General features: G+C 28.0%; 8 protein-coding genes and 1 long non-coding RNA gene across 20 annotated transcripts; 1 reads left to right on the forward strand and 8 right to left on the reverse strand.

The window, feature by feature from the left end:
- Window positions 1–2,296: 2,296 nt before the first annotated feature.
- LOC126845168 (alpha-tocopherol transfer protein-like) lies at window positions 2,297–6,660 on the reverse strand. Of its 2 annotated transcripts, XM_050583757.1 has the most exons (7): window positions 6,556–6,660; window positions 6,297–6,451; window positions 5,454–5,610; window positions 4,422–4,677; window positions 3,908–4,018; window positions 2,690–2,795; window positions 2,297–2,605 (listed from the first exon to the last, which is right to left on the reverse strand). In XM_050583757.1, the coding sequence occupies exons 2-7, from the start codon at window positions 6,427–6,429 to the stop codon at window positions 2,484–2,486; spliced, it is 885 nt and encodes a 294-aa protein (XP_050439714.1). In that variant the 5' UTR covers window positions 6,430–6,451; window positions 6,556–6,660; the 3' UTR covers window positions 2,297–2,483. The 2 variants fall into 2 exon arrangements, with proteins under 2 accessions (XP_050439714.1, XP_050439712.1); XM_050583755.1 differs by having other exon boundaries at window positions 6,297–6,650.
- Window positions 6,661–8,598: 1,938 nt separating this feature from the next.
- LOC126845172 (alpha-tocopherol transfer protein-like) lies at window positions 8,599–13,382 on the reverse strand. Its single transcript, XM_050583767.1, has 6 exons — window positions 13,147–13,382; window positions 12,480–12,636; window positions 10,909–11,164; window positions 10,556–10,666; window positions 8,996–9,101; window positions 8,599–8,922 (listed from the first exon to the last, which is right to left on the reverse strand). Exons 1-6 carry the CDS (start codon window positions 13,280–13,282, stop codon window positions 8,843–8,845), a joined length of 846 nt encoding a protein of 281 aa, XP_050439724.1. The 5' UTR covers window positions 13,283–13,382; the 3' UTR covers window positions 8,599–8,842.
- Window positions 13,383–15,151: 1,769 nt separating this feature from the next.
- LOC126845173 (alpha-tocopherol transfer protein-like) lies at window positions 15,152–17,981 on the reverse strand. The gene is made up of 6 exons (XM_050583768.1): window positions 17,762–17,981; window positions 16,970–17,126; window positions 16,115–16,370; window positions 15,766–15,876; window positions 15,449–15,554; window positions 15,152–15,380 (listed from the first exon to the last, which is right to left on the reverse strand). The coding sequence occupies exons 1-6, from the start codon at window positions 17,895–17,897 to the stop codon at window positions 15,301–15,303; spliced, it is 846 nt and encodes a 281-aa protein (XP_050439725.1). The 5' UTR covers window positions 17,898–17,981; the 3' UTR covers window positions 15,152–15,300.
- Window positions 17,982–20,516: 2,535 nt separating this feature from the next.
- Window positions 20,517–27,363, reverse strand: LOC126845171 (alpha-tocopherol transfer protein-like). Of its 6 annotated transcripts, none has more exons than XM_050583763.1 (6): window positions 23,422–23,976; window positions 22,314–22,470; window positions 21,463–21,718; window positions 21,094–21,204; window positions 20,734–20,839; window positions 20,517–20,674 (listed from the first exon to the last, which is right to left on the reverse strand). In XM_050583763.1, the coding sequence occupies exons 1-6, from the start codon at window positions 23,555–23,557 to the stop codon at window positions 20,595–20,597; spliced, it is 846 nt and encodes a 281-aa protein (XP_050439720.1). In that variant the 5' UTR covers window positions 23,558–23,976; the 3' UTR covers window positions 20,517–20,594. The 6 variants fall into 6 exon arrangements, with proteins under 6 accessions (XP_050439720.1, XP_050439723.1, XP_050439721.1 ...); XM_050583766.1 differs by lacking the exons at window positions 22,314–22,470; window positions 23,422–23,976 and adding exons at window positions 25,968–26,124; window positions 27,085–27,363 and having other exon boundaries at window positions 20,518–20,674; XM_050583764.1 differs by lacking the exon at window positions 23,422–23,976 and adding an exon at window positions 27,085–27,362 and having other exon boundaries at window positions 20,518–20,674.
- A 1,795-nt stretch (window positions 27,364–29,158) lies between these two features.
- LOC126845174 (uncharacterized) lies at window positions 29,159–33,958 on the forward strand. 2 transcript variants are annotated; one of them, XM_050583769.1, is made up of 5 exons: window positions 29,159–29,353; window positions 29,591–29,634; window positions 31,389–31,533; window positions 32,147–32,391; window positions 33,694–33,958. In XM_050583769.1, exons 2-5 carry the CDS (start codon window positions 29,602–29,604, stop codon window positions 33,874–33,876), a joined length of 606 nt encoding a protein of 201 aa, XP_050439726.1. In that variant the 5' UTR covers window positions 29,159–29,353; window positions 29,591–29,601; the 3' UTR covers window positions 33,877–33,958. The 2 variants fall into 2 exon arrangements, with proteins under 2 accessions (XP_050439726.1, XP_050439727.1); XM_050583770.1 differs by lacking the exon at window positions 29,591–29,634.
- A 768-nt stretch (window positions 33,959–34,726) lies between these two features.
- Window positions 34,727–38,577, reverse strand: LOC126845170 (alpha-tocopherol transfer protein-like). Its single transcript, XM_050583759.1, has 6 exons — window positions 38,337–38,577; window positions 37,028–37,184; window positions 36,403–36,658; window positions 35,653–35,763; window positions 35,063–35,168; window positions 34,727–34,984 (listed from the first exon to the last, which is right to left on the reverse strand). Exons 1-6 carry the CDS (start codon window positions 38,467–38,469, stop codon window positions 34,881–34,883), a joined length of 867 nt encoding a protein of 288 aa, XP_050439716.1. The 5' UTR covers window positions 38,470–38,577; the 3' UTR covers window positions 34,727–34,880.
- A 1,684-nt stretch (window positions 38,578–40,261) lies between these two features.
- Window positions 40,262–47,533, reverse strand: LOC126845169 (uncharacterized). The gene is made up of 6 exons (XM_050583758.1): window positions 46,960–47,533; window positions 43,586–43,742; window positions 41,748–42,003; window positions 41,472–41,582; window positions 40,649–40,754; window positions 40,262–40,563 (listed from the first exon to the last, which is right to left on the reverse strand). Exons 1-6 carry the CDS (start codon window positions 47,111–47,113, stop codon window positions 40,466–40,468), a joined length of 882 nt encoding a protein of 293 aa, XP_050439715.1. The 5' UTR covers window positions 47,114–47,533; the 3' UTR covers window positions 40,262–40,465.
- Window positions 47,534–49,214: 1,681 nt separating this feature from the next.
- Window positions 49,215–58,429, reverse strand: LOC126845187 (uncharacterized). Of its 5 annotated transcripts, XM_050583788.1 has the most exons (10): window positions 54,148–54,371; window positions 53,937–54,067; window positions 53,767–53,820; window positions 53,429–53,679; window positions 52,383–52,532; window positions 52,031–52,193; window positions 50,944–51,208; window positions 49,735–49,845; window positions 49,537–49,648; window positions 49,215–49,456 (listed from the first exon to the last, which is right to left on the reverse strand). In XM_050583788.1, exons 4-10 carry the CDS (start codon window positions 53,484–53,486, stop codon window positions 49,395–49,397), a joined length of 921 nt encoding a protein of 306 aa, XP_050439745.1. In that variant the 5' UTR covers window positions 53,487–53,679; window positions 53,767–53,820; window positions 53,937–54,067; window positions 54,148–54,371; the 3' UTR covers window positions 49,215–49,394. The 5 variants fall into 5 exon arrangements, with proteins under 5 accessions (XP_050439745.1, XP_050439744.1, XP_050439747.1 ...); XM_050583787.1 differs by lacking the exon at window positions 54,148–54,371 and having other exon boundaries at window positions 53,937–54,109; XM_050583790.1 differs by lacking the exon at window positions 54,148–54,371 and having other exon boundaries at window positions 53,767–53,844; window positions 53,937–54,109.
- Window positions 58,430–64,365: 5,936 nt separating this feature from the next.
- LOC126845189 (uncharacterized) lies at window positions 64,366–66,144 on the reverse strand. The gene is made up of 3 exons (XR_007686731.1): window positions 66,027–66,144; window positions 64,642–64,791; window positions 64,366–64,463 (listed from the first exon to the last, which is right to left on the reverse strand). It is a non-coding gene; the product is annotated as an uncharacterized LOC126845189 (long non-coding RNA).
- Between the last annotated feature and the right edge of the window lie 5,105 nt (window positions 66,145–71,249).

Below are 71,249 nucleotides of genomic sequence, written 5' to 3' on the forward strand. Positions count from 1 at the left end.
AACACTATTTGCGACGTCGATTTCGTCGAGTAGAATCGAACAGAAATCCTATAACGTTATCTTATATAAGTCGGGCAAAACAATTTTTACTAGCACTTGTATTTATATATTTTGCAAGGTGTAATAAAACAAAAGCAAAACAAGTATTGTTTTAACAATAAATTTATTTACTCTCCTATTTTTGTGTATGCACACAAATTACGGGTGTCCCAAACTAGATTTTAACGACAGAGCAAAGCTTGACCATTTTCATTACTTATTCCACGTTTGAAAGTGTAGCGCTCATAGTACTACAAAACATAATTATGTTGTGACAGTCTAAGGTTTTTCAATTATAATACTTTGTTTTAAATATAATTATCAATAAGTTAAATTCTTAACAAATGTTGATGAAACCGGCTGAACATCTCGTTTTGTAACTTGATAGCACTGCATTTTACTCAGGCGGCGTCTTAAGCCTTTTAGAGTTTTCTAACAAAATACTCTGCTCCGACAGAAATAATACTTATCACCACGTTTCAAGTTGCGTTATTTGTTGAAATAAAAATAAAAGACATTTTTTTGTGATGTTTTGTATGCTTGTTCAAACAGCCACTTATTATTTATGTACACCAATGCATTTATAGGGCGTGTGTCCAGAAACAAAAGTGGCATCTTCGAAAAATCGACCTAGTTATATTATTTGAAGTCTTCAAAGTGAAAACGATTTTGGGGCTATTCATTTTTTACTCAAGCATTTACAATTGTTTAGAAAACACATTTTTATTTGAAGACTTGTTATGTATTATTATATAGATACCGTACCAGTATCTACAATCACCTGGATGATATATTTTAACGTTGTTATTGATACCATTAATTATTTGACACCAAGTGCACTTATTGAAATTAAAGAACCGGATACAAGATCTAGACTACATATTTCATATATTATTGTTGTTTTATTAAGAAGAAACAACATTTTCTTTTACAAAAGCAAATGTAAAACCGACATCCGGATTCAAAAATATTCAGAAATGAAGTCTTTGACGTTCTCCGTTTTCTTTACGCAAATCTGCCTGACCATATTCGTAAATAGTTCTAAGCTTATGCCGTCTAAAAAAAAAAAAAACAAAAATTAATATTATACATTGTTAGAACCTCATCACAAGAATATCACCCCAGAGTGGTCGAGTGGGCAGAACCAAGCTGATACTGTGCCTATCCTTAAAGGTATATGAGTTAGTGTGGCTGGTTTGTAGTGGTCTAAGTGGCAACCATTTTGTTACAATATCTTTTTATTGTTTCTTTTATTGATTTACAAGAATAATTATTTAATTTGGACCACTATTTCTTGAACGCAACACAAAATGGCAAAATGATGCTGTTCGTTTCTTTGTACATAAGGCGCTGAAGGTAGTCTATTTGAAGAGAACAAAGTTGTCTATCTTGTAGCCGTTAAGACATCTCCAACACATATTGGTCGAGAGCCGAAGGCGGCAACAGCATTCAAATATATATTATGATATATTTTATTCTTACTCATAGTAATGCAACAAAATTGTATGAATGTTATTTTACATAAAAAAAATATACCACCGTGGTTTCAATTAAAATTTGTACAATAAACACACTTGCTAAGCAAAACATGTGGTCTGCAGTTGTGAATTCAGCTATAAGAAATCCGGTGGAATTAATTCTAAAATATTCATATTTTGGAAAACAATATTTCTTTCGGTCGATAACCGGTATTAAATAATTAATAATTTGAAAGTTATTTCAGTATGACACAAGTCCAACTCCAGCAAACAGAGCTTGGACTAAAATTCATTCATCTTAAAATAGAAAACTTATTTATTTTAGGTTAGTGTTGCCAACCTAACCTAACCAGAGCAAGACCTTCGCATGATACACATATAGAAGGCTCTACTTTGTCTCAATACAATAGGTTCTTGCTTGGAACACCTTTTCTTAATAATTACCAACTCATTATAATAGTTTTATTTTTGTACTTGATGTTAAAATTTCTAGACCTTAATCGTTTTTTGGATGTCTAAAGTACATCAACGGTACTTTTCCATAGTTTATAATTTTTGAAAATCGCCCCATTCGTTTTTGGTTGCACTACAAGAAAAAATTCAAATCCAAAAACATCAAAATGTAACAAGTTTTGTTGCCTACAGTGTGCGCCTTATATATATATATATATATTTATCATCTTTTTACTGGCTATGTTCTTACTTTCTACTTATATGTAATGATGTACAACAAAAGAATAGAGAGGTAAGACCACTGACCAACATAAAAAACCAAAAACTTAAGATTCATCGTTAACGATCGCAATATGTATAATATTTTTAGAATATCAATTACAATATAACATTGAGATCTTTACAATTTCACAATTAAACTGATACATTGGCGTTTTTAAAATAATATACCGACTTTATTCAATTATTTAAATATTTTTATTAACGTATATTCTTAGAATCACAGAACGTGTATTAAACTATTTTTGAGCTTTTTTTCTTTGACTTTTGCTTGTTGATTTCCATTTGTTTCTGTAACGTTTCACTGTGGTCGATAAAATAATCACGGCACAAGACTATGTTTTTGTATATTTCATCTAAATTAATTCAATATAAAAAAATATGAGTTTCCGTTGATTTTTGTGTCTAAAACTAAAACATTATATTCATAATATACTTACCACTGTAGAATGTATGACATTTTCCTGATCCGCCGATTTCCTCAGGTAATAACTCTTTTGGTACGTAGTTGAATATGTTTTGCGAACCGACCGAATGGAATTTCAGCTGGAAACAAATATTTATTCAGCCGATTTCACTATCATTTGTTAAGTATTTAACTTAGTGTTAATTATATTTAATAATTAGTTAGTGAAAATTGGGTTTCGTCGAGATTTGATAGCCTTAACACGTTGTCTAAACGATTGTTAAGTTAACTACCCGAAATCAGCTTGTTCAAAAGTTAATCAACATGTTAAAATGTTTATATTATTATAGTTTTAGAAATTGTTTCATAATTTTTGTTGACTGAGTATACTAATTATATATAACAATGAATTAAAAATTAGTTAAGAAATTTCTTTAAATTGAGTGTCTAGAGAACAATAGAAATGACAACTTTAATAACCCTTTATTAGGTAAGCGGAAGTTATTTTATGTAGATTAGGTAAAAAGGAATGGTACAGACTTGCATTATAGGTTCAAATATCATAGTTTATTGTATTTTATAATTTAGATATTATTATCATGTCTTGCCTGTCCTGGGTATAACAACGGAAATAATTCTTATCACTACCTACTTTTTTTTAGGCCTCCAAAATAGAAAAAAATTATTTTAATGACCTTGATGACAAAATATTTTTTAAAAAGATACAGAATATCTAAACAATGTGTTAAACAATTGTATATAAATTATTTATATAAGCCGAAACGTTAAAAGAAAGTAAAATAAAATGTCAAATAATAACAAACTGACAAATTAAATAATACAATCACTTATCAGTTATCACATATCTTATTAACCAATGAGAACGTTGGAATCGAGGTTGCCACTTTGGTAACCCAACTAACGTTTTGTTAACTCAACAAATATAATTTAACAATAATAATTTTATGGTGAAACTTATTTCATTTAACCAGATGTTAAATTTAAATGAACTGTTAACTAACATTGTGTTAAGAGTGTATTTAATAAATAGACCCCATTAGTTTTTATCTTATCGTTTGTCAAGTTTATTGGAAAAACTGTAGTTACCAACATAAGATAAAATGTATGATAAAACGAATTATCCTACTTTTGAACACTACTAAAATGGAAAATATTGGCTTTATTGGCTAATAACTACAATTTTTGTCCCCTCCAGTATATTGTTCTAATAATACTATAAGTGAAAGCATACCTTGTTCATTAGAGGTTTATCGATGAACGGCGATACCATTTTTATCAACTTTTTCATAGCGCTTCCGGTGTTTACAAAGTGAACAGCTTTTAAACGAAGCGGCAATCCTCCCTAAAAAAAAGATAAAAATGTTATTAGCAAGAAAATATACTGAAATTGGTCACGTTATAAGAAGTGACACTTAAAAGTACAAGACAGATTTTCAAAAAAATAAAAACTGTTTGCAACAAATGCCACATAAATTATTGAATTAGACTCTTTTTTTTTTTTGTTATTTATTAATCCAAATAATTTATAATTGTAATTATTATAAATTTATCATCTTTCAAACGTCGACATTTATATTACTATGGTAAATTGACCGAGGAATGCACAATACATTATTACCCCTTCGCTGCATGTAAGTGCATATAATATGCATTAGGTTGTTTGTATTGTTATCATTTATTGGTTATGGTTAATATTTATTAACAGTTGCGTTGACTATTAAATACTGTTTTCGTTATAGACTTACTTGAATGAATTTTATCAATTTAGTGAGTATGCCCAAAGGAATTTTAACAACGTGACGCCATTGCAACCCGTCGCAGTTGATCACCACAATTAGATCATCGAAAGTCCCATAGCACAACAGTACATATTCCATCCACATAACAACTATTTTGACGGACGGAAAGAACTCATAATTCTCTGGATCGTTGTCTTTGAACTGCATGTACAAATACCGTACATCACTGCCGGTTTTGTCGTATGTCAAATCTCCTAAACTCCTAAAATTAAAAAAAAAAAAACGACAAATCATAACACAATAGTACATACGAATTACATTGAGTTAAACCGTATAAATTATCATTTATAAATTATTGTTCTTGAAGTTAAATAATTGTTGGGAAATAATTTGATAAAACAGTTGTGACATTCCATCGGTCAAAAGTCGTTCTCTCCCAATAGTTGCACTATAAGTGCTAGTTAATATGCATCTTGCTTTGTTTAGGCTTTAATTAGGCGTACAACGCCGTCTTAACGCAAATCTTGAGTGTTATTAGACTATTTCATAACATAAAAAAAAAAATTGCATTGAACCGTTTAATAGTGATTTTTATCACATTTCCATTCGGTATCTGCCTTGACCTCACTTTGCCGAATGCCGACTGTAACGGCTGTGCTAATTTTAATGTTTTACATTTGGTAATATGTTTCAAATGGCCATAACCAGTATGTTCGACGGGTGTACACTTTTACTTTGACAAATTAACGGACAACATAAACGTCACACTGGTTAATGAGATTAAATACACTCTATTCGTGTCTACATTAAAAACACAAGTTGTGCATTCATTTTTATTTTATTAGATAAATCTAGAGAGCAAAAAAAAAAAAAAAAACGTTAGCTGTTGTATCATAGTATTAAATATTATCACATGCTTAACCACATATTACAAAAGTGGTTCTAGTCAACCATACGAGGGTGTGCATTTAAAAAAATTCATTGATGTATACAAATTGCCTTAAATTATGTTATTAATTAAAATTCTATTATAATTACACGCAGTCATTGTTCTTGATCATATCAGGTGTGGTCGGATCCAAATGGCAAAATATTTCTGGCACATCGTAGTAATTTTTGTAAGTTTTCACAATGGTCGTTTTGGCCAATTCCAAATCGAAGTAACTACTGTGAAGGAACGCGACAATCTTTTTATCTAAAACCAACACAACACGGGTCAAGCAATAATAATTATAAATATTTATACTATTATAATAATAATTAGTCCCTTGAGTATGGAAAAGGCTTTGAAAATTAAAAACAAATTACAAAATACCTAATCGTTCTATGTATGTGTATTGCCCTATTCTCTTATTCCAGTTTAAATAATAAGAATATATTTATATTAAACAATAATTAATACTAAAATAGTAACAAAATTTATAAAAATAAAATAATTCTTTCCATATTCAACAGATCGTCTACATTATCAATTAGTTTTTGTAATTTGTTTTAAGTTTAGTTTTTATTGTATTTTTTCGAAAAATTACAAACAACTATTAAATTTAGTTATCGAAAACCAAAAAAACGTCCAAAGCATTAAAACTGAATAAACTATGGAATTGAATAGTAAATTGAAAAAATACCATAGACATCAATACTATTTGGTTAGTTGTTTTTATGATTAAAATGATTTATAAGTTTTGTCTGTCAATAGCAAAATGCGATTTTATGTAAGTATTAACTTCCATATTGGCAAGAATAGCCAATGAAAGTACCTCAAATATATAATGCCTATATTTTAAACATAGTATGCTTTCAATAAACATGACCAAAGATAATATATATATATATGAAATTTTAGACATGGGATTGTACAGGGAATTGTAAAAAAAAAATTACCCGAAATAAGTGGCAGTTTTTTTTCTTTGGCCAAACATTCTCTTAACTTTTGAACATCTTCCAACTCGAGTTGCGGGTATTTTTCTTGTTCCTTAATGAAATATTCTTCAAAGTCAGTCGAAACGGCGTACATGGTGTAGTTCTGTCAATGTGCACTAGACGATAATATTTTCATTAATTACGGCGATCGGCATTGAAGACGTTTTTTATCTTCTCAATGCAATCCTAACACGAAGATTATTAATTTTTTTTCTCGTACCACAAACGGTCAATTTCCAGTTCAAACACAACTGTGCGCGTGTTCGAACGGCCGTCCGTCAATGGATACTAGTCCGTCTTGGTTGACACTAACCGTGCATGTATTTTAATGGGCCAGTGTCAACATCACAACATGTAACGAAACGAGATTTGGAACAATGTCGAAACGTGCACATGCATCTTCCAATAGACATTATTAAGAGCGTGGTGTAGAAATTTACAAGTATAATTACCGCCCACTAATGTATAATAATATAATAATTATTTGTGGTTCGAAGGAAAAACAAATTATCTCTGTATATTGTATTTGATTGTTAGAACGACCATATTACACAGGGTGATCGCTTTAACGTGCACCACTCAATATTTCACTGGGTTTAATAAAAAATAACCATTTGATTTTTCATTGTGTTTTTATGTAATGCAATTTTCAGGTTTCCACAGATTTATTTTGTTTTTACCACTGTCCAAAAAAATTATATGTCTTATTAAACCTTATGAGAACAGTAGTCGGTTTCACCAACTATTGTTAAATACACTCTTAACACAATGTCAGTTAACGGCTCATTTAAATTTAACATTTGGTTAAATGAAACAAGTTTCACCACAACATTATTGTTGTTAAATTCTATTCGTTTAGTTAACAAAACGTTAGTTGGGTTACCAAAGCGGTTACCTCAATTCCAACGTTCTCATTGGTTAATAAAACACGTGATAACTGATAAGTGATTGTATTATTTAATTTGTCAGTTTGTTATTATTTGACATTTTATTTTACTTTCTTTTAACGTTTCGGCTTATATAAATAATTTATATACAATTGTTTAACACATTGTTTAGACATTCTGTATCTTTCTAAAAAATATTTTGTCATCAAGGTCATTAAAATAATTTTTTTCTATTTTGGAGGCCTAAAAAAAAGTAGGTAGTGATAAGAATTATTTCCGTTGTTATACCCAGGACAGGCAAGACATGACAATAATATCTAAATTATAAAATACAATAAACTATGAATCTGTAATGCAAGTCTGTGTTAAGGCTAACAAATCTCGATGAAACCCAATTTTCACTAACTAATTGTTAAATATAATTAACAATAAGTTAAATTCTTAACAAATATTGGTGAAATCGGCTGATTGAGTGGTTCACGGTAAAACCATCACCCTGTATTAGGGTATTTAATCCAAAAAAATATTGTTTTTTTTTTTTATAAAAATGTTGGTTATTTTAAATGTGTTTAATGGTATAGGTACTCGGTAAACATCGGTAAATTTATAATTATTATGACTGATTTCAAAAGTAAGATACAGGTGAGAAGATAGTAACTATTGTAGTATTAATAAAATAGAATCCTTTAGAACCCAGCGACGAAAGCAAACATTTTGGTTTAATACATCAGTAATAAAAAATGAATATTATTAATTAAACCCAATGAGCTATTGAGCGGTTAACGACAAAATGATCACTCTGTATTTATATGATGTATACAGTGTATATTGTATTGTAACTGGTTTTGCAATCAATTTTTTTTATTAGTTATACAAATTTTAATATGTAGACGAGGACAGCTGTTGGGCAGTCGTTATAGAATATAATAAATGGAGTTCACCGTTTTTTAATAAACGATAGAAAATAGGTACTTACTTTAAACGAATTGCACAAAACTTGATACCTAGCAATTATTATTATTATTGTTATTAGCAAAATATCGTTTTCGTTTTAACAAATTTAGCAAGACAAAAACATCTTTATTTTACATCAGTTCATAAATATTAGAAGGCTAATGTAATACTTATATTTCTGTTTATTTATTTATTTATTTTAAGTATATACGCCAATCGGCTGTTTTAAGTTACATAGTTGACAAAATAATTAAACAAATATAAATAGACATAACATAAAGATAATAATAATACAAATTTCTAGTTAATTATTCTACAACAAACATTGAGCATGATTAATTTTGTTATTACATTTAATGGGCTATACAACATATAGCATAATGAATATTAGATAAACTAAAATATTCAAACTGACCCAATTCGAATCTTTTTACTATTTTATTATTAACTGTAATCTGTAATCTTTAATATTCACTGTAAACCGCAATAATAATGTGACATGTTGCAGACCGAAAAATCAAAATTACCATGGAAAATTAAATATTGATATAAACACAATTTCTGTATGTATTGTGTGAAATTTAATTATAAAAATAACAGTGTTAACATTCCCTTCTTACAACAATTAAGTAGATAAACAATTATTTGTACAGTTAAAGCATTTTATTATTTTAATTGCTTTTTCAACGAGTCATTTTGCTGAATAAACCATTCACGGCAATAGTGTAAGTTTTTATACATCAGTTCTAGAAAAGAAAAAAAAAAGTAAAGTACATGACAAATTCAGTTTTTCTTTTTTTTTCTCATTAAACAACTTACCGTTTAAGTCAACGTGTGATTTCGCTTGTCCTCCGGCTTCTTTCGGGAAAATAGATTTTGGTACAAATGTGAAAATGTCATCAGAACCGACCGCATGTAATTTTATCTAAAAAAAAAAAATTAGTGTGCATTACTTTTCATATCATACATCATCGAATAACATTAATTGACTACACTTTTTTTTGTCTGGACTATCTCTTTACAATAATAACTGCATCAATTACAATCATTTAAATAATAATTTATTTTATTTGTGCAGTATGGTTCACTAGACACTAGACAGTTCAAAGGTGTATTCCCCCATCTGGTATAGTATATTATAATTATTTAATTTACTGTCCGGAATAATCCGGCAACGATTTATATTAATACAAAATGACCGACCGAATGTTGAATTTAATTAAAGTATTTTAAAAATAACATAGTTATGTAATAGCCCCCCAAAAAAAAAAAAAACAAACAAAGAAATTTGATTTATGTATAAGACTATAATATATAACGCAGTCACAGAGGTATACATATTATATTAATGGGTCGTTAGTAAATTATTATTTTTATTGTAATTATTTTAATAGTGTTGTTTTCTAGAGTAACTAAAAATGACCTTAAATTTCATACAAATCAAGAAAAAAAAAAATGAATAAATAGGCCAATTGAAAACTAGTTTACTTGGAATAATTATGTTGATACTTCATAATAATAATTTTATTTATAAAAAATTGAAATAATAAAAAGCCAGCACGGTGGGGACGACAAGGTCACAGTTGTACAGGAATATATTATTTTATTGTAACTAAAAGTGATAAAATCAGAGTTAAATAATCGACGCGCACCTGTGGATAGTTTACTCAAACCAGTATACAGTCCAAACCAAGCACAGCAAGAAAGTATTGTACCTAAGTGAGTGTTCACAGATGAGAAAATGACTAACGATCAATATTATGCGCTTGAAAAATTAATATTTTATACGTTATAGTGGATTCGATTAGGCCTGATCTTCTATCCACAAACATATATTACCATAGTTACCCATTATATTTTGTAACGACCAATATAATGAAAATGTTTTCATCACCTGTTTACTGTTGATTCGCTCACACAAAGCAACCTGGAAATTGAATACTGTCAATGTGTAATTTCCCTCTTTTTTGGGTGTTTTCCAAATACCTAACTTAAACGTTAATGTCCAGTAGATAAATATAAAAATACATTTTTTTCTTAAGTACATAAGTAATCTTTTTAAAAAAAAAGCATTGATTTCTAGTCCCAATGGTTTCTTAAGGAAAACGAATCACCTATGACCTACCCTGCCACTCTCATATGCTCCGTCCACTCTGTGATGGCTTTTTATAGTATATATATTTTTTTATTAAACGATTATATTTTGTAGTTGTAAATTTCTTGTCTATACTATTGTTATGAATAACTTGGTTACTTACCTAATGAGGTACTTAACTACTTTAATGATTGAATTCATTAAAATCCCCATTACATTTTATTCTAATGTTGTCTATATTATAAACTAAGAAAGTCACAACTCAATAATTTCAATAACCTTACTTTCTCTTTTAAATCCTCGCTAATAAATGGCGAGAGAAGTTTATACAGCATCTGAAATGCACTTCCAGCGTTCATGAAATGAATTTCTTGTAATCTTAACGGAATCCCTTCCTAAAAAAAAAAAAAAAAACAAACAATCTCCTTTATTATTCGTTGTACGAGTAATAGCTTTGGTGATCTACAAAAATAAAATAAAATATTATATTTAAAAATAATAATATATTTGATTAGTAAATTGAAAATTCATAATAAATTTCAAAAAAAAATTTCTTTTATTAGTTTAATTATTTAATTGTTACCAGATTATCAGGAAATAGTTGAAAATACTTTATATTTAAGTAGCTGGTACGAACTTGTAAAAATTCTATGAATCTTTTGGCTGTAGATAAAGAGACTTTTAATACGTGACGCCAATGCAAGCCAACGCAATTAAATATAACAACAAGTCCATCAAATGTACCATTGCACAATAGTATATATTCTAGTTGCATGACCAATGCCTTTAATAAGGATGTAAACTCAAACTTCCGTGGATCAACATCTTGAAGTTGAAGATAGATGTAACGTACTCCGCTACCAGTTTTGTCATGAGTCAAATCACAAACGCTTCTAAAAAATAAGTATTGTTACTTTCTATGAAGTCAGCGTAATAGGTTGTATTTATTGGCATTGCATAAATATTTTAAATAAAAAAAGGGGTTTCAAGAGAAACCGAGACATAGCCAAAGTTACTGCTGGCGGGACACTCCTGATAGATTTCAATATTATCTGCGACATACAGTTTTGTAAAGGGATAAAAGGAAGATACATAATAGACGTACAGCCGGTTTCACCAAACATTTGTTAAGAATTTAACTTGTTGTTAATTATATTTAACAAATAGTTAGTGAAAATTGGGTTTCATATTAAATTACATTGTTACAGTTCAAAAATTGTTTTATAATTTTTGTTGACTGAGTATACTAGTAATAAATAATAATAATCTACTCATTTGATGAGGAACTCCTTTATATTGAGTATTGAGAGAACAATAGAAAAGACAACTTCGATAACCCATTATTAGGTAAGCAGAAGTTATTTTATGTAGGTAGATTAGGAAAAAAGGAACGGCACAAACTTGAATTATAGGTTCAAATATCATCATTTATTGTATTTTGTAATTAAGATAATATTATTATATCTTGCCTGTCTTGAATATAACAATAGAAATAATTCGTTTAATAACCTTGATGACAAACTATTTTTTAGTAAGATACAGAATATTCAAACAATGTGTTAAACAATTGTATATAAATTATTTATATAAACCGAAACGTTAAAAGAAAGTAAAATAAAATGTCGAATAATAACAAACTGACAAATTAAATAATACAATCACTTATCAGTTATCACATATTTTAATAACCAATGAGAACGTTGGAATCGAGGTAACCGCTTTGGTAACCCAACTAACGTTTTGTTAACCTAACAAATATAATTTAACAATAATAATGTTATGGTGAAACTTATTGCATTTAACCAGATGTTAAATTTAAATGAGCCGTTAACTGACATTGTGTTAAGAGTGTATTTAACAAAAGTTGGTAAAACCGACCGATTGATAATTAAATCCGGACAATCTTGGATTTATTTTCTTGTACCTGGCCATCTTAGCCTTCTCTGACCTACCCGCCATTTTATTATTAAAACATTGGTGTATACAAACAAATGAATAAAATATGCGCAATGATTACATTTATTTGTAAAATTTGAGTTTATTTTTCATTGTGATTAATTTTAAGATACTATTTCTGCATAATTCAAAATACATGTACAATTAATTATCAATTACCATGCATTTTAGCAAAAGTCCATAAATGCTATTAAGAATTCTACATATATTATTGTAATGATAAGAATAAAATTATTTAAACATATAACATACGCTAATTTATGAAATGTTTGCATTGATTTAGACATTGGGTCCTGCTCAGCGAATACGTGTGAGAGTTCTAAGTAACTCTTTCGACAGTAAATGGCTGTTTTTCGAGCAAAATCCAAATCGAAAAAACAGCTATGAAGAATAGCAACAAGTTTCTTATCTGAAATAATAAGACATTCAACAGTAAACTCAAAATTATTCATTATATATACATTTAATTAACGTTTCTTAACTATAAATAATACAAGTGTCTATCGGGGTATAGTAATATGATTTATAAAGGGTGTTTCACAATGGTATTACTAATTGAAATATATTCAAAGTAAATTGAGTGTAATATATTACACAATTATAAAAAAAAACAATTTTACTTTATTTTAAAAGTATATACAATATATATATTTATAAAAAATATTGGTTTTTAATATTTTGAAAATTGCAAATTTAATTTATTAAACGAAAATTTGGCTTCCTACTTTTCGAAAAAAGTATATTAATTGATACCAATATCACGAGCTTTTACAAATTAACCGGAAAATCAATAAACATGGTCGAAATTTATTAAAACCACGTTTATCATAAATATTGCCTATACAAAACTCCTTTAAAACAGTCCCTTAATGCACAAATAATTAATTTTCAAATGTATTTAAATAAATATGATATATACCTGTTAAAGGTGATGTTAATTGTTTTTCTGCTGCCAAGCTGTCTTTTAACTTTTCGACGTCATCGAGTTTAAGTTGTTTATATTTTTTTTGTTCACCCTGAAAAAATTCCTCAAACGTAGCAAAAGGTTCGTACATTGTGAAGAAATTCAACGAAAAAAGAACAGTTTAAATAACTTAAGACACAAATTGAAGTATGTTATATTTCGTTAGTGTATGATATATCATTTCAATAAAGGAAACCTAACCCGGTTGTAGATGATTACATAATAAAATTCAGTTCTATGGTTAAATAATTGTTGTGGGAATATAATTTTGAAGGTCAAAATGCTATTTTTAATTATTTTACAATTAGTATATAAATGAATAGATAGAATAGATTAGGTACACTAATAATTAAATTGAAATATAAATTATTATTATACAAAAATTGTAAAAAATATACATTTTTTAATTTATATTAAAGTACTACGATATGACTATCTACCCAATTTGCGGTAAAATTATTAAAAAAAGGTTCTATAAAATATAAAATAAAAAAGCTACCTACTGGATTTTACAATTTTGTCTGATTTCAATCTAAGTCTTCTGAATACATGATACATTATGTTTTTCAATTACAAAATAAAATTATTTTGGATATACATATTATAAATAATATCTAGAGAACACAGTTAAATTATTAAAATAATCTTTTGTTGTTGAACTTATTATATTTCTTAAACATTTTGTTTTTCATACCTAGTGGTTGAATAGAAATCTTAATGCATTATAGTTTGATTTAAACTATACGTGTCATAAGACTAAAAACAAATTATAAATATAAATTATCAGTAAAAATTGATAAAAATGTAATTAATTAAACTTACCTATATTTTTCGATGACATGTCATGATTAAACACTAGTGATAAGAGAATAGAGATAAGAGACAACGGATTATGTATCCTGATAAGAGCGAGTTGGTGAGAGATTAGTTCAGTAAAGTTAAATTTGGACTGAATAGAATATGTTATGAATAGGTAAGGATAAATGAGAAGCATATTAAATAGATTAGAAAGGAGAGGAAAGAAGGGAATGGGAGGACCATTGGATATTTCAGGGAGGGTAGAGGAAAACATATCCATGATTCTAGGATTTGGAACAATGTTGAGACTTGCACACTGCACATGGGTCTTAGATAACATTATAAAGAGAATAGTATAAAAATTTACAAGAATAATTCTGGCCTACTAATGAATACAAACATTATGGATTGAAGGAAGCACAAATATGTTTTGCATATTTTATTTTATTGTTACAACATGCATATATGCAGGGTGATCCTTTTATCATACTCCACTCGAGGGTAAAAACAAAACAATTTTATGGAAAACTGAGAGCACATTATATAAAAACACTATGACAAAAAAAAAATTGTCAATTAATAATGAAACTCAATGAAATATTGAGCGGATGACGATAAAATGATCCTTCTGGATTTTTATGATTTATACAATGTATATATTGTAACTGCTATTGCAATAGCATTTTTTTTATAGTTTTTGGCTTACAATTAGCTAAATTTAATATGTAGACGAGGATAGCTGTTGGGCGGTCGATATAGAATATAATATATGGAGCTCACTTTTTTTTTAATGTACTAAAAAATACTTACATTAAATGAATTGCACAAAACCTAATAGCTATCAGTAATAATTGTCATTAGCAAATCATGATCGTTTATCAAATGTCGCAAGACAAAAGCATCTTTATTTTACATCAGTTCATAAATAAACAGGCTTATTTAATGATAATAATTCTAATTAATTGTTCTAAACACAGTAATGTTCACGGTTACCTTTATTATTACATTTAACATGTTATACAATATAAACCATAATGAATATTAGATAAACATAAATATTCAAACTGACTCAATTCGAATCTTTTTAATATCTTATTATTTTTAATCACTAATCTTTAATCTTCATTGTAGATTGCAATAGTAATATTACATGGAGCAGATTACAAAATCAAAATTAACATGGAAAATTAAATATTTACATAAACACAATTTCTGTATAAATTGTGTGAAATTTAATTGTTTAAATAATAACACCATTACCTTCTTACAACAAATAAGTAGATAAACAATTCGTATAGTTAAAATATTTAATTATTTTAATTGCTTTTTCAACGAGTCATTCTGCTGAATAAACCATTCACGGCAAGAAAATAAGTTTTTATACATCAATTCTAAAAAAAAAAAGTAAAGCTCATTAAAATAACAATTTTTATTTTTTATTTTTTTTTAAACACCTTACCGTTTAATTCAACGTGTGATTTTGCTTGTCCACCGGCTTCTTTCGGCAAAATAGATTTTGGTACAATTGTAAAAATGTCATCAGAACCGACTGCATGTAGTTTTATCTATAAAAAATGGTGTACACAAATTTGTCAAACATAATAAATAGGAAATTACTTGTTAATATTATTGTTATGAATAACTTAGTTACGTTTCTACTGAGACACTTTACAATTTTAATGATTGAATCCATTAATATCCCCATTATATTTTATTCTAATGATGTCTATATTATAAACTATAAAATTCACGACTAAATAATTTCGATAACCTTACTTTCTCTTTTAAATCATCATTAATAAATGGCGAAAGAAGTTTATGCAGCATCATGAATACACTTCCAACGTTCATAAAATGAATTTCTTTTAATCTTAAAGGAAGCCCTTCCTAAAAAAAAAAAAAAAAAACAATGTCCTTTATTATTCGTCATACGAGTAATAGCATTGGTGATTTACAACAATTAAATAAAACATTATATTTTAAAAATAAATAAATATTTGACTAGAAAACTGCAACGAATAATAAATAGAAAAAAATTGTTTCTTTTAAACTGTTTTTAATTATTTGTTACCAGATTACTATGATATGTTAAAAAATACTTAACAGTTAAATAACTCATACATACTTGAAAAAAAGATATAAATCTTTTGGCTGTAGATAAGGGAACTTTTAATACGTGACGCCAATGTATGCCAACACAATTAACTATGACAAGAAATCCATCAAATGTACCATTACATAATAATATATATTCTAGATACATCATCAATGCCTTATATATAGATATTAAATCAAACTTTTCTGGATCAACATCTTGAAATTGAGCATAGAAGAAACGTACTTCTTTACCCGTTTTGTCATGAGTCAAATCACAAACGCTTCTAAAAAATAAGTCACGTTACTTTCTCTTATGTCAGTATAAGGGTTGTAATATTTGCACTGCTTAAATATTTTAAATAAAAACGGTTTTCAAGAGAAACCAAGACTTGGCCTAAGTTACAATTTTTCAAAGGGATAAGAGAAAAATGATACATAATAGATATAGATAATATAATCCGGACAATCTTCGATTTATTTACTTGTACCTGGCCTTCTTAACCTTCTCTGACCTAACTGCCATTTTATGAACCATAATAATTAAATCTAGCTTTACTACCATTTTATTGTAAAACAATTGTTGAATATTATCAAATTAATAAAATATTTGCAGTGTTTACATTTAATTGTATACTTTTAATTTCTTATTATTGTGATTAATTAAAAGATACTATGTCTGCACTTAGTTTCTACACAATACAATTACATGTAAAATTAATTACATGTTAATCAACATGCATATTGTATCAAATGAAGAACAATATGATATTATTTGTACTATTACGGGTTACAATTGAATTTTTAAAAGTCCATAAATGTTTTTAGGAATTTTACATATATTATTGCCATGCCAAGAATAAATGTTATTAATAATATAATTTACATTGTTTTTTGACATGTTTGCATTGATTCCGACATTGGGTCCAGCTCAGCGAAAATGGATGAGAGATCTAGGTAACTCTTACGACAGCATATGGCTGTTTTTCGAGCCAAATCCAAATCGAAAAAACAGCTATGAAGTAACGCAACAAGTTTTTTGTCTGAAACAATAAGACATTTACCAGTAAACATAACATCATTCATCGTTTATTTATTTAATTAACGTTTTATGAACTATAAATAATACAAGCGCCTATCAGGGTATAGTAATATGATTTATAAGGATGTTTTACAATGTTATTACTCATTGTAATATATTCAAATTAAATTGTGTGTAACATATTATATATAAATAAATATACATTTAAAAAAAAAAACAATTTTAATTTATTTTGAAATTATTGTAAAAATTGCAAATTTAATTTATTTAACTACAAGAAACTGAAATTATTAAATGAAAATTTGGATTCCTACATAACATAGTAAAGTAGTCGAAGAATTTGAATCAATTGTCTAAGTTAAAATTGGACCGTCCTAATTAGTTGAAATTTTGTCTAGCTCTTTGGTCTAAAATAAGCCAAATGTCTTTTACTCATAGAAAAACTGATACCAATATTAAGAAGCTTACACAAATTAACCGGGAAATAATCAAAAAACATGGTCGAAATTGATTAAAACCAAATTTTTCTTAAATATTGCCTATACAAAACTCCTTAAAAAAAGTCAACATGCAATCCCCTTAATGCTCATAAGAAGAATACATTTTCAAATGTATTTAAATAAATATGATTTATACCTGTTAAAGGTGATAATAATTGTTTTTCTGCTGCCAAGCTGTCTTTTAACTTTTCGACGTCATCGAGTTTAAGTTGCTCATATTTGTTTTGTTCACCCTGAAAAAATTCCTCAAACGTAGCAAAAGGTTCGTACATTGTGATGAAATTCAATGAAAAAAGAACAATTCAATCAGTTTAAGAAACAAATTCAAGTATATTATATTTCGTTAGTGTATGATGTATCATTCCAATACAGAAAACCTAACCCGGTTGCGGATGTTTACAATCCGATTGTAATTGTAATTCAGTATTATAATTAAATATTAGTCGTGGGAATATAATTTGGAGGTCAAAATAATATTATTAATTATTTTACAATTAGCATATAAAATAGATGATTGAGTACAATAATAATTAAGTTCAAATATAAATTATTGTTGTGCAAATAACGTAATCAATATATGATTTTTTAAATAATATTTTAAAGTATTACGATTATGATATCTGATTTCAATCTGAGTCTTCTGAATACATGAGACATTATGTTTTTCAATTACAAAATAAGAATTTTTTTGGATACACAAATTATAAACAAAATCTTGGTATAGTTAAATTACTAAAACAGTCTTTTGTTGTTGAACTTATTATATTTCTTAAAAATATTTTTTCATACCTATACTAAACTTACCTATATTTTTCGATAACATTTCATGATAAAATAATAGTAATAAGAGATTAGAGATAAGAGGCAACTGATTATTTCTCCTGATAAGAGCGAGTTGGTGAGAGATAAGTTTAGTAAAGTTAAATTTGGACTTAATGCATAATTTTAGGTTTAGGTAAGGAAGAAGGAGACGCGCATTAAATAGATTAGAAAGGAGAGAAAATAATGGAATGGGAGAACCGTTAGGTAGGTCAAAGAGATCAGGAGAACACAAATAAAAAAAATTGTTTTTATACCTAGTGATTGAATAGAAATCTTAATATATTATAGTTTGATTTAGGTTAAATTCAGGTTAAGTAGAAGGAGAAGACCATTGGATAGGTCAGATAGGATAGGGAAATGATTGACTGATTTGAAACAATGTCAAAACGTGCACATGCGTCTTCGATAGCATTGTTAAGACCATAATATAAAAATTTACAAGTATAATTACGGCAAAAAAATTGAATATATTAAAAAACATTATTTAAATATTTTGGTTTGACGGAAAAACATTTTATATCTGCATATTTTGTTTTATTGTAAGAACAAGCATATACAGGGTTTATAATACACATGTAATTTTATCTACAAACAAATATTGTGCATTACTTTTTACATAACATTATAGAATAACATTAGTTGACTACAATTATTGAAATGGATATGTCTTTTGGCTCAATAAGAATATCTGTGCGTGCATCTCGCCGAACGTTACCGTAGAGGATATTATGTAAGTGTGGAGTGATCTGGCGGTCGATTTGTGAATGTAAGAGCTGATAAATAATTATCAGATAAGGTATGAAAGATAAGAGATAAGATATTAAAGATAAGTGATAAAATATTAGGGATAAAGATTAGGTGCTCCTAATTAAGATATATATATATATATATATATATATATATGTATTATATGTCCTTAAAATAAAATAATAAAATTACCAAAAACAAAATAATAATTAAACATATAAATATGTTTTTAAATTTTATGTTGTATAACGTGGTTGGTTTTGAACAATTTTTCAATTCAAAACTAAGGTTAAATTTGTGGTGTTACTTCAGAAACTCAAGCAACCAATGATTTAATTTATACAGGGTGTTCCAGCATGAAAGGTAAGTAATAGATGTTTGGACATCTGGGACACCCCCAAATAAGCCCCCCGTTTTTATTTTTTCGATAAGTCAAAAATTGAAGGTTTCGACAATTAAGTAAAAAAATAATGACCTAAAAAAACAAAAAATTATTCCATGTTATTCAGTGCATAAAGCTAACCTTAAAAGAGGGGTCACATCATTTTCAGTCCCTTTCGGACCCTAACTCAAAAAATGATAAGAGAAAATTATTAGAGACAGGAAATAAATGATAAGTGATAGAAGATAAATGCTAAGACATAATTGATAAGAGATAGGTGCTAAATGATAAGAGGTTGGAGATAAATAATTAGAAACATGAGATAAGAAATAAATAATAAGGTATAAGTGATAAGAGATAAATGATTAGAGACTAGAGGTAAGAAAAAAATGATAAGAGAAGAGTTAGGGGCTGAAAAGACAAAATGACTTGGCTCATAGTGGAGACAGTTTAGGCCTGAATAATACCGGAACAGTGTCATCCAGATTAAACCAAAAGAAAAACTACACAGTAATAAACTTCAAAATGTAAAATGTATGGTAAGATAGGCTATTAATAATTTGTATAGAAAAACAGGGAAGCGATCAATATACAAGATGATAATCATTATTTTATCAGTTCATAATTCAAAAGGCTTATTTATTTGATACTAATATTTCTAAATAATTGTTTTATAATAAACATTGATCATAATTAACTTTATTATTATATTTAATATATTATATAACATATATCATAATGAATATTAAATAAACTAAAATATTCAAACTGACTCAATTCGAATCTCTATTAAATCGTATTATTTTTAATCTTTAATCTTTAATCTTCATTGTAGATTGCAATAATAATTATACATGAAGCTGATTACAAAATCAAAATTAACATAGAAAATCAAATATTGATATAAACACAATTTCTGTATAAAGTATGTGAAATTTAATTATATAAATAATAACAACATTCCCTTCTTACAACAATTAAGTAGATAAACAATTATTTGTATAGTTAAAAATTTAAATTAGTTGAATTGCTTTTTCAACGAGTCATTCTGCTGAATAAACCACTCGCGGCAATTGAATAAGTTTGTATACATCAATTCTAGAAAAAGAAAGTAAAGCTCATGAAAATTACAATTTTTATTTTTTTTACCAACATACCGTTTAAGTCAATGTGCGATTTTGCTTGTCCTCCAGCTTCTATCGGCAGAATAGATTTTGGTACAGATGTGAAAATGTCATCAGAACCGACTGCATGTAATTTTATCTATAAAAAAATAGTGTGCATTACTTTTTATATTTTATTTGTACAATACGATTCAAATGATAAAATCTGTCAAACATAATAAATAGGAAATTACTTGACAATAGTATTATTGTGAATAACATAGTTACTTTCCTACTGAGATACTTTACTATTTAAATGATTGAATTCATTAAAATTCCCAATTATATTTTATTCTAATGTTAACTATATTGTAATCTATAAGAATCACAACTTAGTAATTTCAATAACCTTACTTGCTCTTTTAAGTGCTCACTAATAAATGGTGTAAGAAGTTTATGCAGCATCAGAAATGCACTTCCAACGTTAATGAAATGAACTTCTTTTAATCTTAACGGAAGGCCTTCCTAAAAAAAACAAACAAGCTACTTGAATTATTCAATATACAAGTAATGGCTTTGCCGATTCACAACAATTAAATGAAACGTTAAATTTTAAAAATAAATAAATATTCATAATAAATAAAGAATAATTGTTTCTTAGGTATTACAATAATTATAATATTATTATTTTAAAACAAAAAGTAACGAGTTTTACTATTTAATTGTTAACATACTATTATGATATGCTAAAAAGTACTTAACAGTTAAATAACTTGTACATACTTGAAAAAATGATATAAATCTTTTGGCTGTAGGTAAGGGAACTTTTAATACGTGACGCCAATGTATGCCAACACAATTAATTATATAAACAACTCCATCAAATGTACCATTACACAATAATATGTATTCTATATACATGACCATTGTTTTTAAAAAGGATGTAAACTCAAACTTCCGTGGATCCAAATCTTGAACCTGAATATAGATGTAACGTACTCCGCTGCCTGTTTTGTCATGAGTCAAATCACAAACGCTCCTAAAAACCAATTCATGTTACTTTCTCATAAGTCAGTTTTTTAGGTTGTATTTATTTGCAATGCTTAAATATTTTAAATAGAAACGGTTTTTTAAGAGAAACCAAGACTTGGCCTAAGTTACAATTTTTCAAAGGGATAAGAGAATGATACATAATAGATATAGATAATATAATCCGGACAATCTTCGATTTATTTACTTGTACCTGGCCTTCTTAACCTTCTCTGACCTAACTGCCATTTTATGAACCATAATAATTAAATCTAGCTTTACTACCATTTTATTGTAAAACAATTGTTGAATATTATCAAATTAATAAAATATTTGCAATGTTTACGTTTAATTGTATACTTTTAATTTCTTATTATTGTGATTAATTAAAATATACTTTGTCTGCACTTAGTTTCTACACAATACAATTACATGTAAAATTAATTATCAATCAACATGCATATTGTATTAAATGAAGAACAATATGATATTTCATGTAGTGTTACGAGTTACAATTAAATTTTTAAAATTCCATAAATGATTTTAGGAATTTTACATATATTATTGTCACGCCAAGAATAAATGTTATTAATAATATAATTTACATTGTTTTTTGACATGTTTGCATTGATTCCGAAATTGGGTCCAGCTCAGCGAATATGTATGAGAGATCTAGGTAACTCTTACGACAGTATATGGCTGTTTTTCGAGCCAAATCCAAATCGAAAAAACAGCTATGAAGTAACGCAACAAGTTTTTTATCTGAAAGAATATTACATCTGACAGTAAACATAACATTAATCATTATTTATTAATTTAATTATTGTGTACATACATTAAATAATAACACAAGCGCTTATCAGGATATACTAATATTATTTATAAAGCGTTTTGTACAATATTATTACTCATTATAATATATTCAAAGTGAATTGTGTGTTATAAGGACGATTTTTAGGTTAGGGTAAAAATTGTAACATTTTATTATACTTATTAAAAATAATAATTAAGATTTTAAGAGTATATTGAGAGTCATTTTAAATGGTTTATTTAAAAAAAAAAAATTAATTAAAAAAATCAAAAAAATGGCGCAAAGTATGTTATTTTATATACCTACTACAAGTGTTGCATAAATTGATAGCTTGTTATTTTTACTTATTGAAATAGTCATCACATTTACCATTATATAAGTTTATACTTTATAGTATATTTATATAGTTATATATACATGTATCAAAAAACATTTTAAATTTATTTTGAAATTCTATATATATATATATAATTATAAATATTTTATGTAACAGAATTAGGGTGTTTATTATGAAAAAATTGCAAATTTTAATTATTTCACTAAAAGAAATTGAAATCATTAGGTGACAATTTGGATTCCTACATAATATAGTAAAGTAGTCGGAAAATTCAAATATATTGTCAAAATTGAAATTAGATCCTCCTAAGTAGCAGAAATTCGGTCTATCTTTTTGGTCTGAAATAAGCCAAAATATCTCTAACTCGTAGAAAAATGTGTTCAAATTAAAATCAATACCTTGTAGCTTTTACAAATTAATCGGAAAATTTATTCACATGAACGAAATTTATTAAAAACCACATTTTACCTAAAATTTGCCTATATAAAACTCCTTAAAAACAGTCCCCTTAATGCACATACGAATAAATAATTTTTATATGTGTTTAAATAAATATGATAAATACCTGTTAAAGGTGATGATAATTTTTTTTCTGCTGCCAAGCTGTCTTTTAACTTTTCAACGTCATCTAGTTTAAGTTGTTTATATTTGTTTTGTTCACCCTGAAAATATTCTTCAAACGTAGCAAAAGGTTCGTACATTGTATTGAAATTCAAATAACTTAAGACACAAATTCGAGTAGGTAAGTTTTTTTTTTTTTTTGTTATATCATTCCAATATGGAAACCTAACCCGGTTGTAGATTCTTTTAAAAAGTTTTATTTAGTTCTATGGTTAAATAATATTTGTGGGAATATAATTTGAAGGTCGAAATGCTAATATGACACACATTTGCAATATATATTAAAAAATAAGCATACATGTAAAAAAAAAATATGAATTAAGACAATAATAATTAAATTTAAGTGTAATAAATTATTATAATATAAGCAATGTAAATAATATATATTTTTTAAATTAATATTAAGGTATTACGTTATGACCATCTAATTGTGTGAAATTTAATTATACAAATAATAAGAACAACATTCCCTTCTTAAAACAAATAAGTAGATAAACAATTTCTATAGTTAACAATTTTAATTATTTGAATTGCTTTTTCAACGAGTCATTCTGCTGAATAAACCACTCGCGGCAATTGAATAAGTTTGTGTACATCAATTCTAGAAAAAGAAAGTAAAGCTCATGAAAATTACAATTTTTATTTTTTTTACCAACATACCGTTTAAGTCAATGTGCGATTTTGCTTGTCCTCCAGCTTCTATCGGCAGAATAGATTTTGGTACAGATGTGAAAATGTCATCAGAACCGACTGCATGTAATTTTATCTATAAAAAAATAGTGTGCATTACTTTTTATATTTTATTTGTACAATACGATTCAAATGATAAAATTTGTCAAACATACTAAATAGGAAATTACTTGTTAATATTATTGTTATGAATAACTTAGTTATGTTTCTACTGAGACACTTTACTATTTGAATGATTGAATTCATTAAAATCCCCATTACATTTTATTCTAATGTTAACTATATTATAAACTATAAAAATCATGACTCATTAATTTCGAAAACCTTACTTGCTCTTTTAAATCCTCACTAATAAATGGTGTAAGAAGTTTATACAGCATCATAAATGAACTTCCAGCGTTAATGAAATGAACTTCTTTCAATCTTAACGGAAGGCCTTCCTAAAAAAACAAATAAGCTACTTGAATTATTCATTATACAAGTAATAGCTTTGCCGATCCACAACAATTAAATAAAACGTTATATTTTAAAATAAAATAAATACTTATAATAAATAAACAAAAATTGTTTCTTAGGTATTACAATAATTACAACGTTATTCTTTTAAAACAAAAAGCAACACATTTTTCTATTTAATAATTGTTAACATATTATTATGATCTACTAAAAATACTTAACAGTTAAATAAATTGTACATACTTGAAAAAAAGATATAAATCTTTTGGCTGTAGATAAGGGAATTTTTAATACGTGACGCCAATGCATGCCAATACAATTAACTATATACACAACTCCATCAAATGTACCATTGCACAATAATATGTATTCTATATACATGACCAATGCCTTTAATAAGGATGTAAACTCAAACTTTCGTGGATCAAAATCTTGAAATTGAATAAAGACGTAACGAACCCCTTTACCTGTTTTGTCATGAGTCAAATCACAAACGCTCCTAAAAAACAATTCATGTTACTTTCTCTTGAGTCAGTTTTTTAGGTTTCGTTTATGTGCAATGATTAAATATTTAAAAAAAACTGTTTTAAGCATGTAATGGGCATGTTAATTGATAATCAATTTTACATGTAATTGTATTGTGTAGTAACTCAGCGCAGACTTAGTATCTTTTAATTGATTACAATAATAAGAAATTGAAATTTACAATTAATTGTAAACGTTTCAAATATTATTGATAATATTTAACAATTTTTTTTAAAAAAAATGATAGTTAAGCTAGATTTAATTATTATGATTTACTCAAGTAGTTAGATTCAATGTTTTCCGTCATCCTGGAGAAGGCTAAGTACATGCAAATAAATCAAGGATTTTTCAAAGGTTTTCCCGATTTTATTATCTATATCTATATTATATATCTTTCATTTATCCCTTTGCAGTAGAAGCAGTAACTTTGCCCATGTTTTGGTTCCTCGTGAAAACATGGCCAAAGTAGTGAATCATAATAACTACATCTAGCCTAACTACCAATTTGTTGTAAAAAAAATGTTCAAATTATCAAATTAATCAAATATTTGCGACGTTTTCATTTAATTGTATACTTTTAATTTTTTATTATTGTGATTAATTAAAATTACTATGTCTGCACTTAGTTTCTACACAATACAATTACATGTAAAATTAATTATCAATCAACATGCATATTGTATCAAATGAAGAACAATATGATATTTCATGTAGTGTTACGAGTTACAATTAAATTTTTAAAATTCCATAAATGATTTTAGGAATTTTACATATATTATTGCCATGCCAAGAATAAATGTTATTAATAATATAATTTACATTGTTTTTTGACATGTTTGCATTGATTCCGAAATCGGGTCCAGCTCAGCGAATATGTATGAGAGATCTAGGTAACTCTTACGACAGTATATGGCTGTTTTTCGAGCCAAATCCAAATCGAAAAAACAGCTATGAAGTAACGCAACAAGTTTTTTATCTGAAAGAATATTACATCTGACAGTAAACATAACATTAATCATTATTTATTCATTTAATTAATGTGTACATACATTAAATAATAACACAAGCGCCTATCAGGATATACTAATATTATTTATAAAGCGTTTTGTACAATATTATTACTCATTATAATATATTCAAAGTGAATTGTGTGTTATAAGGACGATTTTTAGGTTAGGGTAAAAATTGTAACATTTTATTATACTTATTAAAAATAATAATTAAGATTTTAAGAGTATATTGAGAGTCATTTTAAATGGTTTATTTTTTAAAAAAAAATTAATTAAAAAAATCAAAAAAATGGCGCAAAGTATGTAATTTTATATACCTACTACAAGTGTTGTATAATTTGATAGCTTGTTATTTTTACTTATTGTAATAGTCAACACATTTACTATTACATAAACTTATACTTTATAGTATATTATATATAGTTATATACCCATGTATCAAAAAACATTTTAAATTTATTTTGAAATTTTATGTATAAATATATAATTTTAAATATTTTATGTAACAAAATAAGGGTATTTGTTACGAAAAAATTGCAAATTTCAATTATTTCACTAAAAGATATTGAAATCATTAGGTGACAATTTGGATTCCTACATAATATTGTAAAGTAGTCGGAAAATTCAAATATATTGTCAAAATTGAAATTAGATCCTCCTAAGTAGCAGAAATTCGGTCTAGCTTTTTGGTCTGAAATAAGCCAAAATATCTCTAACTCGTAGAAAAATGTGTTCAAATTAAAATCAATACCTTGTAGCTTTTACAAATTAATCGGAAAATTTATTTACATGAACGAAATTTATTAAAAACCACATTTTATCTAAAATTTGCCTATATAAAACTCCTTAAAAACCGCATGCAATCCCCTTAATGCACACAAGAAGAATTAATTTTTAAATGTATTTAAATAAATATCGATAAATACCTGTTAAAGGTGATGACAATTTTTTTTCTGCTGCCAAGCTTTCTTTTAACTTTTCAACGTCACCGAGTTTAAGTTGTTCATATTTTTTTTGTTCACCCTGAAAATATTCTTCAAACGTAGCAAATGGTTCGTACATCGTGTTGAAACTCAAAGAATAATTCAAATAACTTGAAACACAAATTAAAGTAAGTCATATTTCGCCTGTGTATGGTACATCATTCCAGTAAGGAACCCAAATCAGGTGTTGATGATTAAACAAATTTTATTCAGTTCTATTATTATATAGTTATAATTGTTGTGAAAATAAGATGTTGAGGTCAAAATGCTATTTTGATAATTTTTTCTTATCAACGAAATAAAAATTAATAAAGCCTAATAGATTTTACATTATTGTCTGACGTCAATCTGATTCTTTTGAATACATGATAAATTATGTTTTTCAGTTAATTAACAATATATATTGTAGCTATTAAAAAAAAAGGTCTAAAAAATAGCTTTTCATAGAGGTTGAATAGGAATCTTAATATATGAATAGGTTTAATTTAACCTATACAAATATAACGAGGAAAACATCTGGTCGATAATCAGTTTATAATAAATAATTTTTGACTTATTCACATTTTAATTAAACAAGTAAGGGGTGCGGAAAGAAAATCTACCTCTCTATAGTTTTAATTTCTTAAAATCATATGTTTACAAGCTTCTGAAACGTTCAATTAATTTAGCTTAAATTCGATATTCCATCATTATACCTTTTGTTTGTCAATATTAAATAATTATTTAACATCACGTGCAGATGAAAATTTGGCTATGAATTAAATTAACATCATGTTAAACATTTTTTATCGGTTTTAACAGTCTGGTACTGCTATAAACTTTACTTTTTGTATCAAAGATACATTTTATTAGCATATTTATAAAATGTACATCACGGCGAAGCCAGCTGGACAAAGAAAACAAATAAACATTAAATATGTATACAAGTTATTTGTGGATATGTTTTTTTTTATGACATTTTCCTCTAGAGATAAGAAATGCCTGATTACATGTGCTGATACGAGACAGCTGATAATAGCTCCTAATTATAGACTAAAATAGAAACGGATGATTAGTGAAAATAGGCATCAGATAACATGTCATGATAGGAGAATAGTGATAAGAGACAGCTGATAATGGTTCCTGAGATAAGAGAGAGTTGGTGAGAGATCAGTTAAGGTAACGTTAAATTTGTAATTGAATGGATAATGTTTGGTTTAGATAAGGAAGAATCTCCTTCTTCCAGTCTCCTCCAGACTATTGGATAGATTAGAACGATTGTTCTAAGCGAGGACTATGGTTAAATACTATACTCAAAGAACAGACTATGAGTGTGTCAATACATTTAAAACCTAAAACCAATATTTTAATATACCCAGTTAATTGGCCAGACATTGTTAGCATATATGTTTGTAGTTATAAAAATGTACATATCATTCAAATATGTGTAACGACAGTTTTTTTTTTTTAAATTGTATTTCTAGCAAAAGAGCTACAATGTATGAATCAACCAGATGGTTTTGTCAAGCGATTGAAAAAGTCTACAACAAGACCAAAAGAAAAACAAGTATGACGCAGGTAAACCGAGTTGAACTATTTGAAGTTTAACAGACTGTTTTAGAAACAATGAAACGCATTATTTACTATGTAATTTTTGCTCTTCCTGGATATTACCGTTAATACTTTCTTATAATATAAGTTAAAAGTGAAAGTAGTACAAGTTTGAGACTGTGTTTTAAATTATCTATTAGCACACTTTACCTATTATTTATTATTGTAAAACAGACCCGTCCAGCACATCTCTTCAATGTTTAAAGATTGTGGTTGTTTTTATTAGCCAAAAAAAAAAAACTACAGACTTACCTACCGTCGAATCTAAATATTTCAATTTAAAAGATGCACAGATGTAATGCACAGATATTGTGTCTTGTGGAAAATAGTAAACATTATTGCGCAAAGGCGCAATACGGTTATAGACATCAACGTCATTCGGCTTACATGCACACGTTTTAGTGTTTTTATTTGTTCACAACAAACAGGTAGTGTCTTCACTATAGGTAGATAGGTACACCATTTAAACAAGACAAATGTATCAACTGCAATAGTTTAGAACATTTTTCACTAATATTATTATTCCATCATTGTAACACATGCAACTACTGGTCTAGTATCCGCCGCAGTGTTAACCTAGAGAGATATTCCAAGAGTCTACAGTTATTATCATACGCCATAGGTTAGTAAACAGTGTATATTTAATACTGATAATATATAGATTTTATACGGTAAACCCATAATTTAAGTTTCATTTTCTTTAATGACAATTATACAGTGTGTCTCGCCAAGAGCTGTTGTACTCCTAGTGAATAAGTTTAAAAGTACTTCAGTGTTAAAAAAAAATTAATGACTTGCATTTACATATTTTACAATTCATAATAATTAAAATAATATCTTATTTCTAAATTAATTTTAGGATTTATCAATATGAAGCTCGTTTTATACCTATGTTTAATTTCCGTAAGTAAAACTATTGTTGAAGTTTATTCAACCGAAATGCTTGCTTTCGTTTGCTTTATTATATTTATAATAATTATAAATTTACAGTGAAAATTAAAGATCGGGGAGTAAACAGATTCGAATTGAGTCAGTTTGAGTATTTTAGTTTATCTCATATTCAGTATGATATACGAGTATGATGTATAACATATTAAATGTAATAAAAAAGTTAATCATGCTCAATGTTTGTTGTAGAACAATTATTTAAAAATATTAGTATTAAATTAGCCTGCTGACTTATGATGTAAAATGAAGAGGTTTTTGGTCTTGCTAAATTTGTGAAAATAAAAGCGGTTTGCTAATTATGCTAATAATAATAACTGATAGCTATCAAGAACATTAAAAAAACATTTAACTCTATACCTTATTATATTCTATAAGGACTGCCCAACAGCTGTCCTCATCCACTAATTCAAATTCGTTTTGGTTAATAATTTTAGAAAATCCTATTACCAGTTGCAATATAATATACACTGTATACATCATAAGAATACTGAGTGATCATTTTTTCGCGATCCACTCAATATCTCATTGGATTTAATTATTGATTGATCTTTCTTTTTTTTTTTTTGTCTTAGTGTTTTTATATAATGTGATCTGTTTTCCACAAATTTTTATGTTTCTACTACCCCCCCAAACTAATAATTTTGACGTTTTTATGCCTTTGCTTTGGCACATACATGGAAAAATCGACACTATTTACAATCGACACCGGTTATCATAACGAAAAAATCAGCTGATTAATCTGATAAGATAAGGGTGGTAAGAGATAAGAAAATAGTTTACATCAACTTTTAATACATAAACGGTAACGTACACATTTGATTAAGTTTTTAGTTGAAAATAATATATTCAAAATGTTGACTGGTCGATAACCAGTTTTGGATATGTATTTTTAAAGTTATTCAAGTTTCAAGTTTATGGCAAGAGTCATAACTCCTAAATTAAAAATAATTGTTCAAAACTGGTTATCAATCGGTCAACATTTTTAGCAAAATATGCCTAATTTAAAAAGTTAATAAAATATGTACGTTACCATTTAAGTGGCAAAGGTTGATAAGAAAATAATTAGTTTTGGAGGTAAAGTATAACAAAAACAAATTGTGAAAAACTGAAAATCACATTGTATAAAAACATTATGAGATATTGAGTGGTTCACGATAAAATAATCACCCTGTATAGTGTACATATTCACCTAATTTAAAAATAGTTCATTAATAATTTATATGTTTTGTAAATATTTTTGAAAATTAAATAATATAAATAATAATATTATTAGTGTATGCTGCACTACTATTTTAGTAATTCAAGTTTCTTCACCACTAATTCACACTTAATTGACACTTAACGGCTATTCAATTATGTTATACAATTATTACCAAGATTATTTGTTAATTCATAAATTATTTTACCATTTTTTTCGAAAAAAAAAAATAATAATAATCAAAAATGTATCTATGTTTATTAGCTACAAGTTAATAGAACAACGATTGACCCTTTTAGATTAAGGTTACTTTTTTATTATAATTTATATTAATATAGATACACTTATATTGTTGTGCACTTTACAATTGTATTTTATTTAAAAAACATATGAAAGTCTAACAATTAATTAAGTGATAAGAACGTATACAGATAATTAGTATTAGAGTCGCTGTAATTAAATATTCTTTGTGAAAAATATCTATTTTTATAATATTTCACTTTTGATGTAGGTCTTAAAAACAATATCAGTATGTGGCGATGACGAAGATCCTACGTTAGCATTGATGATGAAGAACTTTAAGGGCATGGGAAAAGTTGATTTGTATTGTTGTATATCCAACTTTGGCTTGATAAAGCCAGTTGACGCCAAATTGGGTATTGTGATTTAAAATTGTATCAATTAAATATAATACATTATAATTATTTTCTATAGTCTTAACACAGGGATCAGGGTCAGGGTGAAAGAAGATGGACCATATTTGGTCGGTAAGGTTACAGTTCTAGAAAATGTATTCCAACTTAAAGTGATCTTATCACTTTTACATTGTACCTCTTCAGATTCACTTATATCCAGCTTCTTGTTCTTATCTATTTGTCTTAATCAGACCAATGAAATAGGCTTTGCAGCTCTATATAATCTTCTTTTCAATTAAGCATCACCACATAGACCATCTATTTTTCTGAGAGTCTTCCTCTGAAACAAATGTCTCAGTACCTCATTCATGTCTCAGAAACATACATGACAATTGGTCACATTTGATCATGCACATGATTGTGGAATTGATTCCTAAGCTCAGAATTTGCCCAGAAATCTTAATTACAATAATTCCTGAAGATTTTTGACCTACGTCTTAGCTCAAATATGCTCCCCCCCCCCCGACTATATGCTGCCTTTCTAAATGGTGGAATATAAATGAAAAAATTAAAATTAAATAATAACGTTTTAAATTGAATCATATACTTAAAATTGTGGTTATCAAAATTTTAGGATTTAGGTCATTTTCAAAGTCATTTCGTGATAGATTGATTAACTACATTGGTGACCTTAATAAAAAAGAGAAAACTCCGGAAGAATTAGATAACGATATAATAGTCCCAATCTGTGAAAAATATGGACGTTGGAAAGACAGATGTTTAGAGACGCTACAATTGTGTTTTACACAATTTCGGAAGCATCTGGTCAGAGAACGAAAAGTTACAGCGCCTAATACGGCTTATCAACACCTTGTAAAAGTAATCAACTATTATTTCCATAACATAGTGCCCAGTGCACGGGGTGTATGTTATTTTTAAAAATATTATACAGTTATTAATATGGGACGCCAGTGATTAAAATAATTATTCACTCCTGGAGACCATGTCAATTGCTAAAACATGGAATAAGAATGGAAATACAGGGAGAGATAACTTGGCATGTAAAGAAGATATACAGAGGGAGGTGCCATGGTGTACGATGTTTGCGGATGACGTAGTGTTAGTGGGGGAAAGTCATGAAGAATTTGGCGAGAGACTTGAAGAGTGGAGAGAAGCGCTTGAAGGCAAAGGACTGAGGATTAGTAGGAGTAAAACGGAGATAATCCTGTTTGATTTTGGAGAAAGTTACAGGGCTAGTAAGGTAATGCAGATATGGAATGATGAAAGGTGAGAGGTTGATAGGTTTATGTACTTAGGTTCGGTAGTACAAACAAATTGTGGACGGATAAAGTGGAGGGGAACGTCAGGTGGTTTGTGTGACAGTAGGGATGCATATACAATTGAAAGGTAAATTCTATAGGACGTTAGTGACGCCACCAATGTTATATGGGTCAGAATATTAGGCAGAAGCAAAGAAAACTGAACAGAGAATGAGTGTAGCAGAGATGGTAATGCTAAGATGGATGAGTGGAGTGACTAGAAAGGATGTAATAAGAAATGAATACATAAGGGGAAGTCTAGGAGTTACGTATGGATGAGAGAGAATAGGTTGAGATGGTTCGATCACGTTAAGAGAAGAGATAAGGCAGAGGCAGTGAGAGGTGTTATGAAGATGAATGTAGAAGGGAAAAGAGGAAGAGAAGACCGAAGAAAAGATGGATAGATGGAATAGAGAGTGATATGTGGATAGCTGGGGTAATTGAACGGGATGTAGAATTTCAAGATAGAAGATCAAGTGAGTGTAAGGCGAAGATAAAGAAGAAGAAGACTATTAGAGGAAGAAGTGTTTAACGTTGAGTTACTATTATTAAATTTAAATATAGCAATGAGGATGTGGAATTTTGGAAAGGAAGTATGAATTAAGGTACTTGGTGACGAAAAGAGAATGTAATAATAGAGAATTTTGTTGGGCCACCTTGTATTTGTAGTGGATAAAATTGCAATAAAATTAGAAGATGGAATGGATGTATCGAACCTAAAATACATTTAACAATGAACACAAATAAGTTGTGTTATAAAATACTTTTGTTTGGCTACTTAAAATCTAGTAAAAGCTGTATTGGGTAGATACCCGAATAAATGTTTAATCTACAGTACATAATATTCATATTCATATTTCAGTTTTATAATACTGTAACTAAGAAAAATAAAAAGCTAAAGCTGAAATCGGATAAATCTGTGGTAGAAAATGTAGTTGTAGAACCTGCAGCTGTAGTACCTAAAGCTGAAGAACCTGCAGTTGTAGTACCTAAAGCTGAAGAACCTGCAGCTGAATGTTCTGCAGGAGAAATTGAAGAAGATTGAACCATTTTATTTCTATTTAAATATTTATTTTCAAATACATGTTTAAAAAAAAACTGTTCTTTTATCATTAGTCATTAAAATATCTTACCATTAAAATACATTTTGTATTTTTAACTTTTTAAAAAATAGTTATAATTCGGTTGCTTTCGTTTATTTTTATGTTTTTTTTTAATTTTAATTGAAAGAAAATTTTCTGTAGATTGTCTCATGTTATTATGAAATCTCTGGGTGTATTCAAAATGCACGAAGACTAAAAAATAAATTATGGAAATAATAACACTATTAAAAAAACTTAATAGGAGAGCAATTATTCACATTAAGTATACAGTATTAAGTTCAAGCTATAAACAAATCATTTTGCATTCTTTAATGTCGAGATTGTAGACGATTCTGAGAGCATTAACTTCGAATTTCTAATTATTAACTGCAATTACAACAGACACATTAAGGAAAAAATATTGAAAAAAATATCAGTTTAGAGTTACAGTTGAGTAAGTTATAAATAAGTATATATACATAGAGGGTGATTTTTTAAAGTTTCTTAATCAATATTTCATAGTGTTTATCTAGTAGGTAATTAACAATTATTTTTTTCCTAGTTTTCTTATACAATGTGATCTCAATTTTTCACAAATTTTTATTTTTCTTACCTTTTCTATTTAGTTTTTTTTATATCAATTTTATTTAGTGTATTTTAAGCAACATACGCTATACAAACTACACTCGATTTCTTAATCAAACCTATAATGGCCTCGGAACCGAAACCGGTTATTTAAGTCTGTAACAATGTTCAACCAGACACTAATTATTATATTACAGGTTAGTAGGTTAACAATAAGAAATGAATAGTAACAGCAATTATTTACAGTATAATATTAAAATTAATGTCAAACCAACAAGCGTCCCTGCACATTTATATTACTTTAATACACATCAATTATTTATAAAGAATATATTTTAATACAATATTTCCATGCAAACAATACCTACGAAAAATTTAACATTTAGTCCATGTATTTTTCTTTGTTGATAAATAATTGCTTCTGGAGTTGTTGGTTTCTTTCCTTGTACCATTCACGACATGACTTAACGTTTTCAAACATCTTGTCTGAAATAAAAATATTCAACGTTTTACTTTTAATTCGAAATTATAGGAACGAAAACGGTGAAAAATAGTGTTAATTACCATTTAAGAAATTGTGAGACAATCCTAATCCACCAGCTTCCACGGGAAAAAGGTTTATCGGTACAACATTGAAAAAATCATCCGTAACGGTTGGATAGAACTTGATCTAGTACACAAAATGTATAATAGTTATTTTATGAAAGAAAATTGCTTATAACAATGACTTTTTAGTAATTATGTATAGCAGCTAAGTGGGTCAGCGGTTGATGAGAATACCGAAATAATAAAGAATTGTAAAGTTGAAACAGGTTAGTTTACAATACGGTTAATAATATTTTATTCTTGGTATATAAGTGTTCATGACAGCTAATAAAATCAGAGAAGAGGTACAAGTTTTCCAAACTAAAACTTTGAAACTATTAATGTATATTTTACATTACCTAGAAACGTTTGGGCAATTATTGAGTGTTTACAATAATGTTAACATATTTTAACACTTATTTTTTGCAAAAAACATTATATGTATAAACTAAATTATAGTTTTTTTTATTAAATACTGTCATTATTTTCAGCTTAGCGTAACACCTTTAAGTTTAGAGCAAAACATATAAACGATATCACTTAAGTACATAAGCTATTTGGTTTTTTACCTTATTAAATATTTCCTTATCAATGAACGGCGTGAGCATTCCAAAAAACCTATCGACAATACTTCCTGAATTAATGAAATGAATTGTTTTAATTCTCACCGGTATTCCTTTCTAAATAATAATTTAAAAAAATTCATAATGTCTTTTATTCGCAATTTTAAATTATTATCAGCCGGTTTCACCAACTATTGTTAAATACACTCTTAACACAATGTTAGTTAACAATTCATTTAAAATTAACATTTGGTTTAATTAACTAAGTTTCACCATGTCATTATTATTGTTAAATTCTGTTTGTTAAGTTAACAAAACTTTAGTTTGGTTACCAAAGCGGTTACCTCGATTCCAACGTTCTCGTTGGTTATCTAGTTATGTGATAACTGATAAGTGATTGTGTTATTTTATTTGTCAGTTTATCATTATTTGACATTTTATTTTACTTTTTTTTAACGATTCGGTTTATAAAAATGATTTACATGTCATTTTTAACACCTTGTTTAGGTAGTCTATAACTTTCTAAAAATAGTTTGTCATTAAGGTCATTAAAAGATTTTTTTCTATTTTGGAGGTCTAAAAAAATTAAATGAATTTAAACAATAATTTTAACAATGTGTTAAGGCTAATTTTCACTAACTAGTTGTTAAATATACAATAAGTTAAATCCTTAACAAATGTTTGTGAAATCGGCTGAAAGAAAACTTAATTATAAAAAAATAGACTGTATTACCAAGTCTGGTGTTTTCTGCCTACCTGCATGTATTTGAAAAGTTCGGCCATTATGTTCATAGGAGTATTGAGAACGTGCCGCCATTTTGAACCCTGACAGTTGATGATCACATTCATACCATCAAATAATCCATAATGAAGTATTTTATAATCCATGAACATTAAAAAGTACTTTAACACTGCTTCGCAGTTATATGCCTGAGGATCGGTGTTTTTAAACTGCCAATAAAGAAAACATTCTTTATTGTCTGTTTGTTCGAAAGTTAAATCACACAAGCTTCTAAAAGTAAAACATTTCAGTTCAGACCAAATATAAAACGATAACAAGTACGGAAAAATACATTACATGTACATTGTTGATGGTAGTTCTTATTTAGATACAGCATCAAAGGTAAATTCGAGGATTGATTGAATGATAGAAACGGAATGGGAGTTGAGAATATTGTAGGGTTATTCATGTCCATAGAGGATAGGAAGTTAAATTGGATAATTATTCTGTGGGGAGATGGTGCTCCGAAATAACTTAGTCAAGTAGTCAAAGAGCTCATATCACAGTGTACAAAATTGAAATCCAAGTAAGCGAAATTATGTCAGGCATTTTGGTCTAAAATTATAAGTGGGTTGTCTTAAATAACAAATTCAAACTCACGTGCACTCATAAGCTCCTCTTATGGGTTCGGATGTAGGATCGATATCACAAAATATTTCAGGTAGTGTGAAGCAAGTTTTATAATACCTTTTGATTGTGGATTTAGCTGCTTCCACATCATAATAACAGCTATGAAGAAACGCAATGAGATATTTATCTAAACAAAATAAATCATAATTGTATACACTTGTATAACAACGTCTTGATAGTATTGCATAGCGAATGGCATTTTCCCCGAAAGCTTGAAACTAGCAGTTATTAAACTACTTTTTAAGATGGGACATAAATTATAATATGTAAATTACTTAACACCTATCTCTATGCTAAGCGACTTTTCCCAGGTACTAGACAAAATTGCTAGAACTAGGTTATAACTACTTACTTGGAAATAAATAAAATTCCTATACCAAGCGATTTTTTTTTTTTGGATGTAGCTAAGACTTATGGTAAAGTGGTTTAATAGTTATCTGACTAACCGAAGGCAAATAGTCAAAATCAATGGTATCGTTAGTAATGCATTGGCATTAAACTGCGGTGTACCAGAAGGTCCACTATTATTTATTCTAAAAATTGTATAATAAAGTATATGTAACCTTAAAAATTGATGGGCAATTAATAACTTATGCGGATAAGTGTCCTGTTTAATCTTCTCACATAATTCCTATGTGATAAAGCAACTATTGGTACATACGTGGTTATTGAATACCTAAATTATTCTAGGAAGGTAAAGGTTAAGTTTAGCAATTTAGAATGCTCTTGAAATAATAATTCAAAGACCAAAAAAATTGCTATAATGTGGTTAATGCAAATTTAAATCTTTGGGTTAACGTTAATGAGAACAAAATTCTGCATTTAGCGTATACCGCTAAAATTATTTATCATGTACCTAATTACAATAATTCCATGACCTTGTACTTAAAAAGTAAATATTTATTTACATAATACAATTAACATATTCTTGAATGTTTTTTTTTTGTCCATTTTTTAACCTTGTACGTAACAACACAAATCTTATTTTTTTTTTCTCTTTTCTAATTTTAACTGCATATGTTAGTTAGTAATAATTAAAAATATAATAATATATTTCGTAATTGTTCAACAGTAAACAATTTTGAAGTTATTTTTAAAATAAGTAAATAAAAAAAAAATTCTTATTAAATCACATAATTGATAATCGTAAAAATAAACTAAATAGTAAATTAAAATTGTGAAGAAATATGAAATGTTCCAATCTAGGTATTTATTGTTCTATTATATCTTCATTGATTATAAAAATTCTACTTAATTAATAAATTCTTTGAGAGCATACCTGAAACGGGAGGCAATTCCTTTTCATCGGTCAAGCTTACTTTTAACCTAATAACATCTTTGAGCTTGAGTTGTGGATATTTTTTTTGTTCGCCTTGAAAATAATCGTTAAACGACGTTGAAATGGTGTACATATTGAATACAAATTAATTGGGTATTGTCCAGAATTAAATTTCATCTATCTTTAACGTTAAGATCTGAGCGTCTTAGGTCGCGGTTTGCTAAGAAGTGAATATTAAACTAATATGTTTATCCACGTTGGTAGCCTTCATTTATTTTCATATCAAGTAAATTTTCTCACGAATAAGCAAAGTATACAATGAAGTTTTTTTTTTTCATTTTAACATATTTTATTTCCCACAGTAAGTTACACACACAGCGACAGTCCATTTTAATTTTACATTTATATTCTACTTTGCCAATAAAGTGTACGAGTTCTCGTGAGAAGGCTTTTTCAGAACTTTCTATTGTTAATATTATTAATTTCTATTCAGACCGTTTCGTTGAGGTTGAATCACGATAGTGTCTATTTTTTTTATTTGCAACACAACTAATTTGAACAAATGTTTTCAAAAATATCTGTCACTCTAAAAATATTTGTCAACAATATGTAATAAAAAAATGACCATCGTTTAGAGTGAAAACGTTTAAAAAATAAAATAAAATTAGGTAACTTTTCAAAAATGTATTAACTTTAGACACAATTTAAACTTAAACGTTTAATATGATAAATATGATATAAATATAGGTAATAATATTATATTATGTCATTGTGTATATAACGTTAAACATTAAACTCTTCCAAAATTCTAGAACTGATATTTAGTGAAATTATAAGTAAGTTGAACTATTTTATCCTAAGTAATTAGCTTTAAACTAAGTTTTTTTTTTAATGATTACAAACTTAAGATAATATGTGTAGTAACAATATAATCCCACACATCACGCAGTTTACAATTTATTAGGTATTAAACAATATGGGACTGATAATTTTTTTTTTTTTTTTTTAAAAAAGGTGCTCTTAAATGACTTACGGCATGAGTTCTTTTCACCACAAATCATGCCACATTTAAAGTGATGAATACAAATAATAGTATACAATACAATTTTTACAACACTTTGCATTATACATACATATTATATAATTTATATAATACCCAAATAAGATTTAATTGACGGATACAAATAAAAATTGATTTATTTTTTAGTCATACATTGAAAATAACAATCTATTGCTAATATAATATTATATTTTTATAATTGCTGTTTTTAAAAAACGACAATGTATTATCATGCACAATTATGGAATCAAATTAGTTTAACTGTCATTAGAAAAGTGACTATCACAGTGACAATATGACCTTATTGTTTTATTCGTTTGAAAGAAGAGTATAATTTTTTTCTCACTTTCCAAATTTAATTTAAGTGGTGTTTATGTTTTGCATAAAGAAAAAATCATTTTTTTTAGAAAATTAAAATTTTCTACAATTATTTTCGAAACACAAAAATCCGGAATCGGTTTTTTTCTTACAATTCAAGTACTCTTTCAAGACAATTATTCGCCTGTAAGTGTGAATACTTATTTACAAGACTTGTAAGCATAACAAGTGAGGCGCTCAGATGCCAAACTGGAGATTAACTCCTCTTTTTTTTTAAATTTCAAATAATAGCATGTGATTGGATTGAAAAAGTGTATAATTTTCAGTGGCCAAAAGAAATAACTCCATAGTTGAAGTTTTCACAACTAGAGTGCGGTAAGACAACTGGCAATTGTACTTAAATACATTGTTTCAAATAACTTTAACTGTCTGTTCTGAAAAATTTCATTTTTTGGTTTTAATCGGTTTGGCATCTGAGCGCCTCAAATATCAATTTATAATGTCATTAATTGCACTCGAAACGCTGTAATAAATTACGAATCAAAAATTTTCTTTTGAAAAAAAATATTGTATTAAATAAATCGTAGTGTTGCGCTTACATAACAAAAATGAAATCGTTCCATTTACCAATAAGACGTTAAGTAAAAAAAACTAAATAACTATCACAGTTTATGGTGCAATCATTTGTGCGACCGACCAATATCTTATTAATAAGATTATAATATCATTACAATATATAGCTGACAATGTCTTAAACATTTTCACCGTTGATAATCATTTGTTTTTTCAAATCACGGTTTTGTTCCAGAAACCAGTCTCGGCAGGATGTGATATTTTTGTACAACTCTTCTACAAATGAAAACACATTGTTGTTGGATTAAAATCAATGATATGAATTAAATGACAATAATTAATATAATAATATATGCTATACGGTTGTAGAAGTTGTGTGATTTTCCTAAGCCTGCCTCCTCTGAAGGTAGTATTTCTTTAGGTATATAATTGTAGACCTCAGCGGATCCGGGGGCGTGGAATATTATCTAAAAGCACACCAAAAGTCTTCAGTAGTAGTTAAAGACATTTTTAAAACGGAGTGTGTTAGTCAAAAGTAAACATATATTAAGGTAAATGAAACGTTGCATTTTTCAAAATAAATCTACCTTTACCAGTGAAGTAATGTTATTTAAAAAATATATATTATATACACTATTATTCGTTTAAGTGTCTTTTTTATCAGTTATTCCACCTTTGCAATTGAACAATATGTAATAAATATATAACCTACCTAAGTTCAGAACGTCAAGATAAAGTCAAAACTTTACATTATACACAAGTCGGTTAAAGAAAATTATTACTGTTGGTACATTATTTTCAGCTGACTATACTTTGATACAGAAGGTATGAAAAAAAAAATGTTACTGTCAAAAATATTTTTTTCAATATTAAATTGAAAATCATTTAATTGTTTAGATCTATATTTACATAGGTGAAATAGAAATGAGCATATTAAACGATTGGGGATACTCTGTACAGTAGTATTGCCAGTTTGCGACGATAATATAGTATTGAAACTATACTTAAAATATCGAATACAGTTTCGGTGTTAACCTACAAACATTAAACCAGAGATTGGTATTATTTAGCTTATTTTTTATCAAACCTTTTTTTAATTAAAAAAATTCCCAACTCTAGAATCAGAGTTGAGTTACTATAGTCAGAATCGACTACAGTCGTCACAGTGTACCTAAACGACTTACTTTTTGCATTAAATCTTTTCCAACGAACGGCGTGACCAGCTTCAACAGCATTCTTGCTGCATGTCCTGCGTTTAAAACCTGCACTGATTTCAGTCGAATCGGTAGACCTTGCTAAAATGTAAAAGTTAAAAGTTTTACTATTGTTATGTAATTAAAATTAAAATGCTATTTCCTTGCTCCTGTCCCTCGACGAGATGTTTTAGTTATAATACAACCTGGACAATTAAATTATCCAAAGATTAAATCCAAAACAAAAACTGTACCGTCGTAACGCACCTGTAGAAACGTTAATAGTTTACTGGCTATGCCCACAGGAAGTTTAATGATGTGTCGCCAGTTTAGTCCGCTGGTATTTATCACTATGGTTAGACCGTCGAAAGTCCCTTTGGTCAACAGTGTATACTCCATCCAAAAGATGACTATCTTAAAAATAGCCATGTAGTTAAATTTTTCGGGATCAGTGTCTTTGAACTGCCAGTACACATAACGGTCGTCTTTGCTGCACACGTCGTATGTCAATTCACCGAAACTTCTAATTATAAAAATAAATAATTAAAAAATAGAAATACTGCTAAAAAAAAATCGTTCGTAAAATTACTAAAAATACAAAATAGCTGGAGAAAAGTATAGCTAGGTGAAATAAATGTCAGTACATATGCAGTACGTACAATAGAATGATGAGACAAGACAAAGAAATGAACTATGTAAATTTAGTAATGGGTTTCCAGGAACGATATCTTAAATGGTGAAAAAAATACCTCAACCAAAGCTTTTAAAGAGCAACGTTGAATTAAAAAAAAATACACGAATAGATTTTATTAAAAAGTTAAGTTTAAGCAATATTTCAATCACATGCAAACGATTAGGTCGTGCAACAAGTAACAATAGTCAATAGTGTTAGTAACAATGAGTGTTTAATAGTAATGTTACTTCATGAGAAATAAGAAACTAGAAAAGTTTAGAATAGCTATAAGTTAATAAGCAATATTATTAATCGAATGAAGATGAGTCCATGTAGTATATCAATACAGACTACACTAGTCATCTCCATTTCATCTCTGTTTTCTGTTTGGAAATACAGCAAAAATATATTTTAAAGTATTACTTTTTAAAATTACTGTTATAATACTTGTTGATAAAAAATACCATATTAAAGTCATCGTAATTTTAAATACCAGCCAAAATCAAATTAACACAAATGTTTCAGTAGCAATTCCTAAATAAATTATTATTTTGTAATGGTTACTGTTAAGGCGATCGCACGAGGCGGTCTATTTTTAAGGAGCTTTGTATAGGCAATATTAAAGCAACAAATTGTTTTAATACATTTTGACAATGTCAATTAATTTACCGGTTAATTTGTATAAGCTTCGAGGGATTATTTTTAATTTACATAATTTTTTCTATGAGCAACAGCCATTTTTGTTAATTTTTTAACAAAATGTCGATTACATAGGTTAGTTTAATTTCAATTTTGTTAAGAGATTTGAGTTCTTTGGCTACTTTACTATGTTATGCAGGAAGCCAATTTTCTTTTAAAATGTTCAGTTTCTTGTAATTAAATAAATTAAATTTTGCAATTTTTTCAATATTAAAACCAAATTGTTTTACATAAAAAAAGCAAAATATCAAAAAACCGGTTTCCTACATAACATATTAAAATATGGTTGATCTTAACATATGCAAATTTATAGTTTTTATGGTTTGAATCTAATTTATCCAATTTAGACATACTATTAGTTACTGAATACTATTTTTCATTATTATGTATTATTTCATTTATTTATATTTATATTTTACAATCAACTTATTTTCATTTCAACTCTAATTTCACACAATAAGAGGTTATCCTCAGCAAGGTGTTGGCCCGTTAAACACATATTTTTTTGTTCTTATTGTTCAAATCTATATATAGAAGATGGCCAAAAACAAGATCTCTTCGACAAAACACAGTTTAAGTTTTTCAAAAAGTTAGAGGCTGTTTTTTATTGTTAAATGTGTATAAAAATTGGCTTTTAATGTTGTACATTTTATTTTATTAACTACAAGGAACTAAAATTAAAAAGCCAACACAGTGAGGCCGGATGGATCAATGTATCGATTAGCTTACTCACGTGCAATCGTAGTTCTTTAACATGTCTTCTGCAGATGGATCTAGTTCGCAGAATACTTTGGAAACTTCAAAGTAGCTTTTATAACATTGTATTGCAGTAAGCCTCGCCAATTCTACGTCAAAATAACAGCTGTGGAGGAATGCCACAAGTTTTTTATCTGGAAAAAAAAATTACCCTTAATAAAAGTACATAATCAGCCGGTTTTACCAATTATTGTTAAATACACTCTTAACACAATGTTAGTTAACAATTCATTTAAATTTAACATCTGGTTTAATTAAATAAGTTTCACCATACCATACGTATTGTTAAATTCTATTTGTTAAGTTAACAAAACGTTAGTTGGTTTACCAAAGCGGTTACCTCGATTCCAACGTTCTCATTGGTTATTGATATGTGATAATTGATAAGTGATTGTGTTATTTTGTTTGTCAGTTTGTTATTTTTTGACATTTTATTTAAACTTTTTACTTTCTTTTAACGTTTTGGTTTATATAAATTATTTATATAAACACATTGTTTAAATAGTCAATAACTTTCTAATAATAGGATGTCATCAAGGTCATTAAAATATTTTTTTCTATTTTAAAAGCCTAAAAAAAGTAGATAGTGATAAGAACTATTTCCATTGTCATACTCAGGACAGGCCAAACATAATAATATTATCTAAATTACAAAATACATTAAATTATGTTGTTTGACCCTATAATACAAGTCTGTGCCATTCCTTTTTATCTAATCTCCATAAAATAACTTCTGCTTACCTAATAAAAGATAATCGAAGTTGTCTTTTCTATTGTTCTCTAAATACTCAATAAAAAGAAGTTCCATATTACATGTGTAATTCATTGTTATATCTTACTATTATATTCAGTCAAATTATAAAACAATTTCTGAACTATAATAACATAAGTATTATACATAATTACTAGAATACATTTTAACATGCCGATTAACTTTTTAACAAGCCGATTTCGAGTGATTAGTTTAACAATCGTTTCAACAATGTGTTAAAGCTGACAAATCTCGATGAAACCCAATTTTCATTAACTAGTTGTTAAATATAATTAACAACAAGTCAAATTCTTAACAAATTTTGGTGAAACCGGCTGAATATATTTTATTCTATAATTAATCCGGTGGTCTATAAATAAACTTCATTAGTTGCGTTTAACCGTGACTAGCAAAAATACAATAATAAGTATAATCACTTCAAGGATGACATGAAAAATAAAAATGTTTCCTTTGGCTAACGAGCAAACCATATTCGTTGTTTCTTTTTATTGTTGTTGTAATACTATTAATGTAACAGCTAACGAGCAATTATCTTTGTTTGATTATTAATTCCTATTAACAGAGCGATAAAAAGTGCAATAACCGCGCACACTATTAAACTATTATAGGCAATTGTGGTATAATATACTGCAATAAATTTATGACTGACTAATTATTATAATACAGAAAAAAAAAATGTAAGATATGGGTTTTAAAACCAACGTTAATATATTATATTTTAATTTTACAACAATAAGATTATTAATGATCTTATAGACCAGTGACGTGATTTTACGTTTCAGCGAACAGAAAATGCGCAATCTGTTGTTGTAAAAAATTTCATAATTTATTAAATGTAATATACTTTTAAAAACCACTTACGTGTGCCGTAAAAACCTATTGTAGTGGTTTTAGTGTTGTACATTAGTTAGTTTAAGTTTGCAAGTAATGATAAACGACACAAAAAAATAAGAACATACCATAGGGGCAAAAAGTCATATAGACTTTTCTATTCCAAATCTTATATATGTAATATTCTTAGGTTATAGTATATAAATATATAAAAATACTATTATAAATATAATATAGATTCTATTAAAAGAAATTGTTTAGTTTTTAAACGCACATCGCATATAAAATTAATTATCACTGTTATCACTTATCAAATAAAGAACAGCATCCCCAATTATGAAAAAATAAATTCCCCTTGACATAAAGTCTTATTGTTAGTTAAAAAAGCTGTACACATAACTTCGGTTAATACACGAATATTTTATTGTTAATAAAAGAATTCACGATTTCAGAAATCGATAATATACTCAAAAGTAAGTAGTATGTTATTAACTAGCTCTGGCAGGGAACGACACATAGAATTTTTAGAAATATGCTAAGTCTGTTTATTTCTGTCTGCGTTAAAAGAACTGCGACGTAAGGAAAAAAACTCAAAACGGATATCGTTCAAAATATATCACACACACACACGTATAATATAATATTAATCAATCAAATATTACAATTTGAAAAAAATAAATAATGTTAAGCATACTTGTATAAATAGTACAAGACAATATTGGCTACTTTTGTATTTATTTGTAATTTAATAATTTGTTATTTTAATTAGTAACATTGTTTTAGTAATTTGACTTAATTAGGTACCTAACTTGGTCGACTTTTTTTAATATTATTTATTTTAAAATAACATATTATTACAGAAACATAAAATATTTTTACATATATTAACTACCTTTTATAAGCTGAGCTTGTGGTGAAGGCAGAGAGTTAAACAATAGTTATGAAATATATTATTACATTTTTAATTACAAACTAGCATATACAGTTAATAATAGAAAAGATATAAACCAAAAATAGATTTCTCTTGTTAGGTAAATACAAGATTATAAAAAAAGCATGAAAATAACCATTCAAGACTATATTTTTCAACGATAAAGATATAATGTAAATAAATACTTGTTTTTAAGTATAAAAGCATGGAATTATAGTAATTAGGCACAAGATAAATATTCTGCAAATTTTTACAAATAGATTTTCTAAAATAAAAAACTTAAGAATTATACTGTAAAATGTAGAATCTTGTTCTCATAAATATTAACACAAAGATTTCAATTTTCTACTAACCACATTGTAGCTATTTTTTTTAAATAGTAATTTAATTTTTAGATTATTCGTTCGGAAATGGTTTGATCTTAAATTCAATAAATATTTAAAAGCAATTTACCTACTTTTATTAAAACAAAAAATAAAATATTGTAATCACTTTTCAAGCGGTGGGAATAAAATTGAGATGGGATAGAACAAAATTTGTTTTTCAAATTAATAAGAACTGGTATTTATATACATACTAATTTTTTAAAACATTTTATTAGTAATGACATCATAGTTAACTTATATAATTGACAATATTATACTACAACTTTGAGTAGATGTAAATGATTAATTTATCCAAATTTATGTATATTTAAATAATATGTTATTTTGTTTAAAAATTTGTCGAATCCTATTTTTTTTTTTTTTTGCTTCAATAAACTATCATTTCTAATTGTTGGTCTAAGTAAAAAAAACACAATATAATTAATGAATACCTGAAATGGCCGGTAGTTGTTTTTCCTTGTCCAAGGCGTCTCTTAACTTCTGTACATCTTGTCGTTTCAATTGTGGATATTTACTCTGTTCCCCTCGAAAGTAGTCGTCAAACGTAACCGAAGGAGTGTACATAATATTATTATTATTTTTCATAAAACGAGGAGAACTAAAATAACAAAATCCGAGCAATACACACTATTTCTATGGTTAGTGGTCGATTTCGTTTTCAGCGACTAGTGGCGACCACATCAACAATAGCGGACGGCTAAAATATAACAGACCTGCACGTGATAACACCAAAAGTAAATTGACACAGCACATACACCACCCATAAACGTTTATTAAGCATTTTCTTCACCGGCTACCTAAACGTGTACGTCACGACGATGGACTGTGGGGAAGGGCAAGGTCGTACCTCAGTCCAAAATCATGTGCAACGCGTTCACATAAAACACCAATGTTTTAATCCATACGAGTAACATCTACAGATTACCACGATAACAACCGGTAATTGTATTGCCGACAATAAGAAACGGTTTCCGACGAGTTGCCGGCTAAAATGTTCAATAAAACTACAATTAACCGTTGCGCTCGATAAATTTCACTATATTATTGCGTTACCGGCCGGTTCGGATATTGCAAGTAAATAGTTTTACATATTTTATTAACAATAAAAAGTTATTATCGTGACCGTTATCGGCAGTTATGGTGTATTGGACATTTCCCGTTAAGGCAATTGCGTGCAGTCTGCTTTTAAGGAGTTTTGTATAGGCAATATTCAAGAAAAAAAAAGTTTTAACAAATTTCGACCGTGTCAATTAAATTTACCGGTCAACTTGTATATGCTTCAAGGTGTTATTTTTAATTTTAATGATTTTTTTCATAAGCAACAAACATTTTGGTTTATTTTAGACCAAAAAGCCAGCCGAAATGTCTACTACTTAAGACGGCCCAATTTAGATTAGAATTATTTGGCTTCTTTTCTATGCTATGTAGGAAGCCGATTTTCATTCAAAAATTTCAGTTTCTCGTAGTTAACAGAATTAAATTTGCAATTTTTTCAATATTAAAAGCCAATTTTTATACATATTTAACATTAAAAAACAGCCTCTAACTTTTTGAAAAACTTAAACTGTGCTTTGTCGAAGAGATCTTGTTTTTGACCATCTTCTATAAATAGATTTGAAGAACAAAAACAAAAAAATATGAGTATAACAGCCCAACTCATCGCTGTGATAACTTGTTCTTATTGTTAGTGAAATTAGAGTAAAATGGAAAATAAGTTGATTGTAAAATATAAATATAAATAAATGAAATAATACATAATAATGAAAAATAGTATTCGGTAACTAATAGTATGTATAAATTGGATAAATTCGATTCACACCATAACCACCATAAAAACTATAAATTTGCTTATGTTAAGATCAACCATATTTTAATATGTTATGTAGGAAACCGGTTTTTTGATATTTTGCTTTTTTTATGTAAAACAATTTGGTTTTAATATTGAAAAAATTGCAAAATTTAATTTATTTAATTACAAGAAACTGAACATTTTAAAAGAAAATTGGCTTCCTGCATAACATAGTAAAGTAGCCAAAGAACTCAAATCTCTTAACAAAATTGAAATTGAACTAACCTATGTAATCGACATTTTGTTAAAAAATTAACAAAAATGGCTGTTGCTCATAGAAAAAATGATTTAAATTAAAAATAATACCTTGAAGCTTATACAAATTAACCGGTAAATTAATTGACATGGTAGAAATTTATTAAAACCGCGTTTTTTTTTAATATTGCCTATACATAACTCCTTAAAAATAGACCACATGCAATCCCCTTAATAGGTTTAGACCTACTTGTGAAAAGCATTGGCTTGACTTTAACGTTCGGATAGCAGGAATTTCTAAACTATATGGGTGTTTTATATTTTATAATTCTTCAAATAGATTTTATAGAAGGATATGTTTTTTTTATAAACTACTTAACAATTTGTGATTTTGAATTTATTTTAAATATTTTATTATTATTTGTCTGATAAATATACAAATAAACATTACAGATTATTTCATAGGTTTTAATAATTAGATATTAAAAAAAGTGAGAACAAATTGGGTACAAGAAGTTTGAAAAGTTTCAATTTCATTACTAAGCATCTCAACATAAAATTTGATGATGAATATTTTATGTTAAAAAACTAATTATCGTTGTAAGAATACAATAAATAAAATATTTTTAATTTTGCTTTACTTTAAATTTGTATTATGAATATGACTAATAATTGTAGTCTTTAGCAATTTCTACTTATTATTATTGTTAAAAACATTGTACAATTTAAGTTGGTTAACTGGTGGAGAGATGGCACTATTAACAAAAAAGAATAACTACCAATTTTTATTCTAAATACAAATAAGAACAAATAAAAATATATTTAATTCTCAGTAACCGGGTTATCTTCTTGGTGAATTTTTTTCATAAGGGCATATGTTTTCTCTGCAAAACCAAATGTTTTTATTATACGCATTAAATATCTACACAAATTTTAAATAATTATACGACATCTTTATAGTTACCGGCTTGGTCTATATAACTCGGCCCTTCTCCGTTTAAATATCCATCTTCAGGCATAATAGTCTTGGAAACTTCCTCGAACACTTTTTTGTTTTTTGGACTGTAAAGTGTAACCTACCGTAAAAGCAATATTACATTATGTTATGATATACAATTATCATTTATACAAAATGTCATTTATTTGCTGGTTCGAAGCTTACCGAGCTCTCTTCTTTTTTATTACGAAACAAACTGAAAAATGAATGAGCCATCTTTGCCGTTTTAGAAGCATTCAACACGTAAATTTTTGTTAGCCGCAACGGTAAGGCCCCCTTTGAAAATCAAAAAAGTGTTATTTATACTTATACATATAATATATTTTGGATTTCGTTTTTTATTTTTTGAAAGTTTACCAATTATCCTATTTACTATATAATAATATATTCAGCCGGTTTCACCAACCATTGTTAAATACACTCTTAACACAATGTTAGTTAACAATTCATTAAAATTTAACTGAAATAAGTTTCACCATAACATTATTATTGTTAAATTCTATTTGTTAAGTTAACAAAACGTTAGTTGGGTTACCAAAACGGTTACCTCGATTCCAACGTTCTCATTGGTTATCTAGTTGAGTGTGATAATTGATAAGTGATTGTACTATTTTATTTGACAGTTTGTTATTATTTGGCATTTTATTTTACTTTCTTTTAACGATTCGGTTTATATAAATTATTTATAAATAACTTTTTAACACATTGTTTAGATTGTCTATACCTTTTTAAAAATAGATTATCATCAAGATCATTTAAATAATTTTTTTTCAATTTAGAAGGTCTAAAAAACAGTAGGTATTGATAAGAATTATTTCCATTGTTATACTCAGGACAGGTAAGACATAGTAATATTATCTAAATTACAAAATACAATAAATTATGATATTTGAACCTATAATTCAATTTTGTGCCATTCCTTTTTTCCTAATCATCCTACCTTAACTAACTTTTGCTCACCTAATAAAGGGTTATCGAATTCGTCTTTTCTATTGTTCTCTAAATACTCAATATAAAAGAAGTTCCTCAACAAATGTGAAGATCATTATTATATACTAATAATGTACTCAGTCAACAATAATTATAAATCCATTTCTAAACTCTAGTAATATAAATATTATATATAAGTACTAGAATACATTTTAACATGCCGATTAGCTTTTAAACAAGCCGATTTCGGGTGATTAATTTAACAATGTGTTAAGGCTAACAAATCACGATGAAATCCAATTTTCACCAACTAGTTGTTAAATATAATTAACAATAAGCTAAATTCTTAACAAATGTTGGTGAAACCGGCTGGTTATGGTAAAAGTTACTTAAATTTTCTTTGAGTCCCTGTTAGAGACAATATTATGTTGACGTTGTACGCACGTGTATGAGACTTGAAAATGGTGAGAATAGATGTTGATGAGATTTCAATTTTAACAAGTGATGAAATGTGAAGCCTTCTGCGTTCATGACCACTATGACACCGTCAAATGTTCCGTACTTTCTGAGCAAACATTTTATCATGTAGAAAAAGTATCTAACATTCTTGATGAAGTCAAAATTGTCTGGATTTTTATCTATGAAATGCGTATATATGTAATGCATTCCAGGGGGCTCGTACTTTTCGTTATGCAATATAGAATAACTCCTAAAATATAACAATATCATCATACCAATAGTGTTTGAAGAAATAAATAATAATTGCTATTGTTGTACCTATACTTATACGAGGTAAACATATTATATTGTTATTTTCTTAAAATGTAGAAAAAATTGTGTCTAAATCTTAAAGACCATTTTGCCGTTCAATGTTTTTGGTAAATAATAAGGGTTTGGATAGTGTATATAATAGTTATTGAGACGTTGTGTAGACTATAAAATCAAAGTACACTAAACAAGTATTTTACTTTGAATTGCATTAAATAGGATTGACTAACATTCGTTTATACATTTTTATTTTTAACAGATCTTAAGAACGTCAAAACAAATATTTTGGGAAGAGCAAAGGGTCATAATATTGTACTTAAAAATAGAGGAGAATATTTTGTACTAAAGTGTGATTAAGATGTTTGGAAAAAGTTTATGATTTGGCAGCGAAATCGAGGAACTGTATGTGAGCGAAAATTAAGAGAAAATTGTATGTAAATTATGTAGAAATAAAGTATCCACACTTCATGTAGATACATCAACACATGGATATGTCCGGCAATCTAGTATCTCTAATATTTTATCTCTAATCTATTATCCCTTATCCACTATCTCTATTAATTCACGTCCGCAATCCTCCTCCATAATCAGCACTGTGACACAAAATGTGACAGACCATATTTCAAACTGACCATAAGACATAACCATCTCAAAAAGGTCAAACAGCTGAATTATTTTTACAACATTAAAACCCGACCACTCTAAGTATTCTATGTCAAAACCGTATTTAGACAGTGCAAATCTTTAATTGATTGTTGCTTACATGACGTTTTTAGCTTCTTCTAACTCGGTTATTTCCGGATCTTCTTCATCTTTAGTAAATATTTCTGGTAACAGTTTCCGAATTTCATAATGTTTGACTATTATGTCACAAGCCTTTTTCACATTAAATTTTGCAGCATGAAAAAAAAAGACAATTTCTTTACCTGTTAAAACGGAAACAATAATTAATATTTTTGAACTGACGAAAATTACATTATACCTAATTGTTTATTGTTCTTCAGTGGTAATCATAGAGCGAACTACACAATAAATATACATATATACAATTTTACAACTAACAAAAACATCAATACAAACAACAATTTTATGAAATTAAATAGCTACGGACGTACGGTCTATTGTCGGAAAGTTTCCATTTTTCTTTCCATGATCTATAACTGCATTAATGTTTTCTTCAGTTATTTCAGGATATTTTTGTCGTTCCCTTTCAACAAATGCTTCGAAGCTAATAGTTGGATCAATCTCACGAAACCCTGCGATACCTATATTGAAATTGTATTACCAATTAGTTACCGAAATCACTAACAGAGCATAACAAAATAATTTCTTATCTTTTTTTTTATCAGTAATATTATAATATGTTTGCTTTTAATTAATGTTGTTTTATGTTTTACCAAAAATCACGTAAATAGTCTATAGCTAGATAAGTTTATTTTGTTGTTAAAAATCGGTTTTAATACATTTAAAATTGATTTTATAAAAATCAACAACTTTTGTTTGATTTATTTAAGTTGATAAACGTTTTTTTTCTCTGTACTGACTTAAAAGTGGGCAGGCCTGTTATTCGGAGAAAGAATATCATCTTAATATACTGGCAAATTGTCGTCAAAATGTTGGAAAAGTAGTCTTTTATCAAATAAACGATTGGACAAACTTCTTTAATATTGATCACAATTGCTATCTTTGAGTACATGACACTTTTAATGATGAATTTTTACAACCCTCCTACTCTTTTTTTGGTTACCGTCATTAGTAATGTGCGTTAAACTAAGCGTGTTGACGGTCTATAGCAGCGAATACAAAACAACACAAGGAGGTATGACAAAATGTCAATATAACCAATGTGTAATAAACTACATAACTAGCAGAAGGGGCATGGTATGACGCAGTGGATACGTCAGCTGTCACGTGACATATAAAAAAAGCTTTACCCGTTGCTGCTTAATCCCGGATGGGTGACCACTAACTTACCATTAAAACCAATCAACCAAACAGCTAAAAAATGCCAAATTTGGGCCGAAGTTTAAAAAAATAATAATAATAACATAACAATTTGATTAATTCCTTCAAATTGACTTGCTGGTTATTTTATTACTATGGATAATGACGATGACACGTGTTGTTACTAGAAAAACATATAAAATTAAATTCGTATTACCTTGGATTGCAAAAACCACGAAGAACCCGACGGCCAGATAGCCGTATTGCTTGTTCATGATCAAATTGACCAAAACAAAATTGTATCACTGAATTATGGTTACGGTTAGATCACAAGCAAAATGGTGCACACTACTCACGTTTACATTACAGTACTAGTTTTCTAGTCGAGCCTTGGCAGTATTTTTCGCTTACCGTACACAACTAAAATATTACAAAAACGAAGTCGAGCAGATGTGTTTGTATTTTCGCCTAAAATCCAGTAAACACAATTACGTTTGTACACGTTCAGCTTTCTTTACATTGGAAATTGTTTTGCACGCGGGCATTTTGCCATACCGATTTTGCTATTCGATTTTTCCTTCAGAAAGCCATCCATAAACGACCCGTGACCTCAAAAATATAGAAAATTTAAATCTATTAAAACGTACAAAACACGTCTTAAATATTGCCCATACGAAACTCTTTAAGCGGACCACATGCAATCCCCTTAATACGTTTACACTTACTTGTGAATAACATCGGCTTGACTGTAACGTTCAGGTTGCAGGAATTTCACAAGTTAGTTGTGTGTCTTGTATTATAGTACATCGGTTTAAAATCAATTAAATTGAATTTGTATGTGAAATACATGGCATTTCTATAAACAAGTTGTTGCATAGAATAATCATTAAATTCTTTTAATAGCTTTGTACAAAAGGATATGTTTTTTATACTAACTGATTAACAGTTGGTAATTTTGAAATTATTCTTTAATTATTTTAATATTGTTTGTCGGATAAACACACAGATAAACATTACATAATATTTTATTGATTTTATTAATTATTAAAATAATAATAACATTATACAATTTAAGTTGGTCAACTAGTGGAGCGATGGTACTATTAACAAAATGAATTACTGCCGTTTTTAATCTAAATACAAATGAGAACAAATTAAAATATATTTAATCCTAAGTAACCGGGTTATCTTCATGGTGAATTCTTGTCAAAAGGGCATATGTTTCCTCTGCATAACAAAATATTTCAACATAAGCATTACATTTCTAGAGAATTTTATGTGATAATCTGACATCTCTATAGTTACCTGATTGGGCTACATAACTCTGTCCTTTTCCATCCATATAACCTATAGGCATAATTTCCCTGGGAACATCTATGAACACTTGATTGGTGTTTGGACGGCAAACTGCAACCTACCGTAAAAGCAACATTATAGTATATATTTATGGTATAATTATTTAATTATACAAAATTGTATTTATTTGCTAATTACCAATCTCTTATCTTTTGAATCACGAAAATAACTGACTAATACATAAGCAACCTTTACCGTTCTAGAAGCATTCAACAGGTAAATTTTTTTTAGCCGCAACGGTAAGGCCCCCTTTAAAAATAAAAAAAGGGTAATTTTTACTTATTATAATATATATATATATATTATATTGTATTTTTACAAATTTTATTTATTTATTTATTTTTTAATATTGAAATCCAATTTTCACTAGCTAGTTGTTAAATATAATTAACAGTAAGCTTTTTTCTTTGAGTCCCTTGTTAGAGACTTTATTATGTTGACATTGTACGCACGTGTAAGAGTTTTGAAAATGATGAGAATAGCTGTCGATGAGATTTCAATTTTAACAAGTGATGAAATGTGAAGCCTTCTGCGTTAATGACGATTATGACACCGTCAAATGTTCCGTACTTTCTGAGCAAACATTTAAACATGTAGAAAAAGTATCTGATATTCTTGAAGAAGTCAAAACGGTCTGAATTTGTATCTATGAAATGCATATATATGTAATGCATTCCATGGGATTCGTAAAATTCGTTACGCAGTATAGAATAACTCCTAAAAAATAACAATATCATCTTACCAAAATTTTTTTCAATATAGAAGGTCTAAATTAAAGGAAGGTATTGATAAGAATTATTTTCTTTGTTATACTCAGGACAGGCAAAAAATAATATTTTATTAATTACTAAATACTATAAATTATGATATTCGAACCTATAATACAAGTCTGTGCCATTCCTTCTTACCTAATCTACCTACATAAATAATTTCTGCTTACCTAATGAAGGGTTATCAAAGTTGTCATTTCTATTGTTCTCAAAACACTCATAATAAAGAAATTCCTCAACAAATGTGTAATTCGTTATTATATATTACTAATATACCCAGTCAACAAAAATTATAAAACCATTTCTGAACTAGTACTGCAATACATTTTAACATGCTGATTAACTCTTTGACAAGCTGATTTCGGGTGATTAATTTAACAATCGTTTTAAAAATGTGTTAAGGCTGACAAATCTCGATGAAACCCAATTTTCATTAACTAGTTGTTAAATACAATTAAAAATAAACTAAATTCTTAACAAATGTTAGTGAAACCGGCTGTTATATTATAGTTAAAAATAGAGTAGAATATTTTACACTTAAGTGTGATTAGGGTGTTTGGAGTAAGTGTAGTTATTTACATAATTTAGCAGTGAATATCAGAAACTGTATGGGAGCGAAAATCATTATTACAACCACTTTTAAAATGTGTGCCTTATTTTTGATATGTTAAATAAAAAGTAAAGAGTATGCACACTTCACGCAGATACATCAAAATTCAAAACATAGATAGTCCTGCAACCTAGTACATCTAATTCACTATCATGACATACATGACAGAATAATTTTCAGAAGACATATCTGTGTAAAAACAGCTAATATTTAAACCATGGACATTTTTAATTGCTTGTTGCTTACATGACATTTTTAGCTATTTCTAAGTCGGTTATTTTCGGATCTTTTTCATCTTCGGTAAATATTTCTGGCAACTGTTTCCGAATTTCATAATGTTTGACTATCCTATCACAAGTCTCTTGCACCTTAAATTCTGCAGCATGAAAAAAAAAGACAACTTCTTTACCTAATAAAACGGAAACAATAATTAACATTTTTGAATTGACGAAAATTACATTATACCTAAATGTTTATTGTTCTTCAGCGGTAATCATTAGGGCAAATTACACAATAAATATACATATATACAATTTTACAACTAACAAAAACATCAATACAAACAACAATTTTATGAAATTAAATAGCTACGGACGTACGGTCTATTGCCGGAAAGTTTCCATTTTTCTTTCCATGATCTATAACTGCATTAATGTTTTCTTCAGTTATTTCAGGATATTTTTGTCGTTCCCTTTCAACAAATGCTTCGAAGCTAATAGTTGGATCAATCTCACGAAACCCTGCGATACCTATATTGAAATTGTATTACCAATTAGTTACCGAAATCACTAACAGAGCATAACAAAATAATTTCTTATCTTTTTTTTTATCAGTAATATTATAATATGTTTGCTTTTAATTAATGTTGTTTTATGTTTTACCAAAAATCACGTAAATAGTCTATAGCTAGATAAGTTTATTTTGTTGTTAAAAATCGGTTTTAATACATTTAAAATTGATTTTATAAAAATCAACAACTTTTGTTTGATTTATTTAAGTTGATAAACGTTTTTTTCTCTGTACTGACTTAAAAGTTGGCAGGCCTGTTATTCGGAGAAAGAATATCATCTTAATATACTGGCAAATTGTCGTCAAAATGTTGGAAAAGTAGTCTTTTATCAAATAAATGATTGGACAAACTTCTTTAATATTGATCACAATTGCTATCTTTGAGTACATGACACTTTTAATGATGAATTTTTACAACCCTCCTACTCTTTTTTTGGTTACCGTCATTAGTAATGTGCGTTAAACTAAGCGTGTTGACGGTCTATAGCAGCGAATACAAAACAACACAAGGAGGTATGACAAAATGTCAATATAACCAATGTGTATTTGTTAATTTTGTTTTTTTTAAAGAAGTTTATGGTTAGATGAGTGACATTTTTTGTTAAAAATCGGTTTTAATACATTTAAAATTTATTTTATAAAAACCAACAACTTTAATTTGATTATTTTAAGTTGGTAAGCGTCGAACGTTTGTCACGCTGTACTGACTTAAAAGTTGGCAGGCATGTTATTCAGAGAAAGAATATTATTTATATCTACTAGCAAATTGTTTAACCCTAAAAAGTTGTGTTCAATTAGTAGTCTTTTATCAAATAAATGATTGGACAAACTTCTTTAATTTTGATCTTTAAGTACATGACAGTTTTAATGATGAATTTGTACCACTCCCCCCTTTCTTTGTTGTTACCGTCATTAGTAATGTGCGTTAAACTAAGTGTCATGACAATTTATACCGAATACAAAACAACATAAGGTGACAAAATGTCAATATATCCAACTACATAATAGGAGGGGCATGGTGTGGCGTTTTGGATACCTTAGCTGTGACGGGATATCCGAGATAAAGCTATAGAAGTTGCTGCTTAATCCCGGATGGGTGACCACAAACCCAACTTTAACATTAAACCCAATTAATCAAACAGCTAAAAAAGGCCAAATTTGTGCCGAAGCTGAAATAATAATAACAAAAAAAAACTACATAACAATTTAATTATTTCCTTGAAATCGACTCGCTGGTTATTTGATTACTATGGATAATGATGATGGTACATGATATTACAAGAAAAACATATAAAATTAAATCCGTATTACCTTGGATTGCAAAAACCACGAAGAACCCGACGGCCAGATAGTTGTGTCGCTTGTTCATTATTAAATTTATCAAAATAAAATTGTATCACTGAATTATTACTATTCACATTTACATTACTGTACTAGTTTTCTAGTTGAGCCTTGGCCGAAATTTTCGATTACTGCACGCAACTAAAATATTTCGAAAACAGAGACGAACAAATGTTTTTGTTTATTTTCGCATAAAAAACCGTAAGCATCATTGAGTTTGTACACGTTCAGTTTTCTTTACATTGGAAATTGTGTTGCACGTGGGTATTTTGCTATACTGATTGTGTTATTCGATTTTTGATTTACAAAGCCATCCACAAACGTCACGTGACCTTAAAGATATGCGTGTAAGATTTATCGTTATTTGAATAGCTGTAGTTTATGAACGTATACATAATAATAATCTTTAATAATTAAACAAGTGATTTAATTTACTGAGTGTTACGAAATAATGGACAATTTAATGAAACGTTTTTGACCATAGTAAATGCACAACGGGAAATAAATCTGTATACTTAAATTTTGACCTTTCTGTATTGTGTAATTTGATAGACAATTTAATTAGGCATATATGGTGTACCATTTTGTAATAATTATTACATTAATGCCGGGTTGCACCAATTATTTACACAGAGATAAACTTGGTTTACTGGTGTTGAAATAAATACTGTTGTATAAATTATGTTTTAAATTGTATCTGTTGTTAAAAATATACTTTATCACGAGTTAAATTACATTTATCGCTGTGTAAAAATGTATGTATAGTTAAATTTTGTTATTAATACTTTGCGTAAAAGTGGTGATAATGGAATTATCGTTGATTAAACCCTTAGCCGATTTCACCATTATTTGTTACGAATTTAGCTTATTGTTAATTATATTTAACAACTAGTTAGTGAAAATTGGATTTCATCGTGATTTGTTAGCCTTAACACATTGTTAAATTAATCACCCGAAATCGACTTGTCGAAAAGCTAATCGGCATGTTAAAATGTATTCTAGTACTTGAATATAATATTTATATTATTAGAGTTTAGAAATGGATTTATAATTTTTGTTGACAATAGTAGTATATAATAATGATCTATACATTTGTTGAAGAACTTCTTTTATATTGAGTATTTAGAGAACAATAGAAAAGACAACTTTGATAACCCTTCATTAGGTAAGCAGAAGTTATTTTATTTAGGTTAGGTATATAATATATATTATTTATATAAACCGAATCGTTAAAAAAAGTAAAATAAAATGTCGAATAATAACAAACTGACAAATTAAATAATACAATCACTTATCGTTTGGCACATATCTTAATAACCAATAAAAACGTTGGAATCGAGGTAACCACTTTGGTAACCAAAGTAACGTGTTGTTAACTTAACAAATAGAATTTAACAATAATATTAATGTTATGAGGAAACTTATTTAATTTGTTCGTTATTATTTTAGCTTCGATGCGGAGCTGAGAAGGTATGGTTTTTACAATGATGTGTTTTTATTTATTTATTTATTTTTGTGTCTGGACCAACGATATCTCGTAAACCGCTAAACCGATTTCTTCGTGTAGCAACTTTATAGATCAGAAATTATACCTGAAAGTTACTTTATTGGGTCAAAATTAAAAAAAGTCACCCCTTCCTTATCAAAATCGAGAAAAACACCTAAAAATTTACAAATTTTTCAACTTAAAATTACGATGCTAAATAACTTTTTTAAAAATAGTCGAAAATGTTCCAAATTTATATGAATTGTTCTTCAAATATAGTACTATCGATAAACATTAACAAACCAAAAACATATCATAAACCCTTTCCCTTAGAAGAGATAGAATTTTTTTTATTACATTTTTTCAAGCAAAGTTTTAATGATTTAGATCTGAAAATTAGACCGAAGGTATCTTAAATGGAACTGTAAGATATACAATTTTCTCAAAAAATCCATAGTCAATTTTTTTTGTTTATTGAGGAAAAACCCCCAAATTTAACCTATATATTTACACTTTGGCCGTAGTCAGTATCTAGGTTGCTATGCGCGAGTGAATCAACAGTCAACAGGTAATGAAAATATTTGTATTATATTGTTAATTACGATATATGGGTAATTATGACAGTACATTTTTATAGACAGACGATCAACCCTTATCGTATCCACCCTGCACAAGACTAAATATTAAATTTTAAGTACATTATTGCTGGTCCCACGATATCTTCTAAACCGCTATAAGTGGTTTGAACACACTATCCACAGATTCGCATCGAAGCGTTTATTTAAAAGTGATTTTATCACTTTCAGTTTTAATAAAATCTGTAGGCCTGTGACCTCTCCACTATGCCCCACCCCACCGTACTGGCTTTTTTTTGTTATACATAGGCTATAACAGTTCAAAAAATTGTTTTCTGAAAAAAAAAAAAATAATCGTTTACTCGTAGTTGATCTTTAAACGTATTTTTTGTATTCTGTATACAACTAAAATTTCCCAAAAACAAATTTGATCACATGTTTATATATTTTCGCACAATATCCAGTTAACATCAATACATTTATACACTATCTGAAAATGTATTGCACCTGACTTTTGGCCTCTTTTTCTAGGGTATTGTAATAATCTATTTTTTATATTTAAAAAAATAATTGAACTTAATCATCTTTGAATTTTTCAAATTTCTTAAATTTTTAGTATTCATTTAATTCGATTTTTAAGTAAACCAAACCGCTTTCAAAAATCAACTAACATTAACCTAAAAAGGTCAATCAGCTAAATTATTTTTACAACATTAAAACCCGATATTACTGTTTATAAGCACAGATTTAAAATATACACATATATATATATCGACGGCTTATAATTGTTATGTGATAAGGTCCTAAATCCCACAAATATAGCGGAAACTTAAATTTTCTCTATGTCGGCATGTACAGTAAGCAATCTAGTTATTTATACATATATATCTGTGGGTAATTATGTAAAAAAGCTACAAGTAATGTGGTATTTTTAAGATAAAAAGTTTATAAAAAAGTTGTTTTGGACAGTAGATAAACTTGAGGGATACTATCAGTGAATCCATTAAAAAAAACCCATCAAAATAAGACCAAATAACGAGATGTATAGAGTTTGAGGAGATGACTTGTAATTAAAATCCTTACTCATACGTTTCAAAGGCTTTAAATTCATAACCTGATAATTAACATCACAATAAATTTGATGGGATCGACTAAAACCCCATTTTTCTTAAATATTTCCTATTTATAAAACATCTTAAAACCGCCCATTTTCAATCACTTAAATTTATGGTTTTTACAGCTGTCAGTCTGTTGTCGTAGAGGGGAAAAGCGACTCTATTTCAAAATAAATAAAAAAATTTGTTTGATAAATATACAAATAAACATTACATTTATAGGTTTTATTAATAATTGAAGTATAAGAACACAATGGGTACAAGAAGTTTTGATAGCTTTAATTTCATAACCAAGGATATGAACATAAAATATTTGATGATGAGTAATGAGTAAAACTTTATTTTTACTAGATTTTTATTATCTCAAGAAAATAATCATCGTTATAAGAATAAAATAAATAATACATTTTTAATTTTGCTTTAATGAATGTGACTTTTAGTCTTTAGTTATTTTTACTTAACTTTATTGATAAAAAAAAATATACAATTTAAGATAGATAACTGATAAGTAAGATTGTAATATTCACAAAAATGAATAGTACTATTTTTAATTTAAATACGGATAAAAACAAATTAAAAAATATTTAATCCTCAGTAATCGGGATATCATAATGCTTTGGTTCATCTTGACGGTGTAATTCTTCCATTAGGGCATATGTTTTTTCTGCAAAACAAAATATTTCATCATAAGCATTAAATTTCTAGAGAATTATAAATAATAATATGATGTATTTGTAGTTACTGGCTTGGTCTTTATAGCTCGACCCTTCACCGTTTAAATATTCATTAGGCATAATTTTCTTGGGAACATGCTTGTACACTTTTTGCGAGTTTTTACCGTAAAGTAAAACCTACCGTCAAATCAATATATTACATTATACATATTTATAATAATATAGTTATTAATTTTACAAAACTTCCTTTATTTGCCAATTCCAAGCTTACCATGCTCACAGCTGATTTTTCGCGAAACGCAGTAAGTACACTATAAAGAAGATTGACCGAATAACTTGCATTCAACACATAAATTTGTTTTAACCGGAACGGTAGGGCTGACTTTGAAAATTCAAAAAAGTGTTTTTATTTATTATTTATATTTAATTATAAATTATGGTTATTTAAAGATGTATATTCTTCTAAACATTGACCATTACATATTACCATATATTATGTTAAAAATTACTTCAACTCTCGTTGAGCCCCTTATTAAACTATGTTACGTTGACATTGTACGTACGTGTAAGAGTTTTGAAAAATGTGGATATAGTTGGTAATATTTTAATAATTTATAATAATGTGATACTTTGAAGCCTTCCTCGTTTATGATAATAACGACACCATTAAATGTTCCAAACTTTATGAGTAAACATTTTATCATGTAGAAAAAGTATCTGGAAATCATTTCCAAGTCAAACTTGTCTGGATTTGTATCTACGAAATGCGTATATATGTAATGCAGTCCATCGGTCTCGTACGAATCGTTATGCAATATAGAACAACTCCTAAAAAGTAACAATATCATTCTATCTGATAATTTATATAAAAAGAATGATGAAAAGGAATGTAACAACTATAGAGGTATAGCCTTAGTAAATGTGACCTATAAGATACTATCTTATGGTATTCTGGATAGAGCCAAGCCTTTTGCGGAAAAAATTATAAGGGACTACCAAAGTGGTTTCAGAGGAACCAAATATTTATTATAATACAATTATTTCAAAAAACTTGGGAATTCCATCAAGAACTACATACACTCTTCGTAGATTTCCAAAAGGCGTATGATAGTATCAGTAGGGAAATTATTTACAAAATTTCGGAACATTTCCGCCTCCCACGACAGCTTAAAGGACCAATTAAGGCCAGTTTAAATAAGACTATGGTAAAAGTCAAGGTTGCTAACCTTCGAGAGAGGTACAGGTATTCACAGATAATTTGGTTCTAGAAAAAAATAGTTAGAATGATGAATATATTACCAGATGAAGGGGCAAAATTGGATGGAACATAAATAAGTCTTTTAGCATATGCAGACGACATAGTGCTTCTAGGGAACAACATAAATACAGTGAAAAGCCTATGCGAAAGATTTATAGAAGCGGCCAAAAGAGCGGGCTGGCAAATTAATGAAGGAAAACAGAATTTATGGAAGTCAAAAGACCACGGGATGAAAGACAAACAAAGAAGTTCTTTGTTAACAGTTTCAAAACAGTATCAGAATTCAAATATCTGGGTACAATGATCACCCAATCAAACAATATGGAGTATGAGATACTAAAAAAGATTCAAATGGCAACAAGTGTTATTACGCCTTGGGCAACTTATTTAAGTCAAGAACACTCTCCAAGAAACTAAAAGTCCAGCTATACATTACGCTAATAAGATCTGTGATATTGTATGGAGCGCAATGAAGGACTGTAAAGAAAAGTGATGAGTCGAGACTGAGGATATTTAAAGGAAAATATTAAGAAGGATATATGGACACTGCTAGGAAATGTAAAAAAATGCATAAGAATACGGAACAATATGACTCATCACGACTTGACATAACATATTGTGATACGACAATAAGCTCGATCTCAATTGGTCGAGAAACATGACATCAAAGACACTGCACGTATAAATAGCAGTAAGGAATGAGCGGGCAGTCAGTATGGTCACGGCAGCTGAACAGTCGAGACCATTTTCGACCTGAAGATGGACTCTGCAATGGGTCCGAAACGTTGGCCTATAACTATTGATGTGGATATATCCGAAAATCATCCCCATAAAACCTTAGTAGGGTTATAATATACTTATAAAGGTAGCGAAGGTAATTTTGGAAGAGCTCTATATTAATATTTTATACGAAAAAGTGAATAGGATACTTGGAGTATGTGTAGTTATTTTTTTATTTGGGAAGTGAAATTTAGAAACTATAAGGGAACGAAAATTGTATAATAACTTATAAAACGTGTGCCTAATTCTTAATATGTAAAATAAAAACCGGTGTGCATGGTTGTGGTAGTATTTATACCGTAAAAATATATATTTAAATTATGGTTGCTGCTTACACGACTTTTCTAGCATCTTCTAATTCGCTTTTTTCTGGATCTTTACCATCGGAGTTAAATATAGTTGGTAAATTTTTCCGAACATCATAATGATCGACTATCAATTTAACAGTTTTTTGTACATCAAATTTTGCGGCGTGAAAAAAATAGATAATTTCTTTACCTATTATGACCAATAAAATAATTAGTAGAAGAAATGAAAAAAATTAAGTTATCAGGGTTTATTGTTCTTCTTCAGCAGTCGATTATAAAAGCAAACTACACAATGCATATAATTTTTTAACGAAAAATAAACACCAATAAAAACAAAAATGTTATGAAATTAATAGCAAAGGACGTACGGTTTATATCCGGAAAGCCTGGAGTTTTCTCTCCATCCTTTACAACTTTATCAATGTTTTCTTTAGTTATTTGTTTATATTTTGCTTGTACCTCTTTCAAAACTGTTTCGAAGCTAATAGTTGGGTCATTAATTCGAAACCCTGCAATAACTATATAAAATTGTATTAAAATATTTTATAGCTAGATAGTACATTTTGAGCATCGATGCGATAGGTGAGAAGATATGGTTTTATAGAGACGTGTTTTTGTTTGTGGCTGAAGTCACGATAACTAATTTCCGGTCAACCGATTTACTCATATAAAACTTCTTTAGATCCGAATAGATATGCAGATAGTACTTTGGTGGGTCTCAAGTAGAAAAATTCAATTTCTTCTTTTACAAAACCAAGAAGAAAACGGTTTCAAATTGTTTTTTTGATGACATTTCAGGGTTTAACAATTGGAAATTACTTAGAAGATAGGTCTAGCATATTTTGATGTACATAATAGTCTATTTATAAAAAGTGTAAAAAAACATTTTGGTTCTATCAGTTTTAGTTAAATCTTCTGTTAACACATAAGGTAATTATTTTTGGTTTCATACAACATTTGAATTTGCTCTATTAAGTATAACAATATGGTACCACCGTGCAACCCAATTCAGACGATCAGAAACGCAAATAATAAAACATAATAAGGTCAATAGAAACTTGTTTCAATAAAAAAAAAAAAATATTACAAAATGTGTGATGGTATTTGTCTTTTGTCTACATTATTTAACGATACAAAACGTATCGTCGCTTTTTGAAGATACAGATGTAAATTATAAACATATATTTAGTGGTGGTTTGTTTGTTATTATTTGTTTATTATAATATAGATGTCGTTGATCTTTAAATAATTGTCTACGATTTCTGAAGAACAAGTGTTTGTAATGAGGTCATAGCAGATATTCTTTTAGTATTTATTTTCAGACTTAAGTTCCGCACTACACATAATGTAGCGAAATGAAAAAAAACATTTGTACTCTTTCTAGGAGTTTTGATAAATAATGGTAATGATAATTAACAACAAATGTATAACAATATTAGATTGTAACCGTCTTGGTTGGATATCTCCGTGTGATTCTCAAACGACTTTTATCATATTACCTATAGAAAATTTGTTCTTGAACACATAGGTCATATGTGCCGGAATTAATACCGGATAGGAACAAATAGATTGACAATAAATAGAAAAACAAAATAGCTAATGACCAAAGTTGCCGAAGCTCAAATAAATAAAAATAATAAAATACATAACTATTTATAAATTTCCTCCGAACCATCTTGCTAGGTATTTTGTTACTATGGATAATGTACACAGTATAATATTACTAATAAAACATAAAATGAATTTGTATTACCTTTGATTACCAAAACCATAAAGAACCCAATGGCTAAATAACTCTGTTGCTTGTTCATGATTAATTTGACCAAAACAAAAATGTATTATTAATTTATTTATCATAGACCATACGCTAGTAGTTGAATGTACGTTACTGAATTGGTTTTGAACCTTGGGCGTATATTATTTAGTAAACAACTAAAATATTTCAAAAACAAAGTTAAACAGATGTTAATGTGTTTTCGCACAAAATCCAGTAAACATCAATACATTCATACACTAGCTGAAATTGTATTGTTATTAAGAAAAAAGCTACAAGTAATGTGGCATTTATAAGATAAAAAAAGTATCTTAAATAGTTATTTTTTACAGAAGATAAACTTGGGTGATACTATCAGTGAAACTAAATTAAGGAAGAGCAATCAAAATGAAACCAAACAATAAGAAGTAGGTGTAGAGTTTGAGGAGCAGACTCAACATTAAAATCAGTACTCATACGTTTTAATAACCCTAATTTCAAAACCTGCAAATCAACCTGAAAACAAATTTGATAGGATCGACATTTACTAAACCCCATTTTTCTTAAAAATTTCCTTTTATTAAAACCGGCCATTTTCAGTTTTACAGTGGTCAGTCTGTCGACATACAAAGCAAAAGCGACTTTATTTAATTACAAAAAAAAAAAATATTAGTTTGGTAAATATTAAATACACAAATAACATTATATTTATAGGTTTTATTAATTTTAAAAATAAAAAAAAACAAAATGGGTACAAGAAATTTGAAAGTTTCAATTTCATAACTAAGGATATGAACATAAAATATTTGATGATGCATAATAGAGTTAACCTTTATTTTTATTAGATTTTTATTATCTGAAGAAAATAGTTATCGTTATAAGAATACAATAAATAATACATTTTTAATTTTGCTTTACTATAATTTTTTTTATATATATGACTTCTAGTGTTTAGTCATTTTTAATTATCTTTATTGTTAAACATATTATACTCGTATAATTTAAGATGGATAACTGATGGTGAGCTTGTACTATTAACAAAATTGAATACTACCATTATTAATTTTAATACTGATGAAAACAAATTAAAATATATTTAATCCTTAGTAGTAATCGGGACATCACGAAGATTTGGTTCATCCTTATGGTGCAATTCTTTCATAAGGGCATATGTTTTCTCTGTAATACAATCATCATGAGCATTAGTTTTCTAGAGAATTTAAAATAATAATATGACATATTTATAGTTACCTGCTTGCTCTTTATAACTACTCCCTTGGCCATTTAAATATCCATCTTTAGGCATAATTGTTTTGGGAACATGCTTGTACACTTCTTGCGAGTTTTTTTTGTAAAATACAACCATAGTTATTATTTCAACAAAATTTAATTTATTTGCAAATTCAAAGCTTACCGTGTGCAGAGCTAAATGTTCACGACACATAGTGGATCCATTATAAAAAAGTTTGACCGCTTTACTTGCATTCAACACGTGAATTTGTTTTAACCGGAAAGGTAGGGCCGGCTTTGAAAATTCAAAAAAGTGTTTTTATTTATTATTTATACATAATTATGAATATTTAAAGTTGTTATTCTTTTAAACAATGTCCATTACCTATTACCATGTATTATGTTAAAAATTATTTAAACTCTCGTTGAGTCCCTTATTAAACTATGTTACGTTGACTTTACGTACGTGTAAGTATTTTGAAAAATGTGGAAATAGTTTGTAATTTTTCAATAACCGTTTATAATATTTGAAGTCATCTTCGGTTATGACAATTACGACACCATTAAATGTTCCATATCATGTAGAAAAAGTATCTCGAAATTATATCCAAGTCTAACTTGTCTGGATTTGTATCTACGAAATGCGTATATATGTAATGCAGTCCATCGGTCTCGTACGAATCGTTATGCAATATAGAACAACTCCTAAAAAGTAACAATATCATGATCTATTATCATTTTCTAAACATGGAAAAATTGTGCCTACCTGTCAAGAAACGTCTTTTTTTTATAATAAGGGTTTGGATAAAATATAGAATAGTTTTAGAGAAGTGGTTTTGATTATAAAATCATTTAAATAAAAATATCGGAAGCTGAGCATAATAGGGCGCGGGCGTATCTCATGAGTATTAAAGTATTAGGACCACAGCCTTACCTCATTTTTATGAGTTAGTAATTACACTATTGATTTAGCATTCAACGGAATTAGATTTATGATTTTAGTTATTGACTGAACTTGACCGGAGAAGGCAAACGTAGGAAAACGATAAAAGAATGCTTTTAATGAACATTTTTGACATTTTTGGCATTTACAAACTGTCACAAAAAAACGTTACACTGGTGGGGGGAAAGCTGGGGTGGATGTGGGAATGGGGTCTGGGGATGGAATGGGGTCGGGAGTACGTGTGGGGTTAGGAGTGCGTATGGGGTTGGCGGTAGCTGACACGCTGTTGACTTATAAGAGATTAGAGATAAGATATTAGAGATAGGAGATAGGAGATAGGAGGTAAGAGAAAGCAGATAAGGGTAGGATATGAACGATAGGGGTAAGAGATAGGAGATTGGGGATAGGGGTAAGAGATAAAAGATGAGGAATGGCGGTGGAAATGGGGTTATGGGTGGGAATTAGCTTAGGCACATAACCGAAAAAAGTGTTACCACAAAAGTCTTACACTGTTATTTTAAATTATGTATTGTATTTACAACGATCAAACTAGATATAGATAGTAAATTCAAAATAGTTTAAGGGGCCAAATTCTTTATGAATTATTTAAGGCCAAATATTATGAAAACATTAAAATATTAGCCAGAAACTCTATGTTTACTAGCCACCTTAGATACTAGCTTGATCTATAACACTTCTCTAATTTTTTCTGCACTTCAATGAGACATAAAAATGCTTTTTCGTGGCTGCAGACTCAGCTGAAAAACTTTTTAAAACAATTTTTAATATATTGATATAGTATATTTAGAAGTAGTAAAAACATCAAGTTTTTGGCTAATATTGTAGTGTTTAAAACAATTTATAGAGAATTTGACCCGTTAAACTATTTTGAATTTATCATTTAGTTCTAATTTGTACGTTGAACGTTTAACAAATATCTTATCTCTTACCCTTTTCTCCTACCTCTATCTCCTACCCCTTTTATATAAACCTAGTAGGGTAATAACAAAGTTGTTAAGGTAGTGAAGGTAATTTTGGAAGAGCTCTATACTAATATTTTATACGAAAAAGTGAATAGGATACTTGGAGTATGTGTAGTTATTTTTTATTTGGGAAGTGAAATTTAGAAACTATAAGGGAACGAAAATTGTATAATAACTTATAAAACGTTTGCCTAATTCTTAATATGTAAAATAAAAACCGGTGTTAGGGGGCAACATTTATTCGGTACTTCAACGAGACATAAAAATAATCTTTCATGATTGCAGAATCGTCTGAAAAACTTTTTAATACCGGTTGACTGATTTTTCAATCATACTTGGCGAACTAGACTTCGGCTAATGTCAAAGTGTAATTTTACAATTTTTATTTGGTTTTTCTGAATAACAATTTGGAGCTATTTTGACAATTTTTAAAAAAGTTATAGAGCACCGTATGATTTAATTGAAAAATATTAAATTTTTTTTGACAGGAAATTATTGAACAAACTATTATTGTTATAATATTGATCTATATTAAACCCTAAATCTTCTCCAAAAAGCAAAATAAAGAAAATCGTTAAAATAAAGACAGCATTTATGATATTTTTTTGGTTTGACGGTGTTTAAAAAATATTCTGTATAAATTTGGAACTAACTCGACAATTTTTAAACAAGTTATAGAGCACTGTAATTTTAAGTTGAAAAATATGTTATTTTTGGCTTGAATGTATGGCTTTTTAAAGTGCCTTTTCTGTAAAATTTCTAAACTTTAGACTTGTTACATGAAGAAATTGGTTCAAAAGTATAGAAGATGTGATTGTTGGTCTAGAATTTTGCTTTACCATGTGTGGTGTAAAACTAAAGTCTGAAATAAATATTATAAGAACATCTGCTGTATCGCTATTACAATAAAAATTATCTCGAAAAACAATTTTTTGAACAGCTATGCTTTAACCTGGCCTATGTAACATAAACAAATAATAACGAACAAAAAACAACTAAATATTTTACTATAAAATATATACCTTCTAGGAGTTATAACTAATAATAGTAATAATAATTAACAATAAATGTAAAACAATAAACATGTTTAAATTAGGAAAAGTAATATAAGTCATATTTAGTTAGTTAATGACCAAAATTTTTTAAGCTTAAATTAATTTAAAAAAATATTCTCTGGACCAACTTGCTAGTAATTTAATAAGTATGAATAATGTATATAATTTAATATTACTAGAAAAACATATACAATTATTTGTATTACCTTGAATTACAAAAACTATGAAGACCCCAATGGCCAGATAACTCTGTTGCTTGTTCATGGTTAAATTGTTCAAAAAACAACGTATCACTAAATTATTAAAGACAGCTAATAGATCATATGCAAGTGGCTGAATGTACATTACTGAATTAGTTTTGACATTTTCATGTCTCAGCTCTGGCACATAACCGAAAAAAGCGTTACCATAAAAGCGTTACCAAAAGAGCGTTACCAAAAGAGTGTAACGAAAAAAGCGAAAGGGTTGAAGATGAGGTGGGTATGGGAAAGGGGTGGAATTAGCTATGGCAAATAACCGAAAAAAAGCGTTACCACACGAAGATGGGTTGGAGGTGGAAATAGGGGTAGGAGATAAGGGGTGGGAGATAGGGGTGAATGATAGGGGTGGGATATAGGGGTAGGGGATAGGGGTAAGATATAGGAGATAAGAGATATGATGTACGTTCAACTTTCAAATTAGAACTAAATAATAAATTCAAAACAGTTTAATTCTCTATATATTAAACTATGTTAAGTTACTTTTGGCCAGATAATAAACACTACAATTTTAGCCAGAAACATGATTGTACATAATTTTTTAATCTCCTTGGCTTATGCTGTAACTGGAAGCTCCATGTAATTTTTTTTTTTTTAATTATAATTCCACAACAATCTATATTTATTCGGTACTTCAACGGGACATGAAAATGCTCTTTCGTGGTTGCAGACTCGGCTGAAAAACTTTTTTATTATTAATTTTGAGACTAGGCGTATTTTTCGTATTCTGTAAACAACTAATATTTTTCAAAAAC

Source organism: Adelges cooleyi, unplaced genomic scaffold, assembly GCF_023614345.1.
Source record: "Adelges cooleyi isolate 19-005CV unplaced genomic scaffold, UGA_ACOO_1.1 ACOO_flye_CR_arks_rails_tigmint_CR_PRNA_7, whole genome shotgun sequence".
Taxonomy (NCBI): domain Eukaryota; kingdom Metazoa; phylum Arthropoda; class Insecta; order Hemiptera; family Adelgidae; genus Adelges; species Adelges cooleyi.

Coding starts and splice junctions, on each gene's coding strand:
- LOC126845168 (XM_050583757.1), bottom strand. CDS start 6,429: ATGTACGCCGTTTCGACTGACTTTGAAGAATATTTCATTAAGGAACAA. Junction 2,796..3,907: donor ATAAACCTCTAATGAACAAG/GTATGCTTTCAC, acceptor ATTTGTTTCCAG/CTGAAATTCCATTCGGTCGG. Junction 2,606..2,689: donor ATGTCATACATTCTACAGTG/GTAAGTATATTA, acceptor GAATTAATTTAG/ATGAAATATACAAAAACATA.
- LOC126845172 (XM_050583767.1), bottom strand. CDS start 13,282: ATGTACGAACCTTTTGCTACGTTTGAGGAATTTTTTCAGGGTGAACAA. Junction 10,667..10,908: donor GATTCATAGAATTTTTACAA/GTTCGTACCAGC, acceptor TTTTTTTTTTAG/GAAGGGATTCCGTTAAGATT. Junction 8,923..8,995: donor ATCACACGTTGACTTAAACG/GTAAGTTGTTTA, acceptor TTTCTTTTCTAG/AACTGATGTATAAAAACTTA.
- LOC126845173 (XM_050583768.1), bottom strand. CDS start 17,897: ATGTACGAACCTTTTGCTACGTTTGAGGAATTTTTTCAGGGTGAACAA. Junction 17,127..17,761: donor ATTATTATCACCTTTAACAG/GTATAAATCATA, acceptor TTATTGTTTCAG/ACAAAAAACTTGTTGCGTTA. Junction 15,381..15,448: donor ATCACACGTTGAATTAAACG/GTAAGGTGTTTA, acceptor TTTTTTTTTTAG/AATTGATGTATAAAAACTTA.
- LOC126845171 (XM_050583763.1), bottom strand. CDS start 23,557: ATGTACGAACCTTTTGCTACGTTTGAAGAATATTTTCAGGGTGAACAA. Junction 22,471..23,421: donor ATTATCATCACCTTTAACAG/GTATTTATCATA, acceptor ATATTCTTTCAG/ATAAAAAACTTGTTGCGTTA. Junction 21,719..22,313: donor CAAACATGTCAAAAAACAAT/GTAAATTATATT, acceptor ATTGGTTTTTAG/GAGCGTTTGTGATTTGACTC.
- LOC126845174 (XM_050583769.1), top strand. CDS start 29,602: ATGAAGCTCGTTTTATACCTATGTTTAATTTCC. Junction 31,534..32,146: donor GCCAGTTGACGCCAAATTGG/GTATTGTGATTT, acceptor TCAAAATTTTAG/GATTTAGGTCATTTTCAAAG. Junction 32,392..33,693: donor CTTATCAACACCTTGTAAAA/GTAATCAACTAT, acceptor TTCATATTTCAG/TTTTATAATACTGTAACTAA.
- LOC126845170 (XM_050583759.1), bottom strand. CDS start 38,469: ATGTACACCATTTCAACGTCGTTTAACGATTATTTTCAAGGCGAACAA. Junction 36,659..37,027: donor AGAGGAGCTTATGAGTGCAC/GTGAGTTTGAAT, acceptor TTTTACTTTTAG/AAGCTTGTGTGATTTAACTT. Junction 34,985..35,062: donor GTCTCACAATTTCTTAAATG/GTAATTAACACT, acceptor TTTTTATTTCAG/ACAAGATGTTTGAAAACGTT.
- LOC126845169 (XM_050583758.1), bottom strand. CDS start 47,113: ATGAAAAATAATAATAATATTATGTACACTCCTTCGGTTACGTTTGAC. Junction 43,743..46,959: donor ACAACTACCGGCCATTTCAG/GTATTCATTAAT, acceptor TTTTTTTTCCAG/ATAAAAAACTTGTGGCATTC. Junction 40,755..41,471: donor GAAAAGATTTAATGCAAAAA/GTAAGTCGTTTA, acceptor GTGTGCTTTTAG/ATAATATTCCACGCCCCCGG.
- LOC126845187 (XM_050583788.1), bottom strand. CDS start 53,486: ATGAACAAGCAATACGGCTATCTGGCCGTCGGGTTCTTCGTGGTTTTT. Junction 52,194..52,382: donor AAACTTTCCGACAATAGACC/GTACGTCCGTAG, acceptor CCGTTTTAACAG/GTAAAGAAATTGTCTTTTTT. Junction 49,457..49,536: donor GAGTTATATAGACCAAGCCG/GTAACTATAAAG, acceptor TTGGTTTTGCAG/AGAAAACATATGCCCTTATG.